Source organism: Odontesthes bonariensis, chromosome 7 (genome assembly GCF_027942865.1).
Source record: "Odontesthes bonariensis isolate fOdoBon6 chromosome 7, fOdoBon6.hap1, whole genome shotgun sequence".
Lineage (NCBI taxonomy): Eukaryota > Metazoa > Chordata > Actinopteri > Atheriniformes > Atherinopsidae > Odontesthes > Odontesthes bonariensis.
This window is the reverse complement of record NC_134512.1, coordinates 21,168,437-21,228,621: the sequence shown is the minus strand read 5'-3', so window position 1 is coordinate 21,228,621 and position 60,185 is coordinate 21,168,437. Positions and strand designations below refer to the sequence as shown.

The 60,185-nt window shown below is 42.1% G+C and overlaps 1 protein-coding gene across 1 annotated transcript; it reads left to right on the top strand.

The window, feature by feature from the left end:
* The first annotated feature begins 7,805 nt into the window (after positions 1–7,805).
* LOC142384078 (uncharacterized) lies at positions 7,806–39,690 on the top strand. Its single transcript, XM_075470023.1, has 43 exons — positions 7,806–7,902; positions 8,115–8,370; positions 8,471–8,585; positions 8,996–9,086; positions 9,166–9,299; positions 9,391–9,607; positions 9,892–10,017; positions 10,100–10,214; positions 10,298–10,448; positions 10,544–10,657; positions 10,740–10,809; positions 10,905–11,048; positions 11,655–11,819; positions 12,113–12,207; positions 12,289–12,415; positions 12,538–12,793; positions 12,946–12,998; positions 13,091–13,194; positions 13,423–13,574; positions 13,695–13,833; positions 14,176–14,286; positions 14,403–14,582; positions 14,844–15,083; positions 15,177–15,333; positions 16,609–16,737; positions 16,838–32,646; positions 32,819–32,993; positions 33,089–33,336; positions 33,516–33,699; positions 33,779–33,989; positions 34,086–34,261; positions 34,437–34,506; positions 34,603–34,703; positions 34,799–34,830; positions 34,928–35,105; positions 35,202–35,306; positions 35,406–35,446; positions 35,574–35,696; positions 38,426–38,524; positions 38,679–38,807; positions 38,904–38,943; positions 39,037–39,160; positions 39,335–39,690. Exons 1-43 carry the CDS (start codon positions 7,839–7,841, stop codon positions 39,543–39,545), a joined length of 21,561 nt encoding a protein of 7,186 aa, XP_075326138.1. The 5' UTR covers positions 7,806–7,838; the 3' UTR covers positions 39,546–39,690.
* Positions 39,691–60,185: the final 20,495 nt, after the last annotated feature.

Sequence of the window (60,185 nt, the reverse complement as noted above, 5' to 3'; positions counted from 1 at the left end):
CTGCTGCTGTGGTTGTGGTTGTGGTTGATGCTGATTCTGCATGTACAGAAAGGACTGGTAGCTGTTGGGACCAGGCTGGGTGTGGGGATAGGGAAAGGGTGGTTGGAAGGAAGCTGAGGTTGTCTGCTTCTCAATACAGTCAACCAGTCGGTTGACTGAAGAGACAATTGATTTCAGCATGTCTCTATCTCTCTCTTCCTGTCTCTCGTGCCGCTCCATCATCTCTGACAGCTTGTCATTATGCTGCTGGGCTGGAGTCACCTTTCTCTTCAGTGGCCTCCTGAAAAGGCTACCTACCGGGGTAACCGGTGTGACGGACGCAGGAGTGTCAGGGATGTCCATCTCACTATCAGTCTCCATAGTAGCGTCTTTAAAAAGAAATATAGAATGACAACAGATTAGTATTAGGCTACTAAAACAGTACCATTAAATAAACTGCAGTCTTCTACTAGCCTAGAAAACTGATCAACCTTGTCCAACAGTCATCTGCTGTCTAATACAAGTGAGCCCAGGCTAACATTCTCATAATTACTCTATTTTCATATAGTTGTGATACGGCGCTATACAAATACATGTTGTATTGTATTGTATCATAAGATTAGAAATCTGATATGGATTGATTTACCATCATCATCATCATCATCATCATCATCATCATCATCGTCCTCTAACACTGCGTTGGAAGGGCCTGGGTCTTCATTTGAAGAAACTGGAGTAACTGGAAATCATTAATAATAGGATTTAGTACATTTAGCAAATAAATGGATTAATAAATAACACCCCATCTCCACATATGACTTAACATTTGTCCTTGTAGTACAGCATGTCAACATTTTCACATTATTAAGCTATTTTTGACAGGGGTGAGCCCCTTATCCAGTCATCTATTTACATTGCACAGGTCTGCCAAAGAGTATTGCCAATTGAACGAGCATGCTCTTCGACTAGCTGATTAGCCTACCTCACGGTTAATAATATATAATATAATAATTGCTCCTCGTCCAGCACTCAGCAAGATTTTAACGTCATATCGTTGTTAAAAACAGCTAACAGGCCAATCTCTCTCTTTCTCTCTCTCTCTCTCTCTCTCTCTCTCCTCAGTCTCTCTCTCCTGCCCTTCGCTCTCATTCACTCACCTGCAACCCGTTTCCAATCAACCACCAGTTCCTACTCCAGTAATCACCTCCCCAGTATATAAGTCTGTCTAGTCCAACCACTGCTTGCCGGATCCTCTTCATTTCCTTCTCAACTTTGGTCTTCGATGCTTTGTCTTTAGTCTTGTCATGTCCCCTGGTCTGGTCTTTTCCCCGGTCCCTGGTTTTTCCTCGTCAGTCCTTTTGCTAGTGTTTTGTTGTTTTCTTAGTTTCATGTCCAGTTTAGTTTTTTGGTCAATTCCAGCGTGTATAAATATAAAATATAAACCAAATTCCTTTTGGTTTATATTCCTTTGTCAAATAAACCCTTTAACTTTATTTTACTCCCGTCGTGTCTGCACCTGGGTCCTCCCCGAAACTCATCATGACAGCTACGCCCTGTACTGCCCGACCGCAGCACACTGGTCCAGAAAGAAAGGGAGAAGAGGATGTCAGATGCTGCAAACTACAACAGGCAACATGGTGCAAAGCCACTCAGTAGCCTGTCATCAGGTCAGGAGGTGTGGATAACTGACACTAAAACACCAGGGACAGTGATCCAGAATCACACCTCGCCGAGATCCTACCTTGTGGATGCGCCACATGGGGTGGTAAGACGCAACCGCCTGCATCTGATCCCACTCCAGTCTCCATCACCAGATGAGGCGGGACAGCAGCAACAGGAGCCAATGCCGGTCCTAGAGCAGGGTCACACACCACCTGCTTTGGGGTCTCCTGTTCCCTCTCCTGGGGTTTCCACTCCCAGAACCAGGTCCAGGAGAGCAATCAAACAACCCACTAGACTGAATTTATGAGTGGGTAGAAAAAAAAAAGAAAAGAAAAAAAATATTTTGTCAAATGTTCATGCTGAGCTGAAAATGTTGTTTTGCAATGTATCAGTTTTACAGGGGAGATATTTACTACAGGACATTTTAAGTTTGAAAATATGATTTAAGAAGTTAAGGACAGTAATAGAAAGAGTATCAGTTAATTAAGGATTTGTTTATAACCCTGTTTTTATTTCACAGGTTTTGATGGACTGTTACACATGTTCTTAAAAAAAAATAAAGGGAGATGTGGTGTACCTGAATATACAGTACATGACCTGTTAGTGTCATTTACATTTGACCAATGGGATTGTGTGTGTGGGGTCACATGATGAGGGGATCTTACGGGTTTGAGGCAGTTCAATAAAGTGCCTGGAATGTCAAGACACAGGTTGCCCGCGCAGTTTTATTTCTTCATAAATAGAAGATACGACATAAAGGACAACGTACCTTTTTACTTTCTTCTCTTTTATTAATATGGTCGATCTCCCATAGTCGATTCCCTATCCCACAGGTCGAGACCGCCTTACCCTATTGGTTTTTCTCTTGCATGATTTTTGAAGTTTGCAGCGCGTGTGCTCCGGTCGTTTTTGTGATTGCCGCATTTTTATTCTTGCAGCGTTTTACTGTTGGATTTGTTTTTCTGTTTGCAGCGCGTTTGCTCGTGTTGGCCACTGTAGGAATCCAGTTGATTTTTTATCAGTGTTACTCTTTTGTCCATTTGTGAAATGGACATAACATTTTAATATCCCCAGATTTACACTTTAATGATTTTGTTATTCATACTTTTATTCATAATATTAACTTCTAAAAAGTTCAGCCATTCAAATAATGATACAGTCAACCATCTACTTGATAGGGCAATAACAAACAGCACAGTGAGTCTTAATCTTATATTTACAATCCCTGTTTCCTTTAGCTACGTTTTTTGGGGATATTTTTTGTCCCTTGAAGCTGTTGATCTGAATTTTTTTTGTCTTTGATCAAATACAGAATTGTATCAATTATTAATTTTTTTGTTTGTTTTTGTTTTGTTACTAATTAACGATTGTTTTTCAAACATTATTTACAAATATTAATATTGTATATATATATATATGTATATATATGTATATATATATATATATATATATATATATATATATAATAATATACATAATTCTATAAAACAAATATTTTTAATGTGGTTCTTTTTTGCTGCCAAACTGACTCTCAAACATCTCACAAAATTCCGAATTATGGAAGATTTTGTAACAACTTGTGATTGTGGTAAGATTTAAAAAAAAATACGATCTCTGAATAATAGACTCTACTTTAAAGATTAGACATTTCAAAGTAAAACAATTGGAACAAAATTATAAGAATCTGCACAAATAATAGCCTTGTCTGAATGTCACTTGTTTTGTATTGCGGAAATAACAAGTGAAGTTAGCATGCTTTATCATTAGGCGTTACAAAACAATGAATTTGTTTTAATAAGATTACTTTGTATCTCAAGAGGCAATAAAGAGTCACTGCAGTGTCTCTCTTTGCTTTTCATGGTGTATTTCTCTTTTATGCATTCTATGCTCTTTGTAGTTCTGTTGACGAGGACAGACAGAAGAATTTGGCAAGCAAACAAAGATGAGCCAGATTACCTAGCAATAATGAATCCTGCTCAGGTTTGCGTTCATCCTAGTTTAGTTTCAGCTTTCACTTCCCAAAGGCACGGAGAGATCATCATGCAGGTTTGCTGGTGGGCGATTCCTGTACTCCTGTAAGTTTCTGGAGATTTTAGACATGAACACCCATTGTTTCAGTGTTTATGTGCCATTGAAATTGAAGAAAGACGCCCTATAAAGAAAGTATTCTACATTAGAAATGAAATCTTTGAATTAAGTGAAGTGCTGGATGTCGAGACTCACTCTATTTTTCCTTTGTCAGAAAAACCCATCTTTCTAATCGAATCCACTTATTGCAAAATATTCACGTCAGGGCAAAACATTTTAAACATGTTGCTGTTTCATTCTCACTGTTAAGAGAATCTCTTTAGTAAGTAAAACCACTGAGGAGGTCAAATATTTCGGCAGCTCATACTCTGCTGATGGCAGGATTGGTGGCTCCCAGGTCCTGGCCAATGAACATGACGCAGCTGTTGCACACAGCAGTCAATTCAGATCAACGTTAACCTCATCCGTTTAAACTTTAAGGGCTATGGTGAAGATAAAGGCTCATCACACACACCATTTTGTCCCCCACGAACTGAAATTAAAAAAGAAGGATCACAGGTTGTCAAAAGAAAATTAAAAAAATTTCAAGCCTATATTAAGGGAAAAAATCTGATCTCTATTTCATAAAGTGTTGTAATAACATGTTGCTTGATAAGAAGAGTTGCTAAAGAAAACAAAGCAACTGTACCGGCCTCTGACACTGACAGTCCTCACAAATTCTTTATGATGTCTCTGACAACAAAAACATGTTTGCTAGAGATAGAACAAAGTTAACACATAGAGACACATAAGAAATTTGTAAATGAAATAAATAAATTAATAACAAATTAACCACTATAACGATGGTTGATTAGAGCACTCCGTTATCTAAAGCAGTTCTGCGGGTTTGGAGGTGATCACTCTAGGTGTGGATGATCATGCAGGCCCACATATAGCTCATATTGATTTTTTTAAAGCTTGACATGCTGTTTTCTAAAGTTTGATTACTCGATATGAAGTTATTGTGAATGTCCCCCAACTAACTACTCAGGGAAGAGCTCCTCCAAGGGCAAACATGGCTTTTGACAGGGAAGGAAGGAAAGTCCATTTCTCAGTAACAGCATGCAATGTGTTTATTCAAGGAGGACACACATTTCGGCAAATAATTCCGAGTTGCCTTTGATTACAAGCAGGACTGTTGAAGATGTTATCTATATTGAAACAATATCATTTAACACCCCCTTATCCTCCGCAAATATATTCACATGACGAGAGCAATATCAATAATAGTGTGTCATAATACAGTTCAGTCATTAACATAATAGTAAAACAGAAATGTGACAAAAAGTGTATGCTATCTTTTTTTAACTTCCCTCTGTGTTTGATTATATTATATTTATGTTTAAGCAATCTTTATTATGTTTGTTTAAATTTCTAGAACTGACTTTCTTCCCCTTTTCTACCACTTTTCAAGAACTTTGAGGTGAATGAATTACCCAACACCTATTTTTGTGTGGGTCTAATACACATTGAAACAGGACTTTAAACAAAATTTTATTTTAACATAGCTGCATTAGCAAATACTAAGTACAAATTTTAAGTAAACGTTTGTTCTACAGATAAATAACTATCTTATGTCCAAAAAACAATGTGAAAAACTACCGCCCTCAGAATATTGTGAATATTCTGATTACGAGATGTCCAACTTTTTGTTCACATTTCAGACACTTAAAAAGATACCCATCAAGTTTACTATGTGGGCAAGGAGCCTCTATATTTTAGGAAACTCCCTTTACACACACCAACATACATATCAGCGATTCTGTGCTAACAAGGCTTTTTGTTTGAAATGCGTTGAACCAATAGATTCTGTTTGCAGTAGTGTGCTGTTACAGCACACAAAACGTTGATAGTGTCAGCTTGACATGTTTTATGGGAAGGTTCTGTCTCCAATACAGACGTCATATTCATTCTTCTAACAGCTGATGTTACAGTACATATATTGATGAAGAGAGTTAGGCAACTGTGCATCACCATAAAGGAAATGCGCTATGAAGGCAAAAATTTTCATAATTTCAATTCTATTTTTAAATCTTAAACAATTATCAAGTATTGTACCAAAAGTTTATTCTGACAATTAATTACATTGTGGCCTATAATCTATAGACTCTATAGAAACACACGTTTTACACCTTGTGCCCTATGAGATAAGTCAATAAATACAGTAAGAAAAATAACTCTTTGTTATTTTTTCTGATATTCATACAATATACCATATCTATACCATATGTGGCATGTTTTCGCAGTCGACAGAAGAAGGAGTACAAGGACCTTGTGGAGTCCTTCAATGGCTGTGTACAGGAGGGGCCAGAGCCGTCTCTTCTTCCTGAGACGGCTCTGGTCCTTCAATGTCTGCAGTGACATTTCTTTTGCCTTAATCTATACAAACAATAAAATGAAGTAAAAGTAATACGTGAGTGATAACTTTAGTTTAAAGTTAAATCTAGGGTAAGATTATAAGTATGGCAAAGCGGGAGGCTTCAATCTAAAAGAAAGGGTGAGGTAACCTACTGAGTTTGCACTGATCTATGGATACATGAAGGTTTGTCATTTCAACAATATCTGTAGCTGTCTACCTAAACAAGCACAACTTACTGTGCAGTGGGTGTGATTTACTGACAATACTGTTGCAGCTTGTTTCTTGCACAAAATAAAAGACCAGTAGCGCAGTGGTGACCATAAAGTACATATATGTATATACCAGAACCAAAAATCAGCACAGCTTTGATGTAATTAAATTAATTTCACTGAAATGTGTCAAAGCTATGATAAAACATCTAATAATAACATTGCAAAACAACACAAAGTTCAGTGGTACAGACTCCACATCTGTGACAAAATGACTACCTTAATCATTGACTATTTAGCTCTAACTGTTATTGTTAATGCTTCAAAATGGTCAGAGTCAATAGACAATCCTGCTCCCATATTTTGCCGTACAACAATTTTTTTTTAAGGTAGTCAGAAGCCCTTTACTATGTTTGAGGTTTATTCTGGATTTTAAACACTCTTTCAAAAAACTGAGGAAATAGAACAAACTTTCTTTAGAAATAAGAAAAGGTGTATTTTGATCATCAGGACCCAGAACTTCAATGGCTTGGGACTTTTTTTTCCAGGAGTTATAAGAATCTGTCAACCCTGGGTCAGATGCATTTTCACTGAGGTCTGGGGTTCAGGGCAGATGCTGTGCTCGACAGAGAATCAGCACTGGCACACTGAGTGAAACTAGTAAATCCAGAAAGTCTGATTCTACTAAATAAGGTATTAGTCTGTCCATGTTCCAAACTTAAATCAACTTTTGGGTGTTGCTATTGTGTGCTCTAGAGCATAACTGCTACGAGGCTATCAGAGATTATTGTTTTCTTGCTTTCTTGTCACAATGTAAGCTCTCTTGGTATTGAATTTTGTGTTTACAAACAGTAAATATTGGAAATGAAGTGAATCTCAACAGTAGTTTTTTTAATGCCATAAAAGGCTTTGCAAACCCAGGCCACAGTCATATGCTACACTATTTTTTCTGTGATATTGTGATCAACGCTTTCCTGAAGACAGAATGTTGTATGGCCATGTAAAAAGGCATGTCTCCTTTAAAAATTCAAATGGTTAGTTAATTAAAAAATGTTCACAAGGACACTAACCCTTATGCAATGATTTTATTCTTAAGTTTGATAGGTGTCCTGTTTAGGGTTTAGGCTGCATGGCAGTGTGGTGGTTAGCACTGTCACCTCACAGCAAGAGGGTTCTTGGTTCAGGCCTCAACCCATCTGTGTGGAGTTTGCATGTTGTCCCCATGCACACGGGGATTGTCTCTTTGTACTCTGGCTTCCTCCCACAGTCCAAAAACATTCATGTTAGTTATTACTTGTAAACCTAGCACCAATGAAGACATCAGCATTACCATATAATCTTAAAGGGCCTTTCAGAACTGCTTGTTTAATGAAGAGTAAAATTGAGTAAATACAGTGTATTACTAATCAAAGTGTGACAAGTATCAAATGTCCGTTCAGGTCAAATATTCCACGCCTGTGCCGTAGCAAAGGGTGGGAGCAAAAATAATGACAAATATAAAGCCTGGCTCATGTCTCTCTCATGATCATCTGCTTCGAGGAGAACAAACCCACTGTACCACAATGAAGTGGAGTGTTGTGTGGTTGTGTTTCTTTGCTTTTGCTGCTGATATCCAAGCCAAACGGGGTAAGAAATGTTTTAGATTCTCTCAAACTTTTTGTTTTTCTCTTTGATTGTGTGGAACTTGTGTATGTCTACCGTCTCCAAGTCAGTTGTGTATTGACTTCCAAATAATGTTCAAGAAAAATTCATTAGTACAGTTCATATTTTGAAGTCTCTGCAGGTGAAAAAATGTTTATGATGCAAAGTTGTTTTTTTTTCTCTTTTCTGCTTCACAGTTCGAAACCATGTCAGCAGCATCTGCAGCACATGGGGAAGAGAGCACTTCAAGACCTTTGATGGTGAAGTGTACCAGTTTCCTGGTATGTGTGAATACAACCTGGTCTCTGACTGCCATGAGTCCTATCAGGAGTTTTCAGTGCACATTAAGAGAAAAGGAAATGATGGGAACGCTACAGTCAGTTATGTGGTGGTTACCATCAATGACCTTTCATTCCACCTCAGCAAGAGTCTGGTTACCGTCAACGATGAGGAGTAAGTAAAAAAAAAACAATAACATATCTCAGGTGGAAATAATTCTGACATTGGTTCATCACTGTTAAAAAAAATACTATTTGTATTCATTTTTAACCAGTGTCACACTGCCATTATACAAAGGAGGGGTACAGGTGGAGAAAAATGCCATTTACATCAAGCTCCAGTCCAAACTTGGAATAACAGTCATGTGGAACAGTGATGACGCAGTCATGGTAAAAACACAAAGGTTCCTCGACAATAACGACAATAGTGATGGAGAAATCCTTTAGACTGATTTATGATGATTCTTCATATTGTCTGAAGTTGGAACTTAATTTTCTTTTATTACGACATAACTGGAAATCTCTTGTGATAGAGTTCCATTCTTAAATTTTATGTTTGTGAAAAGCTTTTGATTTAATTAAAATTTCTCATAAAATATTGGTGACGATTCTTCAGTTAATTTTCTTTATCTAGAACAAATAAATCATTTGTCATTGCTTCAGGTCACCATTGAAAATATTTAGTATTTTATGAGGAGATTGTAATACATGCATTTATGATTTGCTTGACTTTTAAATATCCCATAGGTGTCTAATGTTTGGTTAAAATAGTTTTAAGACTCCTTTGCTCTGTGTTTAAGGTTGAAATTGATAATGACTATGCAAACCGCACTTGTGGACTTTGTGGAGACTTCAATGGGGATGCAGTCTACAATGAGTTAATTCGTGATGGTATGTATGCTTAATAATTTTGTAATGATTAATTTCTTCAGTAATCTAGCCTCTGACAATATGAATTGATTATAAACAGGTCGCAAAATCAGCCCAATTGAGTTTGGAAACAAACAAAAATCCCATCGTCCTAATGATGATTGTGAGGATCCGTTTGAAGAAGAAGATGAATTAATGGAGGCTATGAATGTGCTGGATTCTTGCAAAGAGTTTGTGAGTTTATCATCCAGTTTTGCAATAGTGAAGTTGTGATTAGTAGTACAATATTAACATGCCTCTGTTTCCCTTCCCGTAATCCTTTTAGGAAACCACCTGTGGCGAAATGCTTCGTTCAGAGTCCTGGAGCGCTTGCACCAAACTGATTGACCCTGAAGCTTACATCAAGGCTTGTGCGCAGGACATGTGTGGCTGTGACAACAGTACAAATGACTTCTGTGTCTGCAGTACACTGTCGGAGTTCTCTCGACAGTGTTCCCATGCAGGAGGACAGCCTCCCAACTGGAGGACGGCTCAGTTCTGTGGTAAGATTCACTCTAGTTTTCTGTAGTAGTTTTTCTCTCGTTGGGTATCACATTGATGTGATATACATGGTGTGGAGATGATATCATGATGATGTCATCAAAAAGCACCTCAGCAAAGAAAGAGAGCTAAAACAAAAGTAAGTGAAACAACAAAATACACATTTAAATCTGAAGAAAAGTCGGATATGAGCACTTTTCATGCTTGATATACTGTTAAATAATTCACTTAAATCCTCACTTTAATCCACTTAGTTTTAATACTATCATACTGGTTCTTCTTACAGCTAAGGAGTGTCCGTACAACATGGTTTATGAAGAGAGTGGTTCACCTTGCATGGATACTTGCACACTTCAGGACACAAGTTCACTGTGTGAAGACCACAAAATGGACGGCTGCTTCTGTCCACCTGGTTTGTTCTCTTGTCTTGTGAATCACAAATAATACCACCTATAGTTCACAGTAATTAATTAGAGTAAAACCTTCCTCTTCAGGAACTGTGTTTGATGATATTTCCATGAGAGGGTGCATTGCTAAGCCAGAATGTCAGTGCAAGCATCACATAATCTATAACTCTGGAGAGATTTACCAACAGGGCCGAGAAGAATGGTAAGTCCAGCATTTCACAGTGTGAACAGAGTGTTTCATTCATAGTAAGCTGATGTGTTTAATAACATTTTTTTTCTTTTCAGTACATGTTTGAAGGGGAGATGGGATTGTGTGAGTCTTGAAACACCTGCTACGTGTGCAGTTGAAGAGGGTTCACATGTCACCACCTTTGATGGGAAAACTTACACCTTTCATGGAGACTGTTACTACACACTGGCAAAAGTGGAAAGCAAGGTGAATAAACTTTTTACAGTTCAGTGGCAAAAAGTTCAGTATACAATCATCTGATTTAAAAATAATTATTTGTGCTCTTACAATGTAAATTTTAGGACGGTTTAAGTCCAAAGTTTACCATCCTGGTCCAGTTGATGCCATGTGCACACCAGCAGTTTGACACTTGTCTGAACACCCTTAAAATCCTGCTGAACAATGACAGAAACAATGTGAGTTAAACACTATAGTAATTTGTTAAACAGTATCACTGATGCCTGCAACACTCTATTGACTAATTCTGTGTTTATTAAGGCGATAATGTTTTCCCATGATGGCACAGTTAAGAAGGATGAGCAATCTATCAGCTTGCCGTACCACTCAGGTGTGTGAAACAATAAGCAACTCTGATTTCAACCTTTTTTTTTCTTAGCTTGTGACTTCAGAAAATGCTCTTTCTCATTTTGCATTTCTCTTTAGTCGTAGGCGACATCAGCATTTTCGAGGCTTCATCCTTCCATATCTTGCTCCAGACCAGTTTTGGGTTGCAAATTCAGATCCAGCATGTCCCCATCATGCAAGCCTACATCAGCCTGGAACAAAGCTACAAAGCAAAGACAAAAGGTATGATTTGCATTTCTCTTAACAAGCAAAAGCATTTTGAAACATGTTGGAAGTAACATACTGATACAATTGTACATTCAGTCACTACTTATTGTTAGGCTTTGATTAGGTAATCTAAATAAAATAACTGCATTTATTCAGATTTGGCAGTCAATTCAGAATTTTTTTTTTTCAATTCACAATTCTCAAAAATTAAACAAAATGTGTACATTTAATTGGTAGGAGGTCCAAAGGTAGACCCAGAACATGCTTGTGAGGTCATAGATTTCACATGGCCTGTAAATGTCTCTGGACCCCCAGAAGGAGAGAGACAATCTTGCTCAATATAGTTGTTTTGATTAACTTGTTTAGCTTGCAGTTATGGTAAATCTCTGGATGAGTAGCAGAAAATATATTTTTACTTAACAGGCACTTAACAAGCATAACTATAGTAATTAAAGTCCAATAGAAAATCCAAACATGTTTTGCTGTTTTCTCACATAAAAAAAGCAAACAAACTCTATTTTTCATCTGATAAGATATAATGGTCTTATCTATGTTTGTATGTACCAACACCCTTAATTCTGTTTTATTCTAATTCAATTCTGAACTATTTGCATTCTTCAGGTTTATGTGGGAATTTCAACATGATCCTGTCTGACGACATGAAGACTCCTCAGGGGATTGTGGAGGGAACTGCCACATCTTTCAGTAACTCCTGGAAGGCGAACTTCATGTGCATTGACAGGGAGGAAAGACTGGATGATCCCTGTTCCCTCAGTGTGGAAAATGGTACCCGGCAGTGGTTGCTTTTTTTTGGTAGTCAAATGTGGTATATTAAACATGAATCATAAGAGCTTGAATAAGGACAACTGGACTTGAAGAAGCCTTTTGGATGAGAGGTGAAACGTCTTCAAGATCCAAGAAGAAGTCGAGTTGCCCTTATTCAAGCTCCTTTGATTACTATGACTTGGATGACTGAGAATCTTCATCAACACATATTCAACACTAATTTCTTCCCTGAATGCATTATATTTAGAGCAACAGATAAATTTAAGACAAATGAAATGATTGTTCTTTTTCAGAGCAATACGCCAAACACTGGTGTGCCTTGCTCCTAAGTCCAAACAGTACATTCTCCCAGTGCCGCTCAGTAGTGGATCCTCAGATGTACTTCAAGGTACAGCAAGGCCTTTCTGTCATGCTGTCTCTTACTTTAATGGGGCTATCATTTTCTAAAAGTATTTGATTTCTCCTGTAGCGGTGCACCTATTCTAGCTGTAACTGTGAGAAGAGTGAGGACTGCCTCTGTGCCGTATTCTCCTCGTATGCTCGAGCTTGTGCAGCAAAGGGAGTGTTCCTGACAGACTGGAGAGAAAATGTGTGCGGTAAGAGTTTGATTATGTTGTGGCACAAATGAGTAATGATTATTGGAGTCTGATCAACTCTTCCCTCTTTTTGTAAGTCATAAATCCATTAAATAACCATGTTAATTTTGTCCACACAATAGATAAATACACAAAGAGCTGCCCAGCGTCTCAGGTCTTCTCTTACAAACATCAGAGATGCCAGCTGACTTGCAGATCTCTGAGCTCTGAGCAGAAGATCTGCACCTCTGACTTTTTGCCTGTGGATGGCTGCTCCTGCGCTGAGGGTTTCTATCTTAATGAACACAGCACTTGTGTCCCCATGGCAAAATGTTCCTGTTATCACAACGAAGTCTATATTACGCCAGGGAAGTCCATCAACATCAAAGACGAGCACTGGTGAGTCTGTTGAGGACTTTAGATTAGTTATACACGACTGTGGATTCAGCATGATTGTAATGGAGTATCAACTACTTTATTTTAGTCACTTTGTGTTCTTTTATCAATGTATTACTCATGTTTTTCATATCTTTTTTGAATATTTTTTCTAGTGTGTGTAACAACGGAATGCTTCATTGCCATTCTTGGAGAAGCCGCTCATCAGGTCTGCTTGTTTGTTGTTTCTTTATTCTTCCATGTGAACTATTTAATTGGTGGACATTGAGCAAATTAACAGTTTCTCCCTTTTTTTTACAGAATGTTCACCCCCAAAAGTGTTCTTCAACTGTTCCAGTGCAGGAACAGGAGAGCTTGGACTGCAATGTACTCGAACTTGCTTAAATCTGGACAGCAATGATTGTGTGAGTCTTTGTTGTCGCTGTGATTACTCTGTTGTTCACTCAGTTTCAAGTAACAGAGACTAGTATATTTTTTCTGAAATTGATTATTAACTATTTATTACCCTGGTGTTGTAACACAGTGCACATCCACACAGTAGTTTCAAGACCATTTTTAAGTCAAATTCATAACATTCTCAGTAACTGTCAGTTTTCTCCTTTTCTATCATTGTGATCTTTCTGCCCCCTCAGGACTCCACAGAGTGTGAGTCTGGCTGCCGTTGTCCTGTTGGCCTCCTCAATGATGGCAGAGGTTCCTGTGTGAAGAAAAACGACTGTCCGTGTCAGCATGACGGTCATTTTTTTGCCCCTGGAACACAAATTCCAAATCAGTGCAACACGTGGTAAGACCATGTTTCAATCTAATGTTTACTACAAAGCAGCAAACAGTAACTATCATAGTGTCCTGCACACCTAACGTATTGAAAGACTGTAATATATTTTGTCATTTCTGATAAATCTAGTACCTGCAAAAGTGGGAGATGGAAGTGCACAGAGAAAAAATGTCCAGGAACCTGTGTTATTTATGGATCTGGCCACTACAATACATTTGATCAGCGAACATATGGGTTTCAAGGAGACTGTTCTTATGTTGCTATGAAGGTAAATAAGTGCAAGCCCAAATCCAAATCCAACTGACAGGCTGTGTCTGAAATCATCCCCCTTCATGGCATTTTTGGAGACTCATTAGATTGCATCATCACTGAGAACTACTGAGTCGCTTAACTTTCTTCCTTATATAATGTATCAAATTACAAGGTATTACAGAGTATTGAGACATTCAGATAAAATGGCAAACAGTAAAAAGGGAGCGACAGTAGACGAGGGGCATGGTTTTGGACACAGTTGACTTTCATGGTTAACTTACATAAAGGTGAGGTTTGCTTCAAATAACAATCTGTAGAAAAAACATCCAGGATGCTAAATGAATGCCTTTCTTTCAAGAATAAATGTGGAAATAAAACAGTTGAGGAAAACTTTGGAGTTACCACAGAAAATGTACCATGTGGATCTACAGGCACCACTTGCTCCAAAACTGTCAGAATTCAACTCGGGGTAAGACCAGATACAAACACTTCACAGGTTTTCTGTACCCAAACTACTAAACAGGACTACAAAATTCAACAGTTCTGTAAGAAGTTAAAAATGCAGCTATCCCCTTTCCATGACAGAGAAAAGAAATCAAACTATCAAAGGGTAAATATGAAGAGGAGGATCTGGAAGATGGCCCGCTGATCAAATACAGAATAAGGAGGGTTGGCTTGTACCTGGTGGTTGAATCTGACGTTGGTCTGGCAGTGTTGTGGGATCGCAAAACAACTGTTCGCATCCTTCTGAAACCACAGCACAGCGTGAGTCACAGTAAATAAGCATGACTGAAATCTCTTACAAAAGCAGTTCAGATGTTTCCGTACATATACATTGTGTTTCACCTGTGCTCTGGTCCGTTTGCTTTATTTTTATGTTTTATTACACACAATGGTACATGACACCAGTGGCACCAATGTACAGCAACATTAATAAAAATTCCATTGTGACACTTTCCCATTTCCCATTTGTCAGCATGATACAAGTTCTGCCCATGACTTAGTGACTCCTGTGTGTTTGAGCAGGGCAACGTATGCGGATTGTGTGGAAATTTTGATGGAGATGGAGAGAACGACTTCACCACCCAGGGTCAGCTGGTTGTGAGTAATGCGTTACAGTTTGCAAACAGCTGGAAAATGTCCAGTACTTGCCCAGATGTGGAAGAGAATATTGACGCTTGTGGTGAATCAAACAAACGACATCACTGGGCAAAAATGATGTGCACCATCATAACTGGAGATACATTCAAAGAATGCCACAATAAGGTTAGTAGGTGGTGTTTGTACTGTGAAGTTGTTTCATTTAAGATATTAAACTCATTGTTAAAAATGAATGATCACTTTTGAATGACTGAACAGGTAGATCCCCGCCCATTTCATGAAAACTGCATTAAAGACTCATGTGCCTGTGACACTGGAGGAGACTGTGAGTGTTTCTGCTCAGCAGTTGCAGCTTACGCTCAAGCTTGTAACGAGGCCGGTGTCTGTGTCGCATGGAGAACTCCAGACATCTGTCGTAAGTAAACTATTTCATCCACAGATGAAGATGAGGTGTTCAAAACGTTTCTGACACAAGACCGTGCCACAACAAATTGCAACTTCATTTAACACAGACGTAGGAAAGTGTCTGTTCAGTTAGATCTTTTCACTTGAATTTAGAAATCTAATTTGAAATCATTAAATTCACCATTTTATCCATCAAACTCTGCTTTATAATCCAAGAGAGTACAAAAAAGTGAATGGATTCTTTTATGCATTTGTCAAAAATCGGACAAAAATAATCTATGTAAGACGCTTATTTCAGTGGGCATGATTTTGAACTCTAAGTCTCTACATAAATTGGAAAACAAATTTTGGGCAGTTTATCCATTCTTTCTGGCACACCCTCTCAAATTCCATGACGGTTAATGGGAAGCATATTTTAGCTACCATCTTCAGATTCTCTGTTGTATTTAAGTGAGGACATGGCTGGACCACCAAATGACTGTCAGAAGCACTTTTTACAAAGCAGTCACTCCACATCAGCACAAAAAAAAAAAAAAAAGATGCTCGCACTGACTCAGCACATGGTTTCAAATAGTGTTTTGCTCTGCTATTGTTGAATTGTTAATGCTGTCTGAAAATCTCCAAGAAGGTATTTTATAGGCAGCTAGTAAAACTACTTATTGATAAAGGTTAGTGTGTCACAGCCTTTGAGGATTATTAAAGCAACAGAACATACTTCACCATGACAATGAGTGTTGAAAGGTTTTGCAAAATTAATTTTTTGTTTCATTATAAGTTGAGTGGAGACTGATTTAAAAATGTATTTTTTGCCTTTCAAACTGAATTAACAAAGCAATAAACTATGCAACAGTGAACCTAATGAATAGTTTCTGAAGTAACTCAATATTATTATTTTTTTCTATCGTGACATCAAATATTTTTCTTGGTTAAATTTTGAAAAGAACATAACATGACACAAAGAAATGAGAAGAACTGTGTATTACATTTCTAAATATGACGATACATAATGTGCATCAGTGAACACATTCATGTTTGTTTTCCTGTTGATGCAATATACACTTAATTTACCTATACTTTAGTCTTACAAATGGTTGAAAAAATATATTTTAATTGTATATCAGTTCCATTCTTCCCTATCTGATCCAGTTTTTTTTATGGATGAGATTAAATTTGAACTTTCCCAAATTAGGTACAGGTGCAGTTTGACTTTTTCTCTTCAAGAATAAAAAAAGAATTGAATGTAAGTTTTAATTTCTAAATGACATCCTGTGTCATTCCTTCCCAGCTGTTTTTTGTGATTACTATAACAGTCCTGGTGACTGCAAGTGGCACTACTACCCTTGCCACACACCTTGCTACAAGACATGTTTGAATCCAGAGGGACTTTGTAGCAACCCAATACCAAACCTTGAGGGTAAGAATTTAACTAAGGCCATCTTCTTTCACCTCTTATCTAACATAAGGGGTACTAAAAAATGTTGCATGTTTTGATTTGAATTTTGTGAATTTTCCAGGCTGTTATCCAGTATGTCCAGAAGATAAACCCATATTTGATGAGAAGAATCAGATATGTGTTGACATATGTATATCAACCACCACAACAACGACAACTACTCCAACGACTACAACCACATCGACCATACCAACTACGACTACCCAAACCACAACTACGACGGCAACGACTACCCCAACTACAACTACACCAACTACTACCACACCTACTACACCAACAACTACCACACCTACTACACCAACAACTACCACAACGACTAAAACACCTACCACACCAACTACGACTACCCCAAGCACAACGGCTACAACCACATCTACAACACCAACGACTAGTCCAACTACAACTATACCAACAACATCCACAAAGCCTACAACCACACCAACTTCCGCAACAACGACCACAACAACTACAACCACACCTACTACACGAACTACAACTACCCCTACAACTTCTACAACGCCTTCCACACTAACTACGACTACCCCAACCACAACTACACCAACTACAAAAGCTACATCCAGACCAACTACAACCACACCTACTACACCAGCTACAACTACAACACCTTCAACAACAACTACGACTACCCCAACTACACCTACTACACCAACTACGACTACCCCTACAACGACCACAAAGGGTACAACCACACCTACCACACCAACTACGACTACCCCAAGCACAACGACTACAACCACACCCATTACACCAACTAAAACTACCCCTACAACTACCACAACGGCTACAACACCTTCCACAACAACTACGAATACTCCAACCCCACCTACTACACCAACTACGACTACTCCTACAACGACCACAAAGGGTACAACCACACCTAACACACCAACTACGACTACCCCAAGCACAACGACTACGACCACACCTACCACACCAACGACTAGTCCAACTACAACTACACCAACAACATCCACAAAGCCTACAACCACACCAACTACCGCAACAACTACAACTACCCCTACAACTACCACAACGTCTACAACGCCTTCCACGCTAACTACGACTATCCCAACCAAATCGACTACAACCACAACTACCACACCAACTACAACTACACCAACAACACCTTCCACAACAGCTACAACTACCCCAACCACACTTACTACAACAACACCTACTACACCAACTACGACAACCCCTACAATGACCACAAAGGGTACGACCACACCTACCACACCAACTACGACTACCCCCAGCACAACAACTACAACCACACCCATTACACCAATTACAACTACCCCTACAACTACCACAACGTCTACAACGCCTTCAACACTAACTACAACTATCCCAACCACAACGACTACAACCACAACTACCACACCAACTACAACTACACCAACAACACCAACAACTAGCACAACGGCTACAACACCTTCCACAACAGTTACGACTACCCCAACCACACCTACTACAACAACACCTACGATAACCCCTAAAACGACCACAAAGGGTACAACCACACCTACCACACCAACTACGACTACCCCAAGCACAACGACTAAAACTACACCCATTACACCAACTACAACTACCCCTACAACTACCACAACGGCTACAACACCTTCCACAACAACTACGACTACTCCAACCCCACCTACTACAACAACACCTACGATAACCCCTAAAACGACCACAAAGGGTACAACCACAACTACCACACCAACTACGACTACCCCCAGCACAACGACTACAACCACACCCATTACACCAACTACAACTACAACTACCCCTACAACTACCACAACGTCTACAACGCCTTCAACACTAACTACAACTATCCCAACCACAACGACTAAAACCACAACTACCACACCAACTACAACTACACCAACAACTACCACAACGGCTACAACACCTTCCACAACAGTTACGACTACCCCAACCACACCTACTACAACAACACCTACGATAACCCCTAAAACGACCACAAAGGGTACAACCACACCTACCACACCAACTACGACTACCCCCAGCACAACGACTACAACCACACCCATTACACCAACTACAACTACAACTACCCCTACAACTACCACAACGTCTACAACGCCTTCAACACTAACTACAACTATCCCAACCACAACGACTACAACCACAACTACCACACCAACTACAACTACACCAACAACTAGCACAACGGCTACAACACCTTCCACAACAGTTACGACTACCCCAACCACACCTACTACAACAACACCTACGATAACCCCTACAACGACCACAAAGGGTACAACCACACCTACCACACCAACTACGACTACCCCAAGCACAACGACTACAACTACACCCATTACACCAACTACAACTACCACAACGGCTACAACACCTTCCACAACAACTACGACTACTCCTACAACGACCACAAAGGGTACAAGCACACCTAACACACCAACTACGACTACCCCAAGCACAACGACTACGACCACACCTACCACACCAACGACTAGTCCAACTACAACTACACCAACAACATCCACAAAACCTACAACCACACCTTCCACAACAACTACGACTACTCAAACCCCACCTACTCCACCAACTACGACTACTCCTACAACGACCACAAAGGGTACAACCACACCTAACACACCAACTACAACTACCCCAAGCACGACTACTACCACACCAACAACTAGTCCAACTACAACTACACCAACAACATCCACAAAGCCTACAACCACACCAACTACCGCAACAACTACAACTACCCCTACAACTACCACAACGCCTTCCACGCTAACTACGACTATCCCAACCAAATCGACTACAACCAAAACTACCACACCAACTACAACTACACCAACAACACCTTCCACAACAGCTACAACTACCCCAACCACACTTACTACAACAACACCTACTACACCAACTACGACAACCCCTACAACGACCACAAAGGGTACGACCACACCTACCACACCAACTACGACTACCCCTAGCACAACGACTACAACCACACCCATTACACCAACTACAACTACAACTATCCCTACAACTACCACAACGTCTACAACGCCTTCAACACTAACTACAACTATCCCAACCACAACGACTACAACCACAACTACCACACCAACTACAACTACACCAACAACACCAACAACTAGCACAACGGCTACAACACCTTCCACAACAGTTACGACTACCCCAACCACACCTACTACAACAACACCTACGATAACCCCTAAAACGACCACAAAGGGTACAACCACACCTACCACACCAACTACGACTACCCCAAGCACAACGACTACAACTACACCCATTACACCAACTACAACTACCCCTACAACTAGCACAACGGCTACAACACCTTCCACAACAACTACAACTACTCCAACCCCACCTACTACAACAACACCTACGATAACCCCTAAAACGACCACAAAGGGTACAACCACACCTACCACACCAACTACGACTACCCCCAGCACAACGACTACAACCACACCCATTACACCAACTACAACTACAACTACCCCTACAACTACCATAACGTCTACAACGCCTTCAACACTAACTACAACTATCCCAACCACAACGACTACAACCACAACTACCACACCAACTACAAATACACCAACAACTACCACAACGGCTACAACACCTTCCACAACAGTTACGACTACCCCAACCACACCTACTACAACAACACCTACGATAACCCCTACAACGACCACAAAGGGTACAACCACACCTACCACACCAACTACGACTACCCCAAGCACAACGACTACAACTACACCCATTACACCAACTACAACTACCACAACGGCTACAACACCTTCCACAACAACTACGACTACTCCTACAACGACCACAAAGGGTACAAGCACACCTAACACACCAACTACGACTACCCCAAGCACAACGACTACGACCACACCTACCACACCAACGACTAGTCCAACTACAACTACACCAACAACATCCACAAAACTTACAACCACACCAACTACCGCAACAACTACAACTACCCCTACAACTACCACAACGCCTTCCACGCTAACTACGACTATCCCAACCAAATCGACTACAACCAAAACTACCACACCAACTACAACTACACCAACAACACCTTCCACAACAGCTACAACTACCCCAACCACACTTACTACAACAACACCTACTATACCAACTACGACAACCCCTACAACGACCACAAAGGGTACGACCACACCTACCACACCAACTACGACTACCCCTAGCACAACGACTACAACCACACCCATTACACCAACTACAACTACAACTACCCCTACAACTACCACAACGTCTACAACGCCTTCAACACTAACTACAACTATCCCAACCACAACGACTACAACCACAACTACCACACCAACTACAACTACACCAACAACACCAACAACTAGCACAACGGCTACAACACCTTCCACAACAGTTACGACTACCCCAACCACACCTACTACAACAACACCTACGATAACCCCTAAAACGACCACAAAGGGTACAACCACACCTACCACACCAACTACGACTACCCCAAGCACAACGACTACAACTACACCCATTACACCAACTACAACTACCCCTACAACTAGCACAAAGGCTACAACACCTTCCACAACAACTACGACTACTCCAACCCCACCTACTACAACAACACCTACGATAACCCCTACAACGACCACAAAGGGTACAACCACACCTACCACACCAACTACGACTACCCCCAGCACAACGACTACAACCACACCCATTACACCAACTACAACTACAACTACCCCTACAACTACCACAACGTCTACAACGCCTTCAACACTAACTACAACTATCCCAACCACAACGACTACAACCACAACTACCACACCAACTACAACTACACCAACAACTACCACAACGGCTAAAACACCTTCCACAACAGTTACGACTACCCCAACCACACCTACTACAACAACACCTACGATAACCCCTACAACGACCACAAAGGGTACAACCACACCTACCACACCAACTACGACTACCCCAAGCACAACGACTACAACTACACCCATTACACCAACTACAACTACCACAACGGCTACAACACCTTCCACAACAACTACGACTACTCCTACAACGACCACAAAGGGTACAAGCACACCTAACACACCAACTACGACTACCCCAAGCACAACGACTACGACCACACCTACCACACCAACGACTAGTCCAACTACAACTACACCAACAACATCCACAAAGCCTACAACCACACCAACTACCGCAACAACTACAACTACCCCTACAACTACCACAACGTCTACAACGCCTTCCACGCTAACTACGACTATCCCAACCAAATCGACTACAACCAAAACTACCACACCAACTACAACTACACCAACAACACCTTCCACAACAGCTACAACTACCCCAACCACACTTACTACAACAACACCTACTACACCAACTACGACAACCCCTACAACGACCACAAAGGGTACGACCACACCTACCACACCAACTACGACTACCCCTAGCACAACGACTACAACCACACCCATTACACCAACTACAACTACAACTACCCCTACAACTACCACAACGTCTACAACGCCTTCAACACTAACTACAACTATCCCAACCACAACGACTACAACCACAACTACCACACCAACTACAACTACACCAACAACACCAACAACTAGCACAACGGCTACAACACCTTCCACAACAGTTACGACTACCCCAACCACACCTACTACAACAACACCTACGATAACCCCTAAAACGACCACAAAGGGTACAACCACACCTACCACACCAACTACGACTACCCCAAGCACAACGACTACAACTACACCCATTACACCAACTACAACTACCCCTACAACTAGCACAACGGCTACAACACCTTCCACAACAACTACGACTACTCCAACCCCACCTACTCCACCAACTACGACTACTCCTACAACGACCACAAAGGGTACAACCACACCTAACACACCAACTACGACTACCCCAAGCACGACTACTACCACACCAACGACTAGTCCAACTACAACTACACCAACAACATCCACAAAGCTTACAACCACACCAACTACCGCAACAACTACAACTACCCCTACAACTACCACAACGTCTACAACGCCTTCCACGCTAACTACGACTATCCCAACCAAATCGACTACAACCACAACTACCACACCAACTACAACTACACCAACAACACCTTCCACAACAGCTACAACTACCCCAACCACACTTACTACAACAACACCTACTACACCAACTACGACAACCCCTACAACGACCACAAAGAGTACGACCAAACCTACCACACCAACTACGACTACCCCCAGCACAACGACTACAACCACACCCATTACACCAACTACAACTACCCCTACAACTACCACAACGTCTACAACGCCTTCAACACTAACTACAACTATCCCAACCACAACGACTACAACCACAACTACCACACCAACTACAACTACACCAACAACACCAACAACTACCACAACGGCTACAACACCTTCCACAACAGCTACGACTACCCCAACCACACCTACTACAACAACACCTACGATAACCCCTAAAACGACCACAAAGGGTACAACCACACCTACCACACCAACTACGACTACCCCAAGCACAACGACTACAACTACACCCATTACACCAACTACAACTACCCCTACAGCTACCACAACGGCTACAACACCTTCCACAACAACTACGACTACTCCAACCCCACCTACTACACCAACTACGACTACTCCTACAACGACCACAAAGGGTACAAGCACACCTAACACACCAACTACGACTACCCCAAGCACAACGACTACGACCACACCTACCACACCAACGACTAGTCCAACTACAACTACACCAACAACATCCACAAAACCTACAAACACACCTTCCACAACAACTACGACTACTCAAACCCCACCTACTCCACCAACTACGACTACTCCTACAACGACCACAAAGGGTACAACCACACCTACCACACCAACTACGACTACCCCCAGCACAACGACTAAAACCACACCCATTACACCAACTACAACTACCCCTACAACTACCACAACGTTTACAAAGCCTTCAACACTAACTACAACTATCCCAACCACAACGACTACAACCACAACTACAACTACACCAACAACTACCACAACGGCTACAACACCTTCCACAACAGTTACGACTACCCCAACCACACCTACTACAACAACACCTACGATAACCCCTACAACGACCACAAAGGGTACAACCACACCTACCACACCAACTACGACTACCCCAAGCACAACGACTACAACTACACCCATTACACCAACTACAACTACCACAACGGCTACAACACCTTCCACAACAACTACGACTACTCCTACAACGACCACAAAGGGTACAAGCACACCTAACACACCAACTACGACTACCCCAAGCACAACGACTACGACCACACCTACCACACCAACGACTAGTCCAACTACAACTACACCAACAACATCCACAAAGCCTACAACCACACCAACTACCGCAACAACTACAACTACCCCTACAACTACCACAACGTCTACAACGCCTTCCACGCTAACTACGACTATCCCAACCAAATCGACTACAACCAAAACTACCACACCAACTACAACTACACCAACAACACCTTCCACAACAGCTACAACTACCCCAACCACACTTACTACAACAACACCTACTACACCAACTACGACAACCCCTACAACGACCACAAAGGGTACGACCACACCTACCACACCAACTACGACTACCCCTAGCACAACGACTACAACCACACCCATTACACCAACTACAACTACAACTACCCCTACAACTACCACAACGTCTACAACGCCTTCAACACTAACTACAACTATCCCAACCACAACGACTACAACCACAACTACCACACCAACTACAACTACACCAACAACACCAACAACTAGCACAACGGCTACAACACCTTCCACAACAGTTACGACTACCCCAACCACACCTACTACAACAACACCTACGATAACCCCTAAAACGACCACAAAGGGTACAACCACACCTACCACACCAACTACGACTACCCCAAGCACAACGACTACAACTACACCCATTACACCAACTACAACTACCCCTACAACTAGCACAACGGCTACAACACCTTCCACAACAACTACGACTACTCCAACCCCACCTACTCCACCAACTACGACTACTCCTACAACGACCACAAAGGGTACAACCACACCTAACACACCAACTACGACTACCCCAAGCACGACTACTACCACACCAACGACTAGTCCAACTACAACTACACCAACAACATCCACAAAGCTTACAACCACACCAACTACCGCAACAACTACAACTACCCCTACAACTACCACAACGTCTACAACGCCTTCCACGCTAACTACGACTATCCCAACCAAATCGACTACAACCACAACTACCACACCAACTACAACTACACCAACAACACCTTCCACAACAGCTACAACTACCCCAACCACACTTACTACAACAACACCTACTACACCAACTACGACAACCCCTACAACGACCACAAAGAGTACGACCAAACCTACCACACCAACTACGACTACCCCCAGCACAACGACTACAACCACACCCATTACACCAACTACAACTACCCCTACAACTACCACAACGTCTACAACGCCTTCAACACTAACTACAACTATCCCAACCACAACGACTACAACCACAACTACCACACCAACTACAACTACACCAACAACACCAACAACTACCACAACGGCTACAACACCTTCCACAACAGCTACGACTACCCCAACCACACCTACTACAACAACACCTACGATAACCCCTAAAACGACCACAAAGGGTACAACCACACCTACCACACCAACTACGACTACCCCAAGCACAACGACTACAACTACACCCATTACACCAACTACAACTACCCCTACAGCTACCACAACGGCTACAACACCTTCCACAACAACTACGACTACTCCAACCCCACCTACTACACCAACTACGACTACTCCTACAACGACCACAAAGGGTACAAGCACACCTAACACACCAACTACGACTACCCCAAGCACAACGACTACGACCACACCTACCACACCAACGACTAGTCCAACTACAACTACACCAACAACATCCACAAAACCTACAAACACACCTTCCACAACAACTACGACTACTCAAACCCCACCTACTCCACCAACTACGACTACTCCTACAACGACCACAAAGGGTACAACCACACCTACCACACCAACTACGACTACCCCCAGCACAACGACTAAAACCACACCCATTACACCAACTACAACTACCCCTACAACTACCACAACGTTTACAAAGCCTTCAACACTAACTACAACTATCCCAACCACAACGACTACAACCACAACTACAACTACACCAACAACTACCACAACGGCTACAACACCTTCCACAACAGTTACGACTACCCCAACCACACCTACTACAACAACACCTACGATAACCCCTACAACGACCACAAAGGGTACAACCACACCTACCACACCAACTACGACTACCCCAAGCACAACGACTACAACTACACCCATTACACCAACTACAACTACCACAACGGCTACAACACCTTCCACAACAACTACGACTACTCCTACAACGACCACAAAGGGTACAAGCACACCTAACACACCAACTACGACTACCCCAAGCACAACGACTACGACCACACCTACCACACCAACGACTAGTCCAACAACAACTACACCAACAACATCCACAAAACCTACAACCACACCTTCCACAACAACTACGACTACTCAAACCCCACCTACTCCACCAACTACGACTACTCCTACAACGACCACAAAGGGTATAACCACACCTAACACACCAACTACGACTACCCCAAGCACGACTACTACCACACCAACGACTAGTCCAACTACAACTACACCAACAACATCCACAAAGCCTACAACCACACCAACTACCGCAACAACTACAACTACCCCTACAACTACCACAACGTCTACAACGCCTTCCACGCTAACTACGACTATCCCAACCAAATCGACTACAACCACAACTACCACACCAACTACAACTACACCAACAACACCTTCCACAACAGCTACAACTACCCCAACCACACTTACTACAACAACACCTACTACACCAACTACGACAACCCCTACAACGACCACAAAGGGTACGACCACACCTACCACACCAACTACGACTACCCCCAGCACAACGACTACAACCACACCCATTACACCAACTGCAACTACCCCTACAACTACCACAACATCTACAACGTCTTCAACACTAACTACAAGTATCCCAACCACAACTACCATACCAACTACAACTACACCAACAACACCAACAACTACCACAACGGCTACAACACCTTCCACAACAGCTACGACTACCCCAACCACACCTACTACAACAACACCTACAACAAACCCTACAACGACCACAAAGGGTACAACCACACCTACCACACCAACTACGACTACCCCAAGCACAACGACTACAACCACACCCATTACACCAACTAAGACTACCACAACGGCTACAACACCTTCCACAACAACTACGACTACTCCTACAACGACCACAAAGGGTACAAGCACACCCAACACACCAACTACGACTACCCCAAGCACAACGACTACGACCACACCTACCACACCAACGACTAGTCCAACTACAACTACACCAACAACATCCACAAAACCTACAACCACACCTTCCACAACAACTACGACTACTAAAACCCCACCTACTCCACCAACTACGACTACCCCTACAACGACCACAAAGGGTACAACCACACCTAACACACCAACTATGACTACCCCAAGCAAGACTACTACCACACCAACGACTATTCCAACTACAACTACACCAACAACATCCACAAAGCCTACAACCACACCAACTACCGCAACAACTACAACTACCCCTACAACTACCACAACGTCTACAACGCCTTCCACGCTAACTACGACTATCCCAACCAAATCGACTACAACCACAACTACCACACCAACTACAACTACACCAACAACACCTTCCACAACAGCTACAACTACCCAAACCACACTTACTGCAACAACACCTACTACACCAACTACGACAACCCCTAAAACGACCACAAAGGGTACGACCACACCTACCACACCAACTACGACTACCCCCAGCACAACGACTACAACCACACCCATTACACCAACTATAACTACCCCTACAACTACCACAACGTCTACAACGCCTTCAACACTAACTACAACTATCCCAACCACAACTACCACACCAACTACAACTACACCAACAACACCAACAACTATCACAACGGCTACAACACCTTCCACAACAGCTACGACTACCCCAACCACACCTACTACAACAACACCTACGACAACCCCTACAACGACCACAAAGGGTACAACCACACCTACCACACCAACTACGACTACCCCAAGCACAAAGACTACAACCACACCCATTACACCAACTACAACTACCCCTACAACTACCACAACGGCTACAACACCTTCCACAACAACTACGACTACTCCAACCCCACCTACTACACCAACTACGACTACTCCTACAACGACCACAAAGGGTACAAGCACACCTAACACACCAACTACGACTACCCCAAGCACGACTACTACCACACCAACGACTAGTCCAACTACAACTACACCAACAACATCCACAAAGCCTACAACCACACCAACTACCGCAACAACTACAACTACCCCTACAACTACCACAACGTCTACAACGCCTTCCACGCTACCTACGACTATCCCAACCAAATCGACTACAACCACAACTACCACACCAACTACAACTACACCAACAACACCTTCCACAACAGCTACAACTACCCCAACCACACTTACTACAACAACACCTACTACACCAACTACGACAACCCCTAAAACGACCACAAAGGGTACGACCACACCTGCCACACCAACTACGACTACCCCCAGCACAACGACTACAACCACACCCATTACACCAACTACAACTACCCCTACAACTACCACAACGTCTACAACGCCTTCAACACTAACTACAACTATCCCAACCACATCGACTACAACCACAACTACCACACCAACTACAACTACACCAACAACACCAACAACTACCACAACGGCTACAACACCTTCCACAACAGCTAGGACTACCCCAACCACACCTAATACACCAACTACAACAACCCCTACAACGACCACAAAGGGTACGACCACACCTATCACACCAACTACGACTACCCACAGCACAACGACTACAACCACACCCATTACACCAACTACAACTACCACAACGTCTACAACGCCTTCAACACTAACTACAACTATCCCAACCACAACGACTACAACCACAACTACCACACCAACTACAACTACACCAACAACTACCACAACAGCTACAACACCTTCCACAACAGCTACGACTACCCCAACCACACCTACTACCCCTACAACTATCACAACGTATACAACGCCTTCCACACTAACTACGAATATCCCAACCACAACTACCACAACTGCTACAACACCTTCCACAACAGCTACGACTACCCCAACCACACCTACTACAACAACACCTACTACACTCACTACGACAACCCCTACAACGACCACAAAGGGTACAACCACACCTACCACACCTACTACGACTACCCCAAGCACGACTACGACCACACCTACCACACCAACGACTAGTCCAACTACAACTACACCAAGAACATCCACAAAACCTACAACCACACCTTCCACAACAACTACGACTACTCCAACCCCACCTACTACACCAACTACGACTACCCCTACAACGACCACAAAGGGTACAACCACATCTAACACAACAACTACGACTACCCCAAGCACTACGACTACAACCACACCTGCCACATCGACTACAACTACTCCAACCACAACAACTACAACCACACCGACTACACTAACAACAACCTCAAAGGCTACAACCACAACAACTATAACTAACACAACCACAAAGGCAACAACCCTATCCAAAACTTCAAGAACAACTGGCACAACCACTACCTTGGTTGTCACTGGTCCGACTCTCAAACCTCCAACGGAACCTCAAAAATCTACGCCAGCAACCACTTCTAACACACCAACTACGACTATCGCAACCACAGCTACCACAGCAACGACTACGACTACTACCCTAACTACACTTACTACAACAACACCTACTACACCAACTACGACAACCCCTACAACGACCACAAAGGGTACAACCACACCTACCACACCAACTACGACTACCCCCAGCACAACGACTACAACCACACCCATTACACCAACCACAACTACCCCTACAACTACCACAACATCTACAACGCCTTCAACACTAACTACGACTATCCCACCCTCAACGACTACAACCACAACTACCACAACAACTACGACTACCCAAAGCACAACGACTACAACCACACCCATTACACCAACCACAACTACCCCTACAACTACCACAACGTCTACAACTTCTTCAACACTAACTACGACTGTCCCAACCACAACGACTACAACCAAAACTACCACACCAACCACGACTACTCCAACCACAACTACAACAGCAACGACTACCCCAACTACAACTACACCAACTACAAAAGGTACATCCACACCAACTACAACCAAACCTACTACATCAACTACAACTAGCACAACGGCTACAACACCTACCACACCAACTACGACTACCCCAAGCACAACGACTACAACCACACCAACCACGCCAACTACACCAACAACATCCACAAAGCCTACAACCACACCAACTTCCGCAACAACTACCACAAAGCCTACAACACCAACTACAACTACCCCAACAACGTCTACAACGCCTTCAACACTAACTACAACTATCCCAACCACAAAGACTACAACCACAACTACCACACAAACTACAACTACCACAACAGCTACAACACCTTCCACAACAGCTACGACTACCCCAACCACACCTACTACCCCTACAACTATCACAACGTCTACAACGCCTTCCACACTAACTACGAATATCCCAACCACAACTACCACACCAACAACTACCACAACTGCTAAAACACCTTCCACAACAGCTACGACTACCCCAACCACACCTAATACAACAACACCTACTACACTCACTACGACAACCCCTACAACGACCACAAAGGGTACAACCACACCTACCACACCAACTACGACTACCCCAAGCACGACTATGACCACACCTACCACACCAACGACTAGTCCAACTACAACTACACCAACAACATCCACAAAACCTACAACCACACCTTCCACAACAACTACGACTACTCCAACCCCACCTACTCCACCAACTACGACTACCCCTACAACGACCACAAAGGGTACAACCACACCTAACACACCAACTACGACTACCCCAAGCACAACGACTAGTCCAACTTCAACTACACCAACAACATCCACAAAGCTTACAACCACACCAACTACCGCAACAACTACAACTACCCCTACAACTACCACAACGTCTACAACGCCTTCCACACTAACTACAACTATCCCAACCAAATCGACTACAACCACAACTACCACACCAACTACAACTACACCAATAACACCTTCCACAACAGCTCAGACTACCCCAACCACACTTACTACAACAACACCTACTACACCAACTACGACAACCCCTACAACGACCACAAAGGGTACAACCACACCTACCACACCAACTACGACTACCCCCAGCACAACGACTACAACCACACCCATTACACCAACCACAACTACCCCTACAACTACCACAACATCTACAACGCCTTCAACACTAACTACGACTATCCCACCCTCAACGACTACAACCACAACTACCACAACAACTACGACTACCCAAAGCACAACGACTACAACCACACCCATTACACCAACCACAACTACCCCTACAACTACCACAACGTCTACAACTTCTTCAACACTAACTACGACTGTCCCAACCACAACGACTACAACCACAACTACCACACCAACCACGACTACTCCAACCACAACTACGACAGCAACGACTACCCCAACTACAACTACACCAACTACAAAAGGTACATCCACACCAACTACAACCAAACCTACTACATCAACTACAACTAGCACAACGGCTACAACACCTACCACACCAACTACGACTACCCCAAGCACAACGACTACAACCACACCAACCACGCCAACTACACCAACAACATCCACAAAGCCTACAACCACACCAACTTCCGCAACAACTACCACAAAGCCTACAACACCAACTACAACTACCTCAACAACGACTACAACGCCTTCCACACCAACTACGGCTATCCCAACCACAACGACTACAACTACAATTACCAGATCCACTACGACAAGCCCAAACACAACTACGCCAACTACAACAACAAAGCCTACAAATACCCCGACTACAACTACCCCAACAACTAAAGAAACTTCTACAACAACAACGACTATCCCAACAACAACGACTACAACCACACTAACTACAACAACCCTAACCACAACGACTACAACCAAACCTACTACACCAACTACGACTAACCCAACCACAGCGACTACAACCACACCTACAACACCAATGACTACACCAACAACAACCACAAAGCCTACAACCACATCTACCACACCAACTACCACTACCCCAACCACAAAAAGTACAACCATACCTACAGCCACACCTCCAGTACCTACATGTCCTAATTGGGGTGTTGCTGTAAGTAGATTTTTCTACAAATCAAAACTCAATACTATTCCTACTCTTAAAATATATCCATTCACACGTGCATATTTTCATTTGTTTATAGATAACTTAATTGCATTCGTTAATTTGAAAATGTGAACATACAGCTTTGTTCCCCTACATCTTTAATTTTTTTTTCTTAAAGCAAAACGAGACCTTCTACTTCTGCAACTGCACCATGGCAAGATGCATCGAGAACAACACAATTGAAATAATACCATATGAGTGTCCACCTCTCCAGAACATAACTTGTACCAATGGAAGGAAACCTGTTCTTGTGTATGATGAGTACCACTGCTGCCAACATTATGCATGTGACTGTAAGTTATTCTGTTCACCTATGACTTTCTCTTCTACTTTTTTTTTCTCTTTTTGATTACATTTGATTTTTCTTTTTTTTTCCCATTCTTTTCAGGTGTTTGTGAAGGCTGGGGAGATCCCCATTATATCACATTCGATGGACTGTACTACAGTTACCAAGGAAACTGTACTTATGTATTGATGCAGGAGATTACACCAACACATAATCTTAAGATTTATATTGACAACGTACTTTGTGATCCCACTGAAGATGTTTCCTGTCCACGATCAATGACAATTACATATGGGCCGCAAGTTGTCACACTCATCAATCACAACCTTCTTGGAGCACCGCAATTGGAGGTAAAACTAGAAGTGGTATTTGATGTCTTAAGGTATTTTGTATATTCTGCTAAATTTTCCAGAGTACCTTCATGTTTATTACTTGAATTACTTGAATAGCAATGCCTAAAATTTTTTATTTATTTTGTATTTGTATTTGCATTTGTTTCTATTTTATTAAATTTATTTTAATCTTCTAGGCATTAAACAATGGAGTAAGTCTGAAACTACCTTATTCACACCAAGGTGTTAAGATCATGAGTACTGGCATTAACTTGGTGTTTGAGATTCTTCGCCTAAAAGTGGTCATTACATTTGGTATCACTGGCTTTAGTGCTACTCTTCCGTATGGGTACTTTGGCAGAAATACACAAGGTCACTGTGGTAAGAACATTTTCTCAAGTAGCCACCTTTCTAAATCCTTAGTCTGTAGTTAGACTGTAACAGGTTAACTCTTTTATAGGAACATGCACCAACAGCCAAGATGATGACTGCATGTTGCCAGGAGGTGAGCTGGTGGAAAGTTGTTCAGTAATGGCTGACTATTGGCCAGCCAGTGACATTCACCAACCCAAATGCCCCACGCCATCTGTGCGTCCCACAAATGTTCCTGAACCTCCGCTGGAACCAACTCCGTGCAAGCCAGATTCTATATGTGACATGCTCAAGGGCAGGTAAATTGTTTATTCCACTGATTCAGTTTGCAGCTCTCTACCAAATGTTGACTTATTCAGAGATACTAACAGCTTTATTTATTTTTTCTGTCCCAGTGTCTTTGCAGAATGTCATCCTTTCGTCTCACCAGACAATTTCTACAGAGGTTGTGTTTTTGATAGCTGCCATGTTTCCAACCCAACAGTGGATTGCACGAGCTTGCAGACTTATGCTGCTGCCTGCGCTCAGGCAGGAGTTTGCCTCCACTGGAGGAACTACACTAAACTATGTGGTAAGCAACCCCTCAATAGTTTATTGTTAATGATGGAGTCATTGGAATTAAATTATTATTTTTTCTTTTGTGGCATTCAGCAAACAGAGAACAGACTACTGCATATAGTATATTATGGTTGGGAATATACATTTTATAAAGACTCAACTGTGTTCTTTTTTTTCTTGACCAACAGCAAGTGATTGCCCATCAGACAAAGTTTATAAGCCTTGTGGTCCTGCAGAACAGCCAACCTGTGAAGACAAGTAAGTTTCCACAAAAATGAAATGTTCTTATTTTGTTAATCATGATTTTTCTGGAGCAGTTCCTGAGACTATGGTCTTTATAAATGAACCCTACAGTCCCAGTGAACCAACCATGAACTTCACAACTGAGGGCTGCTTTTGCCCTGACGGAATGAAACTCTTCAACAAAGAGTCTGGGATATGTGTTGAAAAGTGTGGTAAGTATGGTGTTTATCGAGCATGACACTTAAACAGACTTCATTTATTGAGTCACTCATGAAGTCCGACTGAGTTGTTATTCATTTTCCAACAGGATGTCTTGATCCTGAGGGCATTCCTCGCGAGGTGAGACAAGATTTCAAGTCATGCTCACTTGAAATCCCAATTCATATTGTTTACTAGCAAAAGACAATTGATTCACAATTGTGTTTTACTCTTTCAGTTTAATGAGAGGTTTGAGTACAAATGCCAGGACTGTAAATGTGATGAGTCCACCAAGACCGTTATTTGTAAGCCTAAGACATGCCCAGCACCACCCATCACCAACTGCACTGTCGCAGGGTTTGTCCGTGTGAAACAAACAGATCCAGCAAATCCCTGCTGTTTCGCTTATGTTTGCCGTAAGAAATTAAACATTGAGGCAAATTTGTGTTTTAACATTTAATGATTGCTGTGTGCAGCTGAGTTCTACAATAACTGTTTCTTTATGTCTGCAGAATGTCAAATTAACACTTGCCCGTTAAGCAGCATAAACTGTCATGTTGGATATAAGCCAGTTATCAGTGTTCCTGAGGGAAAATGCTGTCCGGAGCATACATGTGGTGAGCTCTTGAATTCAGTTTGAACCTACATTGCACTAGAAAATGACAGAAACACTTTTATGTAATTTACTTTTTTTTTAATATCTTACTCTTCCCTAGATCCTAAAAGAGTTTGCGTCCACAGAGATCTTGAATACCGGGTAAATGAGGAACAGATGATTTATTAATTGATTTGTTGCATAACCTTTTACCTTTAATGAATCCTGCTGCACATGGTTCTTTATGGCTAACATGCAAATGCAAACTGATTTTTCTTGTCTTTGTTAGCCCGGTTCTTCAGTTCCTGCAAATAAATGTCAGGATTGTACCTGTAGTAATGAGGTCGAATCGAGTTCTGGTCTGTTCAAAATAACCTGCGAGTTTCAGCGATGTAACGAAACATGTGACATGGTAAGAAAGATTAGAATCATTCAGAAATACACCAGATAATGCAGCTTGTTTTCGTCTGTGTGCAGTTTGAGGGTAAACTTTACATAACCGGCTTCAAGGTGAAAGGCAGACAGACTGTGGGCACCCTGGAGAGGGCCAACGAGCTGAACACCTTCTTCAATAGGTTCAGCTCCCCACCCCCACCCTCAGCTGTCTCCTCCACTTCACACCTCACCCCCCCACCACACATCCTGTGGACATCAACCCCCGACTGCTCTCAATGCCTTTGTCCTCCACTCCTCAACCCCCCCTGCTGAGTGCATTGGACTTAACACCTCACCTCCAGACTGCTTTTACCCCACTGAGGCTATGTACACACGTAGCCGGGTATTTTTAAAACCGAATGTTTCCCCCCCTCCGTTTATAAAATAATCTGTATCCACATTACCTCGTTTTCGAAAAAACACCTTCCACACATAACCGAACATCTGCGTTTTCACCTGTCTTGACAACCCAAATGCATTTGCTGTTTAGCGCAATCTGCCCTTGTCAGCTAAATAATAAAGTGTGCACGCAACTTTTTTGAGCACACTGACAGGTGATCGCATGACAGTGGACTGCCCCTCGATATGAGGACGTAATAATTCCGACAGCGAGAGGACTGAGGACCGGGACATGCGAAATTGTCACGCCATTCCTCTGGGAGTACGACTTGGGCGTGTAAAATCAAGGCTGTAAACAGCGCCTGCACAATAATAACCACCATAGTTCTCAAGGCATCCATGCTTCTTCAGTAAACAAAGGTCGCACTTTAGACTTTAAAGCAGATTTGTTGTTGTTTTGGCGTAAATTGTGACGTTCGAAAACGCAAAACTCCGGTTATCTCTGTCTACACGCAGCTGCATAAACGGAGTTTTCAAAAATCTTCACTTTGCCCGGAGTTTTTAAAAACATTCGTTTACGATGCGTTTTTATGCGTTTTCATGTGGATGACAGGTCCAAACGTAGAAAAATATATTCGTTTTAGCAGATACCCGGCTACGTGTGGATGGGGCCTGAGGCATCAGCCCCCCTCCCCCGCCTGACTGTGAGTACTGGCCAGGTGAAGAGACAGCTGGAGAGACTCCACCTAGGCAAGGCTGCAGGACCTGATGGCATCAGCCCTAGAGTTCTGAGGACCTGTGCCAGCCAGCTGTCTGTGGTATTCCAGCACCTGTTTAACCTGAGCCTGTACCTAGAGAGGATCCCAGCACTGTGGAAGACGTCCTGCGTGGTTCCTGTCCCGAAGAAGACGACTCCTTCTGGACTCAATGATTACCGACCAGTAGCTCTCACATCTCATGTGATGAAGGTGCTGGAGAGACTGGTCTTGACGCATCTCAGACCGCAGGTGGCTTCTTCCCTTGACCCTCTACAGTTTGCCTACCAGCCTCACCTGGGGGTGGATGATGCTGTTGTTTACCTGCTGCAGCGTGCTCACTCGTACCTGGATGGATCGGGTTGCACTCTGAGAATCACATTCTTTGATTTTTCGAGTGCATTCAACACGATCCGGCCAGGTCTACTGAGTGACAAACTGCAGGTCATGGGGGTCGACACATCCATCATCTCCTGGATTGCCAACTACCTGACAGACAGACCACAGTATGTCCGGCTGGGCAGTGTTCTGTCTGATGTGGTGGTTGGCAGTACAGGAGCTCCTCAGGGGACTGTGCTGTCTCCTTTCCTGTTTACCTTGTACACCACAGACTTTAAATACAACTCAGAGTCATGCCACTTGCAGAAGTATTCAGAGGACTCTGCAGTGGTTGGGTGTATAAGGGATGGACAGGAGGGGGAGTACAGAGCGCTGGTAGAGGATTTTGTGGATTGGTCTGGCAGAAATCACCTGCTTCTGAATGTGGCAAAGACCAGAGAGATGGTCATTGACTTCAGAAGGAGGAGGACGGCTCCAAAGCCTCTGTGCGTTTTGGGAGAGGATGTTGCAGTGGTGGAGGACTACAAGTACCTGGGAGTGCACCTGGATAACGGACTGAACTGGAGGACCAACACCGATGCTGTTTACAAGAAGGGGATGAGCCGACTCTATTTTCTGAGGAAGCTGAGATCCTTCAACGTGTGCAGCAAGATGTTGGAGATGTTCTATCAGTCTGTTGTTGCCAGTGCACTCTTCTTCGCTGTGGTCTGCTGGGGGAACAGCATCAGAGCCGGTGACGCCAGCAAGCTTAATAAACTTATTAAGAAGGCTGGTTCTGTCATCGGCTGCAAACTGGACTCATTTGAATCGGTGGTGGAGAGGAGGACACTGAACAAACTGTTATCCATCATGGATAACCCCACCCATCCTCTCCACCAGCTGCTGGTTGGACAGCGGAGCTCCTTTTCCAACAGTCTCATCCAGCTCCGCTGTCACAAGGACCGATTCAGGAAATCCTTCCTACCAGCAGCCATCACCATATACAACACCTCCCCTCTGGCTGGAAGAGAACTTCAACCTCAATAGGCTTGAAGTCTCTCCTAAAGAAACAATAACAAAAAACAAAAATTACTGTAGATTTGTACATAGCGAATGTTTATTCACTATTTTATTTTTTTAATTTTTTTTATTTATTGTATTTTATTTTATTTTATTCTATTCTATATCTTTACTGTATGCTGCTGCAACAAAACAATTTCCCAAATTGGGATTAATTAAGTATTTATCTATCTATCTATCTATCTATCTATCTATCTATCTATCTATCTATCAGGGCTATGAGTATGTGGAAACTGACTCAGATAAATGCTGTGGGAAGTGTGTGCAGACACACTGTGTCCTCAGTATAAATGGTACCAAGCAGCTCTTGAAGGTAAGGTGGATCATCTCCGTTGTCACTGACTCAACATTTTAATGCTGATATTTCTTTTAACATCTATGTGGACTGTTGCTCATGTGTGCTCATGCTCATGTGTGTGTGTGTGTGTGTGTGTGTGCTTTTCTACATCCATCTCAACGTTTTCCAGCAAGGAGAAACCTGGTCACCACCAGAGAATAAGTGTGAGCATTACTCTTGTGTTAAAATTGGTGGGACTTTAACGACAATCAGCTCACAAATTGTCTGCCCACCATTCCAGCAGAGCAACTGCCAAACTGTAAGTATCATTTTCACCATCTCAATTTGGACTCATTGTGTTTGAGGATTTAGAATTAGGAAAACTGACTTTGTTTATGTGAATTTTCTTCCTTAGGACACGATTCAGACTGCAGCCAATGGTTGCTGTAAAGTCTGTAAGTATAACATCTTCATTTCACCTTCATGACTGATGCTAAAATTAATCCAAGCTAACTGAGGTTCTTTCTTTAAAATTTTGTTTAAAAAAGGCGTGGAGAAAGAGAAGGCCTGCAAGGTAGTGAACATGAAAACTCTAGTTTCACACCACGGCTGTCAGTCTGTCCAGGAGGTGGATATGCCATACTGTGAAGGCTCCTGCAACACCTTCACCAAGTAATGATGATTTCACAATCATAAAACATTTGTACAGCACTTTTTCTCCCAATGTTAGGAAGTGCTATAGAAACTAAAGAGCATTTTTTCGTCCTCTTGAGACACAAAAATATTTAGTATAGTGTAGTTGGTGCAGATCTTGAAAGTATAAACACCTGTTTCTGCTGTTTTCAGGTACTCTGAAGCAGCAGCTGCAATGCAGCATTCCTGCTCCTGCTGTAAGGAGATGCGCTCCAGCAATCGCACCGTTGACTTGTTGTGCCTAAACGGAGAGACGGTCCCCCACACCTACATGTATGTGGAGGCGTGTGGCTGCGGCCAAACAGAGTGCACCAGATCTGCTGGACAACCTGCTCGCAGAAAGCGAAGCTTCACTCTTGTGTGATAGAACCATCCATCATCATGTGAAGTGGATGTGGAATGCAAATGTTTTTTCTTCTACTGTTATGACAATCACCACATGGCTAGAGTAATAGCCATTGTACTAAGTCTTTATCAAGAAATCAATTAAAAAGTTGCAAGTGAGATAATGTCTCATTGTCCTGTTTGTAACAGTCCAACTTTTTTAAACATTTATCACTTTTACACAAACCCAAGATGACTCTTCTGTGATCCTTCACGATGCAAGTATCACTGAACTTGGTCTCAAACTAAAGGTGTTTGGAAAAGTAAACAACAGAAATTAATAGAGCAACAAATTCAGGTAGCAAAAGGGGAGCTCATGGTTCAGGTGGTTCAGTTGACATCCTCTATAGGAACCGCTCTTTCTCTCCACCAAAAATGCTGCTGCAATCACACTGTGCACACACAACCCTTTTGCTCCATTAGCACAGGTTCACCACAAACCTCAAGCTCCTAACAAGGTGCACAACTAGGGAAAGCAAAACCACACCCCCTGAAACCACGACTACAATAATATATAAGTGTAGCAAGGTGGGCATAGACGCTCCTTTTCCATCATGTTATGTGCGTCATCACGTCACACTGACCCATCAGCTGATCCCACAGCTGATATCATTTAAGCTGAGATGCCGGCTTTTGCGTCATCACGTCACGCTGACCTATCAGCTGATCCCACAGCTGATATCATTCAAGTTGAGATGCCGGCTTTTGCGAGCTAGGAGGAAGAACCGACGGTCAACGTGCCTTTCCTCATTCATCCATGCATGCACTTTGGTCTGCTTTTTGCACTGCAATCTGTTGCGAAGCTCAACTTGGCGTGCTGCCGCTCCCCGCCTCGTACAGGTGTAGCTACTGGCTCGGTGCCATCATTTGTTTGTCGGCTGCCCTGTCAGCTGCCGGGGTTCCGAGCCTCTCTCCTTCTGGCTCAGGTAGGCCACCCTCGTGACGCTAACCACCTGTTAGGTGTTTGACTGTTGACTCGGTTCTAAACGAGGTTTTATTTTTGTAGCTGGGGTTTATGAATTTCCTTCTGCTCGTCGGCCTGTATTGTCTCCCTCCTCTCCTCCTGCTGCTTTGGAACGTGAGTATAACATTTCAACTTTCCATCACGCCGTTAGAACTAGTACAATGGCCCAGTTACATCACATTATGCTCTGTATTTGTAGGCGCCTGGGTGTAGCTGCTGATTCCAAGTTCTCTTGGGACTGTTGCTGTTTTGTCCCACCCGGGCAATTGCTTCGACTTCACGTGACGCGGTGCCGGTCACCCGTTATCACTCTGAGGCTGTTGCGGCCCATTGTGGGGCTAGTTCTGGCCTCAACCTGTGCTGGTGGTGTTCGACTGTGGCCGAGTTCAATGTGTGTGTGTATGAAGGCTAACTATTAGTCTGTGCAAGTGAGTGTCCTGGCATATGATGGTGAGAGCATGATTCATTTGTTTATTTTGTATATTTCTGTGTGGGATGTTTTTTTTCCTTGTTTTGATATTTTCTTTTGATTGAGTTGAGTATTTTAATTTGTCTTATTTTTCTTTTGTTTGTAACTTCCCTGTGGGTGTGTAGACCTCACACACCAGTGTCCCTGGCTTGCTGCTGTTGCTACTGTTCACCAGTGTGCAAGGGCGTAACTTTGGGTCTACCATTGGGGGGGTTAAACTCGCAGCATATTTATTTATTTATTTAATCATTTTCTTGCTCGCTAATTTGCCATTCCTGTGTTAGAAATACATTGTGATACTTTTACTGATTTAGGCTACTTAACGTAAATGCAGCAGTTCACTTCACTATTTATGCCATAACGACACAGTAGTTAAATTCAGTGTTTAAGCACTAGCCAACATTGGCAGATGACAAGAATTTAAAGATTAATCAATTTCATCACTGTATTGGCACCTACATGCAGCAAATGTATTATGCACAATGCAACTCTCGATACATCACACAATACAGGGTGGCACACTGGAGTGCAGCTTGCACCTTTATTCGGAACTGATTTCACATATTGCCCACTTACTATCACATTAAGATTGCTATAAATTAATAATAATATTATTAAAGGAGTCAGACCTGTTACTGATGGTGAACTTGTCTTTAATGTCGGGTGTGTTTCCAGAGCCACTAAAAACAGCTGTAATCAAACCTCTGCTGAAAAAGGACAATCTTGACAAGACACAAATGAACAACTACAAGCCTATCTCAAATCTCCCATTTTTAAGTAAGATCATTGAAAAAGCGGTTTTTCAACCACTTAATTACTTTTTAAAACAAAACAACTGCTATGACACCTTCCAGTCAACTTTTAGACAGAACCACAGCACTGAGACTGCTCTGACAAAGAGTTTAACAACATATGTCTGAATACAGACGGTGGAAAAATGTCAGTCTTAGTTCTACTAGATCTCAGTCCTGCATTTGATACAGTTGACCACAATATATTACTCAAATGACTGGAAAACTGGGCGGGTTGAACAAATTTCACGGAAAAACATATGTTTTGACTGTTAAGCCCGGTGAAGATTTAACACATTAGCAGTCATTCCAGTTGTCAACGCCGCTTAAAAAGGTGATTTTCTTCTCTTCTAGCATTATCGTGACAGGAGAACCATGCCAACTTTGGATGCAGTTATCTTAGCGATAGCAATAGCCTCAATATACATATCGTTGGAAACTTAGTTTATGGCCGTTCATGTGAGCACAATAACTTAGTTTTGTAAATTTTACCAAAGCGACTGGTTTCGCCTTGCAGGATCACATATAAGGAACACATGAGGTGAACGTCTTGGTATGTGCAAGACAACATTCAAGATTTTCGCGCTAGCTTTGTGAACTTTCTGAGCAGCCGTCACAGCCCTTTTCCATCAATTTAACTCTCGTTAATCCACCTCTTAGCACAACAAACCCAAAAAAGTGTGACTGTTTTGGAGCAAACAGCAACTTAAGATACAGTTCAGTGACATTGGTTCCACACAGTGATCCCTGGCACCCTCTGGCACCACTCACCAGGTCCAGCGGCTGCGCATAAACAAACTTTCTGTAGAGAAATTGGGTTGGGTAATACCAAGTAGTCGGTTTGGGGGGGGGGTTACATTACAGATTATTTAAAACATGATACTATCTTGAAATGAAATGAATGAATAAAGAAAACAAACAAAAGTTATTCATTCAGAATTTTATGATATTTTTTGATGATTTGATTTGATGATATTGGGGGGGTTATATTAGCTGGATCTGATTTTTGAGGGGGTCATGACCCCCGTAACCCCCGTGCAAATTACGCGCATGCCAGTGTGGCTTTCGCCTATAGCAACTTCGCATGGCCAGTGGTTGTTGCAATTATTTTGTGTTGATCCTGCAATTGTTTCTTTATTGATTTTGTTTGTCGGTCAAGTGGCAGGCCTTTTATTTCTTTCGTTTATCCTTGTTCTTTTGTTAACAGGTGCAGGTAATCCCGGAGGGAGGTCCTCTTAGCTCCTGGTGGTGGGTCCGGTCACGTGGTGTGCAGTGAATTGCAGTGCAGTGTTACCTTCGTGTGAGTGTTCCAGCAGTGAGTGCCATAATTCACCTTCACTTAGTGTGTGCATGAGCACACGTGTTTGTGTGTACTTACCCAAGGCCTGTACAGGGGGCTTAGTATAACTTCCCCCCTCCCAGGTGCACCTGCCCTGTGTTGAGGACCCTTACCTGTCTACAGATTTGTGTGGGCAGTGGTTGGGAAACATTTTAAGTGTCTATTTTAATATTATATGTGCACATTGTTAATAAAAAAGTCCTTTTGTTACGGAATCCACGTTTCCTGTTTAATGCAGTAGAACTTGTGTGGGGGTCAAATAAGGGGTTCTTGTACAGTCCCTGGGCTGTAGTTCCCAATCTTATCCCAGGGTGGCGTTGTCTGGTTCGAAGCAAGAAGAACGTTGAAAGTTAAAGTTTAAAACTTTTCCGGTCCTTACCACTCCGTTACATAAGCTTTCAAGGTCTTGCTATAAAAAGAAAGGATCCAATGTGTGGAGCTACAATTCCAAAATGTTGGGACGCTGTGTATAATGTAAATTAGAACAGAATGCAATGATATGTAAATCTCATAAGCCAATCATTTATTAGTAGTAGAACATAGAAAGCACATCATTAGTGAAAATTGAGAAACGTATTAGCTCATCTTGAATTTGTCAGCAGCATCACATTTCAAGAAAGTTTGGATAGGGCCATGTTTACCACTGTGTAGGAACCACTCTTCTTTTAACAACAGCCTGTAAACATCTGAGAACTGAGGAGCCCAGTTAATTGACCTATGGATGAGGAATGTTGTCTCATTCTTATTTGATATAGTATTCTAGCTACTCAACAGTTCTTAGTCTTCAAGTAGAGTCTCCTTTACTGCAAATTTATCCTGTTGCGGAGCGTGGAGCGGACGGTGGAGCATTTTCCTAATTAAATAGGAAACGCGGGGCAACATGAATGGAGCTAGATGTTATGTTCACAGCTGGGGACAAGCAGCCACGCGGGCCTTGTCTCCCGTAGTAAATGTGGAAGTGAGCAATTCAAGTCGAGGGCGCAACGGTGTGTTCTATGTGTGGCGGAGCTAGCATATAGTTGCAGAGAGAGTGCGGATAATAAACAGGGAAACACCCGAACTGTAGGGACTACAAACGCTATCGAGCGTGGATTGTGTATTTCGTCTGGAGTTTTGGGACACGGGAACGCTCGGAACAGGTCAGGTACCGTGAAGACATGTTCCTCTTTCTGACTGTCTGAATTAAGCTGACTGCTCAGGTGCTAGTTCTAACCGTGACCCTCGTTTCCTCTGCTTTGCTTCCGTTTCTGCTGATGCTCTTGCGGCCACACACACACACACACACACACACACACACACACACACGCACGCCTCTCCCCCCTCCTGCCTAACCCAGCCTGGGGTCTCTCTTTGCTGTGTCGTGTGATGCATATTTAAGCTGAGTAATCTGGTGGGCTTCGTCCTGACGTGGTAGTTTTCTACCTGGCGCCAAACATTTTCTAAACATTATTTTTTGTACGTCAGAGTGGCGATAATTTAACAGCCAGTTAAATAAGACAATACACCGGTCACATCATTAAATCAAACGCCGTGTGTCCCAGGGCCCTGTCATAATTACATGAAGTAAAAATGTCAGAAAATTCCTTCTCCTGAAAATTTGAGCGAGCGTGGAGCGATTTCGCCTGAGCAGCAGGAAAATTAAGGTGAGCGCGGAGCGAGGTTTGAGCGGAGCGTCCTGTACAACTTTGAGCGGGGAGCGAATGAGCGAACATCCTCCTGAGCGGGAATTGCGCTGCGCTGCGCTCCGTTCACATGCTCTGTCCTGTTGTAATAGATGCAGTATGTTGTTCATTGTTGCTTCACTCACATATGCAAGGCCTTCCCTAAAGGTCCCTAAGGTTCAGTTAAATCTACCAATCTATTGAATAGTGTGTCAACCCCGAAACGCACCAGTATCACCTGTTGTCTCCACGAGATTAGCCCTACTCAATATCATACACTAGCCAACAAATCCCTCTTAGTAAATGACATGATCATGACCCATAATCCAGACTTTTTATTTCTTAGTGAAACATGGCTGACTGAATGTAGCTGTGATACCATTCTCAATGAGGCAGCACCAACAAATTTCAGTTTTATCAATAAGTGTCGAAGTGGTAAGAAGGGCGGGGTAGTTGCCGCCATTTTTAAATCAGTCTTTCAGTGCAAAGAAATTTTACTTGGTGATTTTAGCTCTAGCGTGTGTGTGGTTGTTTGTCTCGTTTGTATCTGTGTGGCCCTGTGATGGACTGGCGGCCTGTCCAGGGTGTACCCCGCCTCTTGCCCATTGATTGCTGGGATAGGCTCCAGCCCCCCTGCGACCCGACCGACGGATTCAGCGGTACAGAAAATGGATGGATGGATGGATTTTAGCTCTTTTGAATATCTCTGTTTTTTAGTAAAGGGGAATCCAAAAGTTATCTTCCTAATCATTTATAGACCACCAAGATACCCAGGAACTTTCTTTGATGAGTTTGCTGAACTGCTGTCAGTTATCTGCACTGACTATAACTTTTTTATCATAACAGGGGATTTTAACATTCACATGGACAATAACATTGACACTAATGCCAAAGAACTCTGCTCTCTACTTGACACTTTTGGCCTCCTTCAACATGTGAATGGACCCACACATTCTCGAGGCCACACACTGGATCTGGTTATCTCTAAAGGTGTTGACATTTCTTCTGTTGATATCAAGGACTTGGCGCTCTCTGATCATTTCTGTGTGTTCTCTGACTTACAGTTAACTCCAAACATTCAGTTAACCCGTGTGTCTGTTAGAAAAAGGTACATAAATGAGAATACCAGTGCTAAGTTTATGGAAGTTATAGCTATGTCATCAACTGCGAGTGCAGAGACAGTTGATGAACTCTTAGATCACTTAAACTCGAAAATATCAAATGTCATGGATACTGTTGCACCTGTTAAAAATAAGATGATCTTGAGCGGAAAGCGAACACCATGGAGGAACACTATGATGATAAAGGCCTTGAAAACAGAATGCAGGAAAGCAGAGCGTAAATGGAGAAAAACTAAACTTCAAATTCACCATGACCTCTACAAACAAAGTCTTTGTAATTTTAACCACAGGTTACTCCGGGCTAGACAGCAACACTTATCTGAAATGATTAATAAGAACATCAACAACACTCGTGCATTGTTTGCTATGGTTGATAAGCTGACAACCCCCCCAAAACAGATAGTTTCAGAACTCTGTTCCACAGAAAAATGCAATGAATTTGCTTGTTTTTTCAATGAAAAAATCAAATCTATAAGGCTAAATATCAACATAAATCAGCAAAATAATAAAATGACGCAAACCTTAAAACCACCTAGGAATCAATTAACTATGATGTCAGACTTCAATACAGTTGACCAAAAAACCATAGAAGAAACAGTCCAGCATCTTAAACCATCGACATCCTGTCTTGACACAATGCCATCTGACTTCTTTAAAACTATTGTAAGCTCTGTCCAAACAGATTTGCAGCAAATAATAAACTGCTCACTTCAATCAGGCACGTTTCCTAAACTCTTAAAAGTAGCTGCCATCAAGCCACTCCTAAAAAAGACAACATTGGATGCTTCCATTTTAACCAACTACAGACCCATCTCAAATCTTCCTTTTATAGCCAAGATTGTTGAGAAAGTGGTTCTGCAGAAAGTAAAGTTCTGCTACTCATCTACAAATCACGGAATGGTTTAGGTCCAGAATACATGAATGACATGCTGGTAGAGTATAAACCCAGTAGAGCTCTGAGATCTGCTGACTCAGGTCAGATAGTGGAGCCCAGAGTTCAAACTAGACACGGTGAAGCAGCTTTTAGCTGTTATGCTGCACACAACTGGAACAAACTACCAGCAGAACTGAAATCAGCCCCAACTGTAAGCACTTTTAAATCCAGGTTAAAAACATTTATTTTTCGGTGTGCTTATGGTTGAGTTTCTTTTTCCCCTCTTCTTTGATTGCTTTTAACTGTGTTTTAAATTTTTATTCTATTTTTTTTCTCTTTAAATTGCTTGTTTTCATGCTGCTTTATGCTGTTCTTTTAAATCCCTTGTCTTTATGTAAAGCACATTGAGTTGCCTGTGGTATGAAATGCGCTATATAAATAAAGATGCCTTGCCTTGCCTTGCCTTGCCTTGCCTTGCCTTGCCTTGCCTTGCCTTGCCTTGCCTTGCCTTGCCTTGCCTTGCCTAAAAAAGATATAATCTGCATGGTATTATGTATTGCTCTAAAACCGTCTTTCAGCACTGGTGGCTTTCCACGTGAGATGATTGCCATTTCCATGGGAACTAATGCATTCCCATACCATCAGAGATGCAGGCTTTTGAACTGAGTGCCGATAAGAAGCCAGATGGTCCCTCTAATATTAAGTCCAGAGGACGCAGCATCCCTGATTTCCAAAAAGAACTAAAGAATTCGGCTCAACAGTTTTCCACTCTGTCTCAGACAATTTTAAGTGAGCTTTGGCCTGGAGAGCGTTTTTGGATTATGTTCACATATGGCTTCTTCTTTGAATGATAAAGCTTTGGCCTGTATCTATGGATGGCTTGATGACCTGTGTTTACCTGTGTTTCAATACAATACTCCCTGAGATCAGTGCCCCTTGTACACAGAGATATCTCCAGATTATTCTAATATATTTGATGGCATCATATACTCCAAATGATGGAATATTCAAAGTCTAAACAATTTTACAGGGAAGAATGTTATTTTGAAATTGCTTTGGAATATGTAGGCGCTTTTTTTTCGGATTGCTGAACCCATCTTTGTTTCATAGACTGCCTTTCTGAAGTGCTCTCTTTTTTACTAAATAATTTATCATGTGATTTAACTTGCAACATGTTCCTCCAGTTCTTTTTTTCGGGGGGCTTTTATGGACAGGACAGTTGAAGAGAGACAGGAAGCAGGGGTAGAATGACATGCAGCAAAGGGCCGTCTGATGCCGTACTTGAACTGTGGCCAGCTGCAGCGAGGACTGTAGCCTTTGTACAGTCAAGTCAAGTCAAGTCTTTTATTGTCAGATACACAGAACAACAAAGTCGAACTGGGCACTGAAATTCTTAGGACAGGATACCGTACAGCAGCTACCATAACAAGACATAACATGCCGTAACATGTCATGACATAAGTACTCTAACAAAAACAGTATCAATAAATAGGCAATGTGGATACTACAATATACATTTTATGCTAATTACAAGAGCTATACTGAACATACATACATGGGGTGCCTGCTCAACCCACTACGCCACCGACCACCCCCTCCAGTTCTTTTTAGTACCACTGATCATTCCAGCTTTTCGTTGTCCCCTGTCTCAACTGCTTTGAGTATTTACTATTCTCAGTATTTGATATGTTTTCTGTGTTCTATTCTGAATTAAAATTTTGTTTAAAAGATTTGCATCTACACAGCACTGCATCCATTTTGGATTTGGGGTTGTATATTACTGTATATATACAGCTTAGTTTTTCAATCTGAGAGCAGGCTTCCTTGTTTTCACACTTAGATATTATACTGCTCTCCCACTTAAATCCACCTCAAATATTTGTATTTGCACTCTGCAAGGAGAAGTAACTGGAAAGCAGGACTACAGTGAATGAGTGCACAGATCAAATTTTGAGTTGCAGCAGGACAGGTTTTTCATTCCAACAGCCACTTTTTGATTGTGAATTTTGAGGGAGAGTGTGAAAAAAAGAAAGTCTTCCCCTGCTCCTGATAAAATGCAGCAATACACGTATAAGAATTTGTTATATTTTTCTGTAATAATAATTCTTTGTATGGAAAAATGTCTCTCTACCTTATTGGAAACAAGGTGTTAAGATTGTGAGCTCTGGCATTAACATGGTTTTGGAAATACCTCATCTACAAATAGCCATTAAATTAGGAAGAAGCAGCTTTAATCTTACACTCCCTTATTGGTACTTTGGCGAGAACACACAGGGCCATTGTGGTAAGAATGTGTTACAGGTGGTTTATCAGTAAATAGAGATAGAGATAGACAATCATGGTTTAACTTCTTTGTTAGAAACATGCACCAACCGCCAAAAATATGACTGCAAGTTGCCAGGAGACCAGCTAGCAAAAGTCTTATATGTGTTTGTTTAAAATGTTAATAATTAAATAATATAATCAAATGATAAATATATATACTGAATCTACAGTAAATTCTGTGCAACATTGATGCATGATATGCATGTATCAGTGTCACACAAATGAAGGGCATGACGAAACAAAGCTAAAATAGAAAGAAATGTCAACTATTTCCTCTTAATTACAATATGTGAACTGAAAATAAGCTGTAAAAAACTATTTTAAAATGAGCACTGATAAAGAATAAGAACGTGATATTTAAAAAAAAAGAACTTGAGTTGAAAATGATAGCAAGAATTTACTGTGATGCTGAGCGATAGGACTAGATTTTATCAGTATGTTTGTAAAGATGCTTGAGTTTGTACAGAAAGGAGTCAAGCGATAGGATAATGCGTCATAGTTTGAGCAGCATCCTTCTCTTCGATCCTGTATGTGAACAGAAAAGAATAAACAGAAAAGCGAGATTTCGTTTTCCATCATTGCTCATGGGCTTACATTGTTAATGTGTGCTCTGCTCAGTCTGGGAACTTCCAGCTTGCAGCTGTGTCCACATTTATTTGGTGTTACGCATGAGAAAAGTTACCATTTCACTCAAATCCTTCAGCTACCTCATTGGCCAAACAAAAAAATACAAAGTAATTTCCAACTTCCTTCTTCACTCAAGAGATTATCCTATTGTTGAATTAATAGGAGCAGAATAATTCATGGGCAAACCTCTGAGCATTACATGTTCAGATGACTATTTGTTTCAGAGATTGTGGAAAAATCACGTTAAATAATTCCTGCACTGGTTGTTTGAATGATGAAAGCTGGTTTAAAAAGGATTAAAAAAATGGCTTCAGATGATGGTTTTGAAATTGCATTTTGTTTATGCAATCTATAAATATATATATCTTTATCTTTCATTTTTTCTTAAACATTTGTTTATATGCATGTAAAAAAAATCCCATTAATAATACACAGGCAATGAAAAACAGACTTATTTTTTATATATATCAGCATTAAGAACACTATATAGTTGTCACCCCTTTGCTTGGAACCCAAATATGACACCAACTGACCAAGAACAAGTTTATTTATAATAAGGAAGGTGTGGCTCTGGTCCAAGGGGGTTATAGGCTGGAGAGGGGCTGGGCTGGCAGGCGGGCTGGCAGGCGGGCTGGCAGGAGGGCTGGCAAATAGGTTTACGTTAGCAACAGATAGTTAGGGTAGGGATGGCCCGTTTGACATGGACGCTTCGGAGCTTGTTTTATCTTCGTGAAGCAGAGTGGTTCGGCACAATGTCCCGGGGCGTGTACCAAATGGCTCTGATCACGTGATTGATGACATCCAAAGCGCATTGTTTGGTCGAACCACGGTTCAGACGTCACTAATTTGAACACTTGGGCGCGCTGTTCTCTATAAAAGGAGAATGAATCCCAAATGATGTTTCCCGACCAGAGGTCCGTTTCACGTAGCAGGTTTAGTGAAAACTCTGAGTTGGTTAACCCTGAAATGAGGGAAACTCTGAGTTTTCCGTTTCACAAAGGGAGGTAACTCAACCCCGAGAAAGAGGGGTAACTCTAGCCTGTTTCACAAAGAGAGGTAACTTAACCTCTCGGTCAGTTACCGTAGTAACAGACTCTCTGAACCTAACCTGGTCGGGACCAGGTTTTCCTCAAGAAACCTCGAGTTTCTTTCTGTCTCCGCCCTCTTTCAGCCACACACGCCATTTGATTTCCTCATTCATTCAGTCAGCAGAGCGAGTTCTTCTTTTTTCACGAACATGTCATTTCGACAACGATCCCGTGGGTGAAGGTGCAGCATTATTGCGCAGAGAAATAAATATTCGTCGGAGATGGTTATCAGACCGCGCATAGATTTTTGCATTTACAGACAATTATCTTTTTGAGCGGCACCATCAGAATGTGTTGGGACAAAAGAAAAAAAGACATAAAAGACAAATAAATATTTGTATGAATAGGCTTAAAAAAGACATATATAGGCCTATTATATTTTATAAAGGCACTCGTGTCTTGGGGGTGGACTCCCTCCAGGGATTCCCTCAGCCACTGCCCTCCCGTTAGAGGTGGCAGTACTGGGCACCACCCGTTTTACGGGCATCTGCCTTCTTTCTGTTGGCTCAGTAGAAGTCTGTGTTAGTTTAAATAGGCTTAATTATTTAACAGAATATGATATAGATGATGACTCTAAATTGTCCTTAGGAGTGAGTGTGAGTGTGCATGGTTGTTTGTCTCGTTTGTCTCTATGTGGCCCTGTGATGGACTGGCGGCCTGTCCAGGGTGTACCCCGCCTCTTGCCCATTGACCGCTGGGATAGACTCCAGCCCCCCCGCGACCCGACTGACGGATTCAGCGGTGTATAGATAATGGATGGATGGATAATATAGATGAGAAGACATAGTTTATGTGTGTGAAAACAGCATTATGTTGGGAATAAAATAACTGCACAGTCAAATAGCCACTTAATATTTATTTTACAGTGTAAAACATGATCAAAATGAGGAACCTCCATGCCGAGGTCTCACCTGTTTGAACAATGTTTTTATATTTCATCTTAAACTGCCAAGTGCGCTTCTCCCCCGCGAGATTGCACCTAAATGAAATAAATGAATGGGCTACCATTCAAGCAGTTTCCCTGTAATATTATTGGGATTGCAAAGGACTACATTTAAACTTACACTTTTGCTGCTGCAACGGTGTTGCACTTATGTCTAAAAACGTATTGAAACTCGCCGTATGAGCGCATTAAGATTTCCAATTCGAGGTTGGTGAAAAACGTAGCCCCTCCTCTTCCCCGTTGCCAAGGTGACTCGTCGAATCTGGGCTCCATTGATGCTGGCTTTTTAAAGTTGTGGTCCACGCGCTAAACTCAAGGTGAACCTACTCAGAGTTGATTAACCTCACTCAAATCAGCGTTTGTGGAACCGAAAACTCAGGGTTTTCTATCTCAGAGTAGATCAACTCAGAGATCAGGAATAGACTAAGAGTTGGTTGAACCTGCTTTATGAAACGGACCCCAGTTCTGTTGTCCTGTCAGAATTCAATTAGATGAATTGCTTTTTTCCATGGCTTCTGTCAATAAACGTTCTGTGACTTGGGATCACTTAACCTTGGTTTCTCCTAATAAGGTAATACTCTTGTACAATATACTATTGTGTGATGTAAGATGTTTGCCTGTTTTTGTTTTTCAAGTTTAAATATATGCTTTATTATTATTAGGGGTATGCATGCTGATATACTTATTCTTAAAATAAGGGGGCAGCACATTTGAGATTCTAAGTTATGTAGGACAATACATTAATTTTGGACTTGTTTATTTAGCGCATATTTTAAAAAGTAATTGTTTATCTCTTTGTTTTCTGTCTGTTGAAGGTGCGGTGTTTGATTTGCCCACAAGAACTGTCATTTCATGACAACACATCCTCCATGATGCAACACCTCCGGTCCATCCATCATGTTGAGACCACTCGGACAACAAACCAAACCTTCAATCCTTCGTCTGCCGGTAATTATTTATTGTATGATGTGGATGGTGGGTGCAGACAGTCACATACCTGATAGCTCAATGATTAGCTTAGTGGCTTTTGCATCTAAAGGTTATGAGTTAAAATCCAGCATTTTACAAGTTTGCCCTGCATTTATTTTCTTGATACGCTGAATTTTATTTTTGTAGTGTCAAGGAAGCAAAAGCTTGATTCTGCGTTGGTGGATATGATTGGAATGGATGCGCAACCCTTTCCCATTGTGGAAGATAAAGGTTTCAAGGTACGGTGGCTAGTAGTTCTATAGCATTTAGAGTATCAATGCATATTTACCTAATGAGCTGTATTTCATTTAATGTCACCCTTAGGCCTTTGTCAACCTTTTGGACCCCACCTACATAATTCCAAGTAGGGAGGCCTTGAGGACAATGGTGGAGGAAAAGTACAAGGTGACGAAGGAGAAGGCCTTAGCTCTGGTGAGCAGGGCCTCTGCTGTCAGCCTGACAGCTGACGTCAATTAACATGGACGCCTACTTGGCTGTAACCTGCCATTTTATCACTGAGGAGGTAAGTACCTGCTGCTTTGTGTGTTGCTGTGGTTCATGTCTCTCACTCTGATTTTGCACATTGTAGGTGGAGCTGTCCTCTGTGGTCTTGGGGGTTCTAAAGTTTCCCCAAACCCACACTGCAGCTCACTTGGCTGAGGCCAAACATCTCCTCATGGAAGAGCGGGACATCAAAGGGAAGGTGAGAGACCAATAAAAGACAAGATTATCCTGCAATATGGTCTACTACTAACTGATGAATCTTCGGCACATAATGTGTTTTGCACATGTGCAAAACACACATGTGGTGAAGAGATCCCTTGCCCAAACCCCTGAACTGGAGGACATCCGGAGTAGGGGGCGCAGGATCGTTGGGCATTTTAAGTCCAGCACCACAGCCAAGGAGAAGCTGTCTGAGATGCAGCGACAGCTGGCAAGGCCAGAGCACAAATTAATTCAGGAGGTGATTACTGTTTGGCTATTAATATGTTACTTTTGACGTAGTTATTGTAATTGTGATATTTTCTTTCTCTCCATAAAACCTGTTTGTCATCTTATCTTAGTTGGACACGAGATGGAACAGTACGTTCATAATGTTTGAAAGACTGTTTGAGGAGAGAGAGGCACTGGGTGCAGCTCTGGCCACCCTCAATACAGACCTCACCCCGTTCACCTCGGAGGATTACCAGGCAATGCACCACTGCCTCAACGTTCTTTCGCCATTTCACCAGGCCACAGTTGAACTCTCAGAGGAAAAACGGGTGTCGGCCTCCAAGGTCATACCACTTGTGAAAATGTTAAAACATTATATCTCAAGCAGATGTGGCCATATTACAAACCCACTGGGTGAGAAACTAGCCACAAACTTGAGGAATAACCTCTGTGAGAAATTTTCAATGCTGGAGAAGGTCACTGCCCTCTCAATGGCAACCTTATTGGACCTTAGGTTCAGAGAGCTGGAGTTCTGCAGCCAAGGCTCTGCCCAAACTGCCATAGATAGGCAGACCAAAGAGTGTGCTGCAACAATGCAGGTGGAGCTTCCAGCACAGGCACAGCCACAGTCACCACCTAGAGCAGGCCCTTCTATTCAACTGGAGGATGGTTGTCTCTGGGCCCTGCTGGACAGGCATGTGGGTGCTCAACAGCAGGTGACCAGCACAACTGCCAGTGCTACAGTGGAGGTTCAGAGGTACAGTAAAGATTATGACCTCCATCACCATTTATGGCAAGGCAATTTTATTTATAGAGCCCAATTTGTACACAAGGCAATTCAAAGTGCTTTACAGCTACATAAAATCACAAGAAGGCAATAAAATCATTAAAAATAAATAAAAAATAAAAACCCATTAAAAATAATCATTAATTAATTAATTTAAAAGTGAAGAGTGCAGATAAAATACTTTCAGGTGTCATATGCACAGCTAAACAGGACTGTTTTCAGTCTGGATTTAAACATTGTCAGAGTTGAGGCCTGTCTCATATCTTCTGGAAGGCTGTTCCAGAATTATGCTCATGCTCTGCTGCTGAATGACAATGGGCTAATTATTTTCCAGGTACTTAAAGGAACCCCACATTCCAAGAACGGAGGACCCACTGAGGTACTGGGTGTTGAGTTGTAAATACATGTTATGTTAGTTATCCCATATATACTCTGTTTTTGTTATTGATTAAAAGTTTTAAGCAAAGTTGTCATTTGCTCATTTGTGTGAAGGTCGTAAATTCCACTATTACGAATGCGGCCTGAAACTGGATCCCCCTTCCTTTCTTTTGAGAGCTGTTTGTACACATCCACTTCTGAATAAAATGGAGGAGGCGTGAGGGGATAGTTAGAGTGATCAGGAAAGAAGCTGTGAAAGCTGTCTCCTCATCAGCTCTCCTCATGAGTACAAAAAATCCTAAACGTCTCTCTCTCTCTTCTTTATGAATTTGTAGGTATTTGAACCTGACTAATTGGTCCTTCGAGCCGGATTCCAAGAGATCTGAGGATTCCAGCGGGCAAGGTAGAATCCAGAAAGACCGTGCACGGCTAAGAGACTCTAGTGAGTTTTTTAAATCCTTTTCCAGGACTGGAGATCGGCCTGCCCACTGGAATCTGAGGATTGACGAAACTTCGTGAAAGGTGAGAGACAGCGTTGTAGGTGAGTGTGTTTAAAATTAAAAAGAGAAGCGTGAATGAGGGTTCAGCGCGTAAAGAAACCCTGTAATCCTGAGGCACTGGCAGGTAATTAAAAAAGTTGATAGGTACCTCCTGTTTTAAATTAGTAAGGGCGGCGGTGTCCTACGAAGAAAAACGCTTAAAATTCCGTAAATTAAGTGAGGACGACGGAGTCCTGCGAAAAACAAAAATGCTTAAATTCCGTGACAAAACAAATAAACCCTGTAATCCTATGGCACTGGCAGGTAATTTAAGTGAGGACAGCGGAGTCCTGCGAGAACAGGCACTTAAATTCAGCACGGTGTGATTGTGAATGTGTGTAAGGAGAGCGAAAATATCATTTAGATATTTTTCACCTCATAAAATACAGCAGGACTGTAAGCAGAGAGCCTCTTGTGGATGCAAAGGCAAGAATCTTCCACTCGAAAGAGTCGAAGTGAAGGTTACCACGAGGAGATTTTTCTCTGCCCTGCTGAATAAATAACCAGTTATTAGAACACCCTAGGTGTTGAAAAGCTGGACTAAATTTTCAAAATGGGAAACGGGGGAAGTAAACAGTAAAAAAGAAAGTGTCTATAAAGAAGATAAATAGTGCAGAGAACAGCTATTATGCAAAGGTTGAAAATTCACAGAAAAGCAGGATCCTGATAAAATTGAATTCCAAAAAAGAGTAAAAATATGGATTTAATGGAAGCTTAAAATACACAAAATTAGTTGTGCTGCAGGATGAAATTATAACAAAGACAAAAGGTTGCCTAAATGATAAGCAAAAAACTGGCAAGTCAGAGTGTGTTGGTGCATGTTACTGACTGACTAAATGAATTCAGAAATAATACTGAACTGACTAGAAACTCGACAGAGAAACTTCGAACTGACTTCTCCACTGAATGATATCTGACTGACGTTGACGGCAATGATAACTTTTTAAGACTGGACAGACTCCGACGGACAACTTCTTTTAAGAAATTCTGCTTTGGGAAGGAGATTTTGGACTGTTTTAGGGGTGATTCCTGGAGTATTTACATTGAGATTGGTTGTTGGAGCTCTAATAAAAAAAAATTTACAGTCCATGCCCATGGTTTAATGAGATTAATTAAATTAAATTAGCAAAGTGAACTATTGATTTAAAATTATATATTATCAGGGATATAACAAGGAAAATGGAGAAGGAAGGCATAAAGGATGTGCAATTCTGGTTGATTAAAGCAGAAAAGGAAGAGGGCCCCTCAGCTCCTCTTCCTCCTTCAACTTTTGATGCATGTCCTATGATTGATGTCTCTAACCCTCATGGGGCTGCAGATGGGCAGCCTCATGAGCCGATAGTGCTGGTGTGTAGAACTTGCATTTTGGATCAGAGACATAATAGAGGCAGAAGAGGTTGCGGAGGTAAAGGAGGGGGTTACAGGGGCAGGGGGGCAAGACAGGGGTTTTATAGGAATTCCTTCACTGGTTGTTGGAAATGTGGAAGAGAAGGGCATTTAGCTAGAGACTGTCCAAAGAAAGAGCTGAAATAGCATGTGTAGATGGCGCTGATGTTCAGTTGAATTACCAAGATTTGTTTCTGAATGGAGACATAAAACCAGAAATTCAGTTGATAGATGATAGAGATTATGATGGACAGATTGTTGTGGAAAGGACAAAGGAAATCAAGGCAGGAGATGTCTTTGTTCTCAAAGGAGCTGGATCACTTCATTATTGTTACACATTAGATCTGCCAGACAAAGTTCCACCTGGTACAGCCACAGCCCTTTTAACTGAAGGAAAGAATGTAGTTTCCAGATTACAAGATTATATGTTAGTAGAAGCCTTGCATGTTACTTTTTGGTATAAAAATACCCCATGGCCCGATGAAGATCATGGAAAACAAAGCGTAACCCTAGTAAAAATAACTCTGACTTATCTGTATGAAGATAAAGAAAGTGCAGCTACAGTAGCACTGCGAGCTCCAGACAAAATAAATTAATTAAAAAGAGAGTGGAGATCATTGCATGTCTCATTAAGCAAAGCAAAAAATCAGAAATGGGAGGATCTATGTACAGGGAGAAAAAGCTACAGACTAAATTAAATAAAATTAAAATAAAAAACATCAGTTAACACATGGTACAGTGCTGAAACATGACTCACTAGAAAAGCTTTGTTCTGAACTGTTCAGGTCCATGCAGGAGTCCAATTGGACTCACAATCCACATGGGATGTTAAGAACACGGACTTTAGTGACTCAGACGAAGCATTCCTGAGCAGGGTCCCTCATAAATCATGGTTCCAGGGACCTACTGATGTTGGATAGATAACAGGAACTCTGCCTGTTCAGATAAGAGCTAAAACAGAGTACTGACCCTATATTAGACAGTACCCTTTAAAACAGGACGCTCAAGATGGAATAAAACCAGTAATTGAAGATTTAATAAAAGCAGGTGTTATAGTTTCGTGTAATGATTCACCGTGTAATACACCAATATTCCCAGTAGAAAAAAAAAACAGGCCCCATCCACAGGGATGTGCAGGACCTATAGGCTGTAAATCATGTTGAGAATACAAAGAGCTCCCTGTGTTCCAGATCCTCACGCTTTGCTGAATGCACTCAGAGGAGAAGTTATGAGTGTAAGTATGGCAAAGTTTGTTCCTCCAAAAGGCAGCCAAGTCCTGATAGATATAAGTAGATCACATTTTACTGGTTTCACCAGATGAGGAAACGTGCAAAATAGACACCCTAGCTCTGTTGAAACACTTAACTGCAGAAGGTCACAAGGCGAGTAAAATAAACTACAGCAAACCTTTTATTCAAATGCTAGACTGCAAGGGTCATTTTATGAACTCAGTGTTAACACAGCAGCATGGAGCAAAGTTGAAACCAATAGCTTATTTTTCATCTAAACTAGATACTGTGGCATGTGCATTATGTGTTCGAGCCGTAATAAGTTACATTAATGACTGTAGAAACAAGTGCAACGATTGTGCTGTTCCATCCACTTATTTTAAGAGAGCCACATGCAGTTTCAGCCTGACTACTGCAAACAAAACATGACTGTTAGGAGCTAGCTGAGAAGAATGCAAAATCAAGCAGCAGAATTAGTGGCCCTTACTGAAGCATGTAAACTAATGATAGATAAAAAAGTAACTGTGTATACTGATAGCCAATATGCATATGCTACAGTACATATTTAAAAAAAAAATAGAGGAATGGTAAGATCTATAGGAAAACCCGTGACACATGCAGAACTATTAACAATGCTAAAAAACAAAAAATTAGCAGTATGCAAATATGCTGCGCATACATCTAGCACAGATTTTGTCTCAAAAGAAAATGCATTCGTTGATGAAACGGCTAAAGCAGCAGCAGCAGGGCACATTGAAATAATAAATGTAACTCCAGGAGTATCACTCCAAGTAGAAGTTTTGAGAGAGATATATATATATATATATATAACAGCAAAGCCACAGTCAGAAATAGATGGCTGGATAAAAAAAGTAAGCTACACTGAAAAATGACGTCTATGTATGACGCCACTCTGTCAATCACTGTGTCAGTATCAAGGGACACAAGAACATCTTTCTCGGTGGCCATCAACATAAAGGCTTCCAGTTTGCTGGCAGAAAGGCAACTCCTCAGTCTGTGTTTGATGTAGCGGAGGGTTGAAAATGACCGAGGCAGGAATATTAATTTCGTATTTCTCCGGTTACCTACCAATCCATTTCAGCAAAGCAATGTTTCACTAATATTACATGGGCAACTGTAACCTGTAACACCTGCAAACAATATAGTTATCACAAGCTAAAATAACACTGAACACTTTGGTGTCTACATGAGAGTGTCATGAACATTAATGACACACTTGATATCTATGACTGATGTCATTGGGTATTTGCAATATCTGCACACCAGTCAACTTTACATAAGCCTACAAAATCGAATGGCACTAGATACGTTATAGCCTTGCCTACATTAATTATGGTTTAAGTACTGTAATGCTAATGACAGGTGCATGTCACTTTTACACCGTCAAATAAAGTAAATCTACTCATAGCATTAGTTGAAAATAAAGACTGAATGAGCTCTGTGACAGAAACGCGCATGCGCAGACACACACACACACACACACACACACACACACACACACACACACACACACACACACACACACACACACACACCACAGTCGGTGACCACCTCCTAACCAACAAGGTTGTGCAAAAAAACAGGCTAGGTTTTTTATTCGTGTTCCAGCCTGACTGGATAAAATAAACAATTTCAGCATGATCAATTTCCCCCATACTGATGTAGTGAATATGTAGTCTACCAGTCGTTTATCTATAAATACCTCATTTAAGTCTCCACGCACACGGAGAGCCCTCAGTCCTCCCATTAAAAAAACATGTCGTCATTCTGCTAACATTTCGCCTAACATTAGCCAACTTCTTACCGGGCTGGCTATTCTGACCTCCTCAATCTGTCCCTGGGTCACGTCTGTCTCCTCCTCCACCTCTGAATCCACCTCGATAGCTTCTTCCTCTGTGTTTGGCCTACACTGTTCTACGGAGACACTCGTGCACTGGGGGCTGCTGATGAGGTTGACGGCCCTGGCCCTGCACTTGATGGCCCTGCACCCGGTGCTGTGGTCGTGGTGGAAGCACTTGCAAACATGTCAGTAAGCTTCGCACATTTTGCTGCTTGTAGGCTTTTTAGCCTTTTATCTCGCAGCTTCTGTGCACCACCCTTTCGTTTCTGTTTGTTTATCCATTTCGGTTTTTGACTGTTCTCTCCTAGTCCGTTCAGCTCAAATGGTAGGATTGAT

Coding starts and splice junctions, on each gene's coding strand:
- LOC142384078 (XM_075470023.1), top strand. CDS start 7,839: ATGAAGTGGAGTGTTGTGTGGTTGTGTTTCTTTGCTTTTGCTGCTGAT. Junction 32,647..32,818: donor GTCCTAATTGGGGTGTTGCT/GTAAGTAGATTT, acceptor TTTTTCTTAAAG/CAAAACGAGACCTTCTACTT. Junction 35,307..35,405: donor CTGTCCGGAGCATACATGTG/GTGAGCTCTTGA, acceptor ACTCTTCCCTAG/ATCCTAAAAGAGTTTGCGTC.